The following is a 72,089-nucleotide window of genomic DNA, read 5'->3' as shown; positions in this document are numbered from 1 at the left end:
CCACAAGGTGGCGCTGCCACCAATCTTTTTGAGTACCTTCAGGACATGGAGTTGAAGATTTTTGTAATTATTTTCATAACGATACGATAATGCGTTCAAAAAATACAGCATTTTAAAACATAATTAAAAATGGCCGACGCCTAAAATGGCTGACACAGGAAAATAGGATATCTTTCGACTTGACATGACTCACAGAATCTAAAAAGACCAGTTGTGTGATTTTTGGCCAAACCGTTCAAAAGTTATAAGCCAAAATATGCATTTTTCATATCTCCTGACCACTAGGTGGCGCTGCGACGAAACACTGCAGGTAGTCTCAGGTCATGCTTGTTATAAAACACACCAAGTTTGGTCTCAATATGCCAAACAGTTGCCGAGATATGGCCTTGGACGAATCAACTTGAATTCCATAACTTTTTGCCATCATTGTCTGAAGATGATCTGAGCCAATTTTCGTGGCAATCGGACAAATGGTCTAGGACGAGTTCGAAAAAGTAGGTTTTACGAACAATAAAATATAGCAAAAAAAACTAAACCTTGCGATTTTTGAATTTTGGTGTTCATTCGATTTGGCATAAGCCAAGGATTCAGAGGAAAAATAATTGTACTTTTGTGGCTTATGGTTCAAAAGTTATTAGCATTGAAACTTTTAATCTTTGGACAAGTGTTGGCGCTAGAGAGTTGGAGTCAGAGTCCCTATATATGCTGTGGTTAATGTTGATATTGTCCTCTATCACAGTGCCATATTGCACAACTTTCCCGCGAGCGGTTCTATGGGCTGCCATAGACTTTCGGCGGAAGAGGAGGAATTAATAAAAATAATAAGAAACCTAATGGATACAATAGGTGCCCACGCACCTTCGGTGCTTGCCCCCTAATAAGAATCCTAACAGATACAATAGGTGCCTACGCACCTTCAGTGCTTGGCCCCTAAGTATTCAGCCAAGTATGGTGACCCATACTCAGAATTCGTGCTCTGCATTTAACCCATCCGAAGTGTACACACACAGAGCAGTAAACACACACACTGTGAACACACACCTGGGGCAGTGGGCAGCCATTTATGCTTCAGCACCCAGGGAGCAGTTAGGGGTTCAGTGCCTTGCTCAAGGGCACCTAAGTCGTGGTATTGAGGGTGGAGAGAGCACTGTACATGCACTCCCCCCACCTACAATTCCTGCCGGCCCGAGACTAAAACTCACAACCCTTCGATTGCGAGTCTGACTCTCTAACCATTAGGCCACAACTTCCAATTGTTACAGCTTTGTAAATTTATAAAAAATAAATTATCTAAAATAATGAAATAGTCAATATATGTCTCCTCGTGATGGCCACGATTGTTGTGTCACCTGTCTGGGCTTTCAGCATGTTGAGACTGCATTCGTTGATGACTCATGTTCTCATTGCGGGGACATGACCATCTCGGCATTAAGATTGAGACTTGATTACCTTAAAAGGTATAGAGTCCCCTCTGCCACACCCCGTTCTAGCTCCTTTTCTCATTAGAGGGCTACTTCGGCTGGTGGCCAGGGTGATCTGAGGGTTACCATGTGGGCTTCCCTGACAAGCCAGCCTCCTTTGACCACACCCCCCTCACAAACGGGAGATGTGGATTTGGCTGAGTTGCTTCCCTCGGGAGCGCCAGTGTTGTCCGAGTCGGAGCCTGAGCTGACGGCCGTGCTTTCCCGGGCAGCTGAGAGAATCGGGCTTGAGTGGAATCCTGCCCTTGATGGAGGCCAGCAGAAGGATGGCTGTCTCCAAGCAGAGGTTATCTCTAAGCAGAGGTTACCCTACTGGATAGTGGATGCTATTGTCCTGGCTTATCAGGCTCAAGACCTGCCATGCCCCTTAGGGGTGAGAGCTCACTCAACTAGGAGTGTAGCCTCCTCCTGGGTGCTGGCACATGGTGCCTCACAAACAGACATCTGTAGAGCTGAAGGCTGGGCAACACCTAACACATTTGCGAGATTTTTTAATATCTGTGTGGAGCCCATATCCTCCCGGGTACTCGCCCATTTAGGGCAGTAAGGACCTGCTCGATGTCAATCCGCTTGCTGCACCTTCCACTTCACGGACTGGATGTGTGCGCTATTCCCTTTAGGTGAGTTCCTCAGTTCAGAACCCTGGGTTCCTCCAGCACTGTTGATGTCCAGCACTTGTGTGCATGCCCTATCGGTCAGCCCCTGTGTTGGACTAGGTGCCTACATGTGTTGTGATTCCCCTTTTTTCCTGGGCAATCAAACATGTGTATTTCCACAGTAAGTCTTTTGGTAGCGTGTGTCTTTCCCTTGGCAAGCACCTTGCCAGCTCAGTCATTGAAACTTCCACCCTGTGGGCAGATTCATGTGTATCACCACCTCACGGTTGAAAGCTGCCTTGAAAGTCCTCCTAAGAGCAGGCCCCCTGCTAGCATACGTCCAGCTGGAATATGCTACCCAGTGCATTCTGTGTCAGGTATAGGCCCTCACTCGTGCTGGCCTCATGACAGGGTGCTCTCACTCACACGGGTCACTGGAATACAGCCATGTGGCGTTTTGTAAGGGACCCCATTCATCAGTCTCTTACTTTGCCATATCACTGTTCCGCTGAACGGCCGGGTCACTGGGCTCAGCTACTCAGCGAAAACTTGAATGCGAGTTGCTCGTGCTGCTCCTTATTTACCCACACTGCAGGGCGGAGCACTTGCGATACCCAGACTTGTGATGCAAATCCCGCAGACCAATGTACACTGTGTACCATTGGCTCATTTTGTTACCACTCTAAGGTGATTTGTCTCTCGGGGGAGACCCAATTCGCCAGTCTCTTTCTGACGTAACATCTCCATTCCCTCCTTCAGGGATTGAGGGGTACATATGAAACCTAGACGTTACATTACTAATTACAGTTTTCATAAAGTAATCTGTAATCAGTAACTGTCTACAGTTTGTAATCCACCCAGCCCTGCACATAACAAATAATAATGAATCCAAAATGTAAAACTTACAATCTACTCCACTTTTCTGCAGAACTGCAGTTTTAAACGTATGTTCTTTTAATTGATCTACGAAGTCATGTCTCGACATATCGATCTTCTGTTGGTCACACGGTTTCACGTGATACTAATTCACAGGTCAGAGTTCACCAAACATCAACTTAGGAACGCAGTGAAGTGGAAAACAACTTCACTGGAGCTTGTGTTTCTGCTCTACCACTCTACCAATGAAACCAAAAGTGTAGACTGACCTTTAACAAAAAAAAAGGGATGAGTTCTTCAACATGCCAACACAGAGAAAAGAAAACTGCCTTTCATGGGTGTTTAAAGTGTTTTGTTTGTATATCTTGCCTTCTTCTGCTGACTCTCCTCTTCTATAGGAACAGTGTTGTGAGTCCTGTGGTCTCCTTCAGTGCAGGACAGACACACACTCGTCTGATCATCTCTGCAGAACAGATCCAGAGGTCTCTGGTGTTTCTGGCATATATAGTCCTCCAGATTTTTCACAGCATTGATCAGTGTGTGTTTCTTTAGACCTGGGACTCTGTGATGGGGCTCCAGGTGAGTCTCACAGTAAGAGCTTTGACACATAAGGCAGGACTTCACAGCTTTCTGCAGTATTCCATCACAGAAGTCACAGAACACCTCAGATCCTAGATTGAGCTTTTCCTGAAAGTGCTGCACAACCTCTCTGAGTGTTGTATTAATCTTGAGATCAGGTCTTCTGCTGAATGTTTCTTTACAGAGTGGACAGAAGCAGGTCTGTGTGTTTGTCCAGTGTTCATTCAGGCAGACTCTGCAGAAGTTGTGTCCACATGGAGTGGTGACTGGATCAGTGAACACATCCAGACAGATGGAGCACTGGAGCTCCTCGTTTAGTGGAGCACTGGAGGATGCCATGCTGAAAAGATAATATCAGTATATCATCTACATTGCTGAATAGAGCAGTTTTGATAATTTTAGTTTTTGTATGGATGTTACATTTTAAAAACTAACTAACTAAACTAAAAACCAAATAAAATGTTTTTAAAAAAGTAAACTATAGCCCACTGTTCATATCAAAGTCAAAGCAGACATAGAGCAATATGTGACAGAAGTTTCTGACTGGAATTTAGGACAGAGTTGAGGAATGTCAATCTCACAGATCCTAAGCTCCGCCCCTAACTACATTTTACTGCTGGTCAGGTGTTTCAGGTCTGGTGACTCTGTTGCACTGCAATGTGATGTTATTGGGCAATAGAACAAGGAACTAAATAATGAAACTAAATAAATACAGTTTTACAACAATATTTTAGAATCACAAAAAGGTATTTTTATATGAAAGAGGTGGAAGTGTATAATTCAAGCATACAACTTACTAAAAAAACACATTTAAACACCATCTATCATTTTTGTTTAATGGAGTTATGATTTTCACTGGACTTTGTTCATTCTGTCTTCAGTTCAAGTACATCATGTTTCTGCCTTCTCTAAACTGACAGCACAGTTCAAACTTTGACTTACAGCCAATGAAATTACATTCTGTTACAAACATTGTTACTGCTTCATTATATTTAACTACTGAACGAGCTCTTTACATTTCCATCACTTACCTGTGAGTGAATAGCAGATCTGATCGTTAATTTTCAAGCTTTCGAATAGGAGAGTTGTTGTTTGACGAAGCTTTCAGTTCATCTGTTGAGTTTCACCTTCACTGAAGTCTTTTTACTCAGCTACAGTGATGTCATAATGTAGCTCCGTCCATGATCATAAATATAAAACAGTGTCTAATTCATTCCTGCTGTTTGTGTAACAGTGCAAAGTGCTATGGGAGTTTAGTGTACTAATCAGAAAGAAATGAACGGAATGAAGTGAACAAATTTGGACGGTGACTGTGCGTGAGAAACATCATCATATGTACTTTTATATTACATGTACCTTATTTTAGAAAATTATATTAATAGCAATAACCAGGGCCATTTTAAGATATCCAGAGGCCTCTGTGCTACAGTGTTACGGTAGGCCCTCCCTCCCTAGATTTTTTTTCTGCTTACAGACTTATCAGGTCCCTTGAGTTGATCCAGCGTGAGTTGTCCTTCTATTCTATTCTGGGAAAACTGTGTCCAGTGTTGTCCTCCTCAGGATGTTTGTCTGACCCGCTGAGAAGCCTTCTGTCACCTTCAGGTAGAAGGTGTGATTTGTAGAGTTTGTTAGATCTCCATAGGTAAAGGAATCATTTCACTGATGATGCTCCAGTGTGTGCAAGACATCTAAACAACTTCTGAATGACCATGCAATAACAGAACACTGATGACTGTGATGATGTTGTGGGATGAGAAAAAGGGGTTATAAAAAACAAACAAACAACACACACACACACACACACACAAAACCCAAAGTAACAATCATGTCGAAAGTGTGAGTGGTAAATAAGTTCTCCATTTTTCAGAGTCAACTATTCAGTAAACGGTTCTCATTTGATAGCCAAATTGTTAGACCAAAAAGTATTTGGTCTGGATGAATGAAACTGAAGTAGCAAAATCAATATAACTGTTATATTTTAGATTAGATTAGATTAGATTCAACTTTATTGTCACTGCACATGTAGGTACAAGGCAACGAAATGCAGTTAGCATCTAACCAGAAGTGCAATAAGCAGTAAGTACAGAATAAAGGTCTATAATATGTACAATAACTATACAGGTAAGCATTATGGACATAATTTACAGATATTAAATACTATAAGCACGATATACAGATAGGTGTACTATGAACATACTATACAGATGGGCTATGTAAAAGTGTATGTACACTATAGGCAGAACTATGAACATAATTTACAGTATTGCAATGGACAGTACAGTGAAAATATATGACAGTAAAAAATATGACAGTAAAATATACATAAAATATAAAATATACAGATAGGTGTACTATGAACATACTATACAGATGGGCTATGTAAAAGTGTATGTACACTATAGGCAGAACTATGAACATAATTTACAGTATTGCAATGGACAGTAAAGTGCATAGGAAAAAAAATATTTCAATGTGCAAATGGATTATACAGTGTTCCTGGATGAACAGGCAGTAGTGCAAGTAATAACAAGTTACTTTTTGCTTGTTGTGAGTAAATAAATAAATCAGAGTGTTGAAGAGGGGGAGGAGTCTATGTGTGGTGTGGGGGGTGTCAGAGGGCAGAGTTCAGCAAGGAGACAGCTTTAGGGAAAAAGCTGTTCCTGAATCTTGTGGTCCTTGTCCGGAGGCTCCTGAAATGCCTTCCGGAGGGGAGGAGGTTAAACAGTCCATGGTCAGGGTGAGAGGAGTCCTTGAGAATGCTGCGAGCTCGACGTAGACAGCGTTTCCTCTGGATGTCCTCAAGAGCAGGAAGTGGTGTCCCTGTGATGCGTTGGGCAGTTTTCACCACCCTCTGCAGTGCCTTGCGGTCAGCCACTGAGCAGTTCCCATACCAGACTGTGATGCAACTGGTCAGGATGCTCTCGATCGCACACCGGTAAAAGTTCACCAGGATGGATGAAGACAGCTGGTTCTTCTTCAGTGTCCTGAGGAAGAAAAGGCGCTGGTGAGCCTTCTTGACCAGGCTGGAGGTGTTTGTGGCCCAGGACAGGTCTTCCGAGATGGTGGTTCCCAGGAACTTGAAGCTGGAGACACGTTCAACAACCATCCCGTTAATGTGGATGGGGTCATGCGTGCTTCCTTTCTTCTTCCTGAAGTCCACAATGAGCTCCTTGGTCTTATTGGTGTTAAGGAGCAGGTTATTGTCAGCGCACCATGTGGCCAGGTGCTGTACCTCTTCCCTGTAGGCAGTCTCATCGTTGTCACTGATGAGGCCAATCACCGTGGTGTCGTCTGCAAACTTAATGATGGAGTTGGATCCATGCACAGGCTTGCAGTCGTGGGTGTAAAGGGAGTAGAGGAATGGGCTCAGCACACAGCCCTGTGGTACGCCAGTGTTAAGTGTGATGGTGGTGGAGTGGTTGTGGCCTGACCGAACATGCTGAGGCCTGTTGGTCAGAAAGTCCATAATCCAGTTGCAGAGGGAGGTGTTAATGTCCAGGTCTCCAAGTTTTGTGGTCAGCTTGGAGGGAATGACGGTGTTAAATGCTGAACTGAAGTCAACAAACAACATCCTAACATACGTGTTGTTATTGTCCAGGTGAGTGAGTGCAGAGTGCAGCACTGTGCATACTGCATCCTCTGTGCTCCTATTTCTGCGGTAGGCAAATTGGTGTGGGTCCAGTGTGGGTGGGAGGCAGTCTTTGAGATGTGCTAGGACCAGTCGCTCGAAGCACTTCATAATGATGGGTGCTACGGGGCGATAGTCATTGAGGCACGTTGGGGAGGAGTGTTTTGGTACTGGCACAATGGATGTGGACTTAAAACATGTTGGCACAGTTGCTTGGGTGAGGGACATTGAAAATGTCTGTGAAGACCCCTGCAAGCTGCTCTGCACATGCCCTAAGCACATGTCCAGGAATGCCATCAGGGCCAGCAGCCTTGCGTGCGTTGATCCGGCTCAGTGCAGTGTGGACATCTGTGGAGGTGAGTTTGAGAGGTTGGTGGTCTGAAGAGGCTGAGATTTTGGTGGCCGTCTCCTTGCTGTCGCTGTTGAAGCGAGCATAAAAGTCATTTAGCTCGTTAAGGAAGGAGACGTCCGTGACTGTTGGTGTGGAGTTGCTTGACTTGTAGTCACTGATGATCTGGATGCCCTGCCACATGCGTCGGGGGTCAGAGTTGGAAAAGTGTTCCTCTACCTTCAACTTGTAGCAGTACTTCGTCTTCTTGATGCCCCTTTTCAGATTAGCCCTGGATTTACTGTAGGCCTGAGCGTCGTCTGACCTGAAAGCGGTGTTGCGGGCTTTCAGCAGAAGTCGCACCTCATTGTTCATCCATGGCTTCTGATTAGGGTATGTTGTTATCTGTTTTTCTGTAGTTACACTGTCAATGGTGGAGTTGATGTGATCCAGTACAGAGGAGGTGTAGATATCAATGTCCGTGTGAGAGCCACAGGCAGCCTGTGAAGCAAACATACTCCAGTCAGTGTGTTGAAACCTGTCTTGAAGTAAAGAGTCAGCTCCAGTTGGCCACACTTTGATGGTCCTCACTGATGGCTTCACACGGTTGATGAGGGGTGAATACTTAGGGGTGAGAAACAAAGAAAGGTGATCAGACTGTCCGAGGTGGGGGAGGGGGCTTGCGATGTAAGCTCCATTAATGTTTGTATAAACATGATCCAAAGTTTTGTCTCCTCTGGTGTGGCAGGAAACTTGCTGGTGAAATTTGGGGAGTACTGTTTTTAATTTGCAGTGATTAAAATCACCCGCGACAATAAAAGCAGCCTCCGGGTGAGCAGTCTGTTGTTTACTAATGGCTGCATGAAGTTCGTTCAAAGCAAGCTTGGCATTAGCATCCGGTGGAATATAGACTGCGGTTATTATGGTGGAAGTGAACTCCCGTGGCAGATAAAAAGGTCTACATTTAACCATGAGAAACTCTAGGTTAGCTGAGCAGTGTCTCCCAACAATGACAGTGTTCGTACACCAAGCTTTGTTGACATAGATGCACAATCCACCACCTCTTGTCTTGCCGGAGTCATCTGCCGTTCTATCTGCCCGGAGCGTGTAGCGTCCTGCTAGCTCAATAGCATTGTTGGGTACGTCGCTGTGTAGCCATGTTTCTGTGAAAACCATGACATTGCAGTCCAGAAGTCTCTTACTGTGGGTGATGCGGAGTCGTAACTCATCCATTTTGTTCACCAGTGACCGCACATTAGCGAGAAAAATGCTGGGTAAAGAGAGCCGGAGCGGTGTTAGCTTTAGCTTCGCTCTTAGACCTCCGCGCTTCCCCCGCCTTTGTTTACGATCTCGACGCCGCCTGCGAGCACTTCCGCCCGGCCGGGTAGAGTGCGAAGCCTCGGGTGTTCTAGCGATCTCAGGGATGAGTCGAAGATTGGTGATAAAACTGCTGGTAAAGTCCTCACCGATATCCAAAAGCTCCTGTCGGGTGTATGATGTTAAAGCAAAGCTGTTCAGTACGAACAGACCCGAGATGAGCAGGAATAAAACTGCAAAATTGCAAAAACTGGAGAGACGCTGAGCCTCGCGATGTGTTCGCGCCGAACCACTAGTGTGCATAATTCAAATATGAAACATAATTAAAGATAAAAATACACAAATGAATAATTAACATCATAAAATTGCCAATATTGTTTTAATTATAAAAAAAGCATTAATGCAGATCTAAGTCAAACAGAGAATGAAATGAAAAGAAAGAGAGATTTATAATCTGTAGTGCAGCTATTTCAACCACCCTCTGTGCTTCTGATGTGCAGGCCAGTCACACTTGATAATGTAAGTTTGATTGGAAATGATCAGATATTCTTTATTTTGATTTGATTAAGTCTGAATGCTCATTAGACATATGATGTAAACTAGTGTTCCCCCACAATGTTGATGATTGGGCATGATAAATTTTTGGCTTAAGAGACCAGTTGCGTTGATGAATATAGGTCTCATTTTACAATTTGTAAAGATAATTTTGAATTAATTGATGTGTGACTGTAGCCATGCAAGTTCTATTCACATTACAATGTTTACATACAGTTAGTCCATAAAACTGTTTGCCGTAATTAAAATAAAATTATAAAAAATAATTTATTTTGACCTATATGTAAGTCAATAATGCGTTATAGATTTGAATGATGTAAGTACATTAGACCTGGGTGTCCTAATGTTCAATACCATGTAAGTATATTGTGCAGTTGTAATAATGAGTGTGTTCTGTATGTTTGTGTGAATATTTGTGTAAAGGAGATTAGTGATGTATAGCCTAATGTAATCTGTGTTGTATAATTTAGTTCCAGTGCTACACTGCGAGGTCATGTAATTACTTGTGCAGTGCTATGTGAATGACCCCTTGTATCTTCTCACCCATCTCCTTGTTGTGTGTGCAAGTGTAGTGTAGGTGGGACCAGACGTCCCTGTGGAGTTTGTCCCCCAGAGATGACAGCAATCAGTCTGAAACTGAAACAGACAGAGAGAAAACAGTTAATCTTGAGCCTTTTCATGAATTGCTTGATGAACGGTGGATCTTGAAAGCAAATTTGTTTAGTTTACATAGACATTTATCATTGTCATGATCATTTTTTGTAAACAAAAGGCCAAAATAATCTGAGTGTTGTTGACTGAGTGGATGAATGTATCCAGGGTTTCTACGTGTGTTTGAGCGCAGCATGTGAGCACATCTTAGGGAGTCAGTCTGAGCCTTTATGGAGAAACCTCTGCTTCTTGTGGCACCTTCTCTAGGACAATACTGTAGTCTGAATCAACTTAATGAATCCTCTCACCTTCAGCAGTGCGGTTATCTGGGCAGACTTCAGGTAAAGGTTTTATCCTTGCTTACACACATTTTTTTTTGTGTGGGACTAAGTTAACATAAGAACAAACGAGCAAAAGAGAAACCTGATGAATTCATGTCAGCAAGTGCTAGTGGTACATCTGGTGTTAACTGTCTTTTATGTTACATATGGTTGAGTGGTCCCATGTAAGCATTTATTTGAGACCAGATGCCTTCCTCCAAAGAACTACAGTGGTCAACCTGAGACAGAAACAAATACAGAGAGAAGCACAGTTAATTTTGAACTTTTGATCAGTTTCATGTTCAGGCATGTGGAATTATTTGAACTACATTCATCCTCATGTATTGTCGTTTTAACTCCAGATGTCACATGAAACTGAGTTCTGTTGGTCAGATCTGAATTACTTCTACTGTTTCAGTACAATTTTGAGTGTGTAACACCTGTAACAGTCTGCTGTGTCATGAACATTAGAGATCCCAGTTCTGCTGGGGACATTTTCTAGATGAATTGGTGTTTTTATCACCCATGTCATCATGAACTGCATTGGACCTGTGTCCATGGCTTTAGTTGCAGTTGCTCTCATTACAGTCAGATCTGTGGACAGAAATGTGTTCACCTGTTTCAGTTTTGTCTGTTTGACAATTGTTGTTTTATGCAGATCTCTGTGGAACATAAAGGCTTCTGGAATTGGTTCGCTATCTCTTGTGCCACACTATTGAAATGAAAACACACCTCCTCACTTTTGGGCACTGGGTAGCAGACCAATGAAATTTAACTGTAAGGTTTAGCAAATCACATTTCTCCATGTACTGTAATGCCATGCCTGGCGATTATAATATAATGTACATTATAATTTGATTTATAATAGTTATATTAAAATAGTATATATCAATTATATATCACTTGGAGTACATGGTCAAATCACAACTCGTCAGACTTTTTCCAACAATAATGTCTAAGTTTTCACAAATTGCGTTCTCATATCAGTTTATTTGAATATGAAAAGGTGTTGAGGAGCCGGGCAAGCTCAGGGCTGATGCAATGCACAATCACTGTTTTTAGGTCTCAAAGGTTTGTTTAATATCGTCTGTTTAAAGACTATATGAAGGTCCAGTAGCCATTTGCTTGATATAAGGTGTGACTCTGTTAAGCAGCAGCCAATAATTTGGATGCTGGTATTCCCATTTATGTTTTTTTTTTTTTTTTTTCTCTTGTTGCTTTGGCAAACAAAGAAATATTTATATTTCAGAACAGGGCATTTCATTCCTCGTCAAGGTTGCTGCTATCACGTCCCTGCTGAATGATTTCGTTCCCATCGGCTCCTGTCCAGCAGTATGAGTATCCAGACTTATTCTACAAATGTGTGTACATTGGATGCGTCAGTATTTCAATATTTCTAAAAGGCATATAAGAATTGACTTACCACAGCAGCTGGTGAAAGAGAAGGAGAAGATCAAACCTCTTGTTCAGTGAAAATCCATATTGAGCTAAAAACACAACACACACTTGTTTAGGAGATCACGACACCGGTCACCACTTTGTAAGCTCCACGCACTTGAACCAACGAAGGTATCCAGTGATGGCTGAAGGTTTCTTGTGTGTTCAGACTTTTCAGTGCACAAAGTAATTCAAATTCAATTCAATTGTAATCTTATAATTTTATTATGAGTCAGATAAGAGTTAGAATGCCAATTATTATTGATCATCTATAGAGTAATTTATCTAAACATCTGATTATTCTATTCATTAGGGGAAGTCATGGCTAGATAGTCGGGTTAGAGAGTCTCTAATGGTTAGAGAGTGGGAGTTGTAATCCAAAGGTTTCAGAGTTTGAGTCTCGGGCTGTGGAGTGAATGTACAGTCCTCTCCTATACCTTCAATACCACGACTGAGATGCCATTTAGCAAGAAACTGAACACCCAACTGCTCCTCGGCCGCCGTGGTATAAATGGCTGCCCACTGCTCCGTGTGTGTGTTCACTGCTGTGTGTGTGTTCACTGTGTGTGTGTTCACAGTGTGTGTGTGTGTGTTAAATGCAGAGCACGAATTCCGAGTATGGGTCACAATACTTGGCTGTATGCCACGTCACTTTCACCTTATTTATTCACTTTTTAATATTATTGTAACATACTCATTCATTTGGGGGCTCATGATATCACTTCAGCTGTTAGCGTATCAAATGGTCACATTCTCTTCAGTCTTGGTTATTAGGCAAAAGTAATTGGCTAATACTTTAGACGGACACATGCGTGCTCATTCTAAAAGTACTTTTAATTAGCTCCCATAGATTTGTACACACTTGAATAAAGCAACATTATTTCTAGTCAGAGCTCATGACCATTACTATTGATACTATTGAAGCCGACCAACATTACTTTCCCTGATAGTAGTTTTGGTTTGGTCATGCCATGGTTTCCCATGTACACTTAGCTAGAGTAATATTACAATAAACAGAGGTTAGGGTCACCCTATTTAGGTTGGTCGAACAACATCCAGTTGACCTAAACAGTAATTCCCTATAAACCCTTACAATCGAAGTACACTTGATCTAATACCAAGTGTTAGCCGGATCTCTAAAGATACAGTTGATGTTCCCTCTGCTCCATCTCAACTGAATTTTAGCCCGTCAATAATTACAGAGTAGAACAGAATAAAATCCAATGTTTAGATAAATTACTCTATGAGTGCTCAATAATAATTGGAATTCTAACTCAGATTACAAAAAATGGAGTCAGATACAATTGAACTTAAATTGAATAACTTTGCACGCTGAAAAGACTGAACACTCGAGAAACCTTCAGCCATCACTGGAGACCTTCCTTGTGCAAAGTGTGTGGACCTTACAACAATATATCGTCATGTTGGTTGTTGATTAATTAATCAGCTTGGGTAGACATTTACTGTTACAAGCCAACTTTTTTCTTATATAATCTGTATTAAAACATATTTAATACATTGGGCAACTTTTAAATGTATGTATTTTGTAACCCAGGTTACTAAGAGCCCTGTTAATGTAAAATATTAAAGGAAAAAAAATACCATAACTCTCGTAAATATGTAAATCAGCACTTTATTTTCATAACATTTTAAAATAGGAAATGCATAAAAAAAAAAAGAGAAAACCATTTTAGAAACATTTTTTATTATTATTCAAATAAAACGAAGTTAAAATTGGTCCAATGAGGAGAGCGAAGAGTGAGCCCCGCCCTATGATAGGAGCTGTGCGCGGGAGTGCGAGAGAGAACGCGCGATGCGAGAGTGAGAAACAGCAGCTGCGACACGGTCCTGAAAAAAAGAAAACAAAATTAGAATATATATTTCAGCATTTGTGTTTAGAAAAATAACAGATTTTGAGGGAAGCAATGTGAATTGAACATTATCAGTCGTTTTACACGATTGATGCTGGTGCAAACTGTTACCAGAAGAGAGAGAAACTCGCAGAGGTTGGAGTGTCGCCTATCTGAAACCTTCATATTTAGACAATTAGATTTTTCTTGGTGAGTAAAATTATTAAATCCTCAATTATAGAGGTTGCTTTGTATAAATGTTCTGTAAATCGTTTTTAACCATCAAATGCTGTTGTATTATGTGCAGTAGTTTAGATAAGATGTATATAAGCTAATCCTATACGGGCAGATGAGGCCTAAGCGCGCCATTTGAAACATGCTCTTAGCATGTCTATGCAAATTTAAATGTGTTAATGTTAAACGAGCATGGAGTTAAATGTGTTCAAATGTTGTTTATTCGCAGATTAACTGCTGTGGTGATGTATATCTTGAACCCAGTGTCTAATTGTATTTTTGGCCTTGTCTTTTGCAAGGTTGGGTTTTTTTTTTCCCTGTCCTTCTATCTGTCTTCCTGCTATCTTCTATCTTCAATCATCTTTTGAGTCGGGTGCAGCACATTTTCTGGAACCAGACGATCAACGAAGAAGACTTTGAACTTGAACTGTTCCTGCATTGCACTAAAAAGAGCCTGTGAGCAGGAACTGGCGAGCCATGCCCAAATAAGGATCGAACTACGTGAATTGAGAGATTGGTAGGATTGTGCACACGCTTTCCTTCGTTTTTTTTTTCTGACTGAACTGTGTTGCTCAGAACTCAATTGCGGAAGACGGATCTCGTGTAAGCAGCACTGAACTAGAGCTAAAGTTTGGTGAAAACCCTAATCCACATTGGGACTGTTATTGTAAGCAAGGTTGATCCATTGTTTTTTTTTTTCCTTCTCTCTATTTTTACTCATTCCACTGTGAAATGATTTGTTTTTTTTGTTTTGTTTTTTAATTTTGTTGTTTTGTTTTTCTGAAGAACGAGAGTGAAAAGGGTAATTTGGAAGAATTGTATTTACAGTCAAATTCAAAGTTATTATCTATATTAAATAAGCCAATTAGAACACAAATAAATAGGTGAAATATACATTTTTATACTATTTTATGTATCTATATTCCATATTAGCAAAATAAGGGTCATTTAACTTTATTAGGTTGAGTTTAAATAGTCAAAAAATAAATAGACAAACAATAAAATAGAAGAATAAATAAATAGAAAAATAGACATTTAAATATATAAGGGTTATAAGAAGGATACATTTACTAATTTCATTCTTTTAATTTATTTTATTCTCTATTACCCCTTTTTTTTGGGTTACTATATTCTGTTATTTTTATTTATTTTGTTTGTTGATTTTGATGATGTATTGAAACTCTGACTTTTATTATTATTATTATATATATGTTTTTCCCTTTTATTATTGCATTCCCTTTAATACACTTTACCTGTTTCTAATGCAGCCAGTGTTGTTGTCATTTCCTTCTACCCTTGTTGCTGACACAGTCTCTTGAGCGAATCTGATCTTCTGGTCGCTGGTCCAAATTTAGAAACGGTGTACTCCTTCTCCGCTCATTTCCGTTATTTACTAATTGAGAGGGAGGGTTGCACTTGCGCCGCGGCAGGCGCTACAGAAAGTTGGCGAGCCAGCCAGGAGACTGTTGCTTAGCAACAAGGACAATAGTAGGAAAGGCAGAAAACGAGAACATTTATTACGAAAAAAAGTGCTGACTTTATAATGGAAATCATAGAGAGAGAAAACGTGAACGTGGAAAGTGCAGTCATAGTCAAAGGCCTCACGTTAACTGAGACAGATAGCGAGCTAGAGACGTTCTTGCAAAAGTATGGCTCAATTAGACGTAATTTGATAATCGATGACCAAACTTCTGAGTTCCATCACCATGGTATTGTGGAATATGCTCACAGCACTTCCATGTTGAACTTAACACCATTGTTACCCTTAACCCTGGGAAGTCTCTCAAACCCGAGTGTTACATTCCAAGTACGAGCTCTGGCTAGCGTCTGTAAGCAGACAGCTAGTGGTATGGTCACTGAAGAGTATCTTGAAACGTTGAAGGCCCTTGCTAGGGGAAGTGGGAAACCTTTCTTAGATGTGCTTCAGGGGGAGTTGGAAAAGCTTCAGGAAGCCCACTCCGCTAACCGTACTCCAGTAAGAGCACAGAATGCAAGCTTTGATTCTCAGAGTGTGGAAGCAATCGTTCCAGAACCTGTGTGTTGTTCTCCGATGCCCTTGTCTACCTCTGCTGAAACATTAGAAATGCGAACCCCAGAATCAAAAGACCCAACCAAGAGACGGGAGGCCCCTATGGCCTTCCCAAATCCAGAAAATGTTGATTGTGTTACCGTGACTACTAACCATACTTTTCCTGCGAGCATTGCTGACCCACCGGCTATTCAAAGAATGGTAGTAGAGCACATAGTGAAGACTGCTGATGCCGCAATGGCACAACAGGCCTCAGTTCGACTTAGGGTTTTCTCAGGGAGGAGCCCGCGCCCTCCGAACGAGCCCGATTTTGATACTTGGCGAGCAAGTGTAGATCTCCTGTTAAGTGACCCGTCGGTTTCAGACTTACATAGAGCGCGGAGGATCTTAGATAGCTTGTTGCCTCCAGCCGCAGACGTGGTGAAGCACGTGCGACCTCCAGCTTTGCCAGCAGTATATCTTGAGCTGCTGGAGTCAGTCTATGGTTCTGTGGAGGATGGTGATGAACTGTTAGCCAAGTTCATGGGCACCTTACAGAATCAGGGAGAAAAGTCATCAGATTTTTTGCATCGGTTACAAGTTATTTTGAGTACAACGATTAGGAGGGGAGGCATTGCGGAGAGAGATCACGATCGTTGCCTCTTGAAACAGTTCATGAGAGGGTGCTGGGACAATGGTCTCATAGCCAGCCTTCAGTTAGGAAGGAGGGAAGTTCACCCACCCACCTTTGCTGAGTTGGTTGTATTAATCCGAACAGAGGAGGGTAAGCATGCCTCTAAAGAAGAGCGGATGAGAAATTATCTTGGGCTGTCAAAAGCTCCTAATACCTACCCGAGACCACGAGCTGCCACTCAGCAAGTATCAGCTTATTCCCATGAAACACCAAATTCTGGTGCTTCTGAAACGGACCTCATAAAGAAACAACTTGCAGAGGTCCAGGCTCAAGTTGCTAATTTAGGTCAAACAACCGGCCATAAGCAGCCGAGTGGGTCTTCTGAGAAGATGGAGCTGAGCACTTTGAGGAGGGTAGTGGAAGATTTGCGCACTCAGGTAACCACTCTTAAAGCATCCATGGCCCAAGAAGTAAGGCGCGAAAATTCAGATGACTCTGAAATCGTTAAGCTGCGACAACAAGTTGCTGAACTGCAGGCTCAGAATATTACTCAAAAGAGTTATAGAGACTACTCCCGTGAGAATGCTAGTCCTCGAGCTTTCCCGACTCATAATTCGTTTGAGACAGACATTGGTAGAAGTGCCAGAAGGTTCCAACCAATGACCAATCGGCCTCGCCCTGGATATTGTTTCAGATGCGGCGAAGATGGGCATTTAGCCGTTGCTTGTGATAAACCTGCGAACCCTGCAAGGGTTGAGGAAAAGAGGCGTAAGTTGAGGGAGCAGCAGGCTCATTGGGACTCGCTGCATGATCATTCCCCTTCGCCTTTAAACTAAGAGAAGTCTCTGTAGCAGGGCATACAGAGGCGAGTTGTAAAAGTATCCGCCCTAAATGTTACAGGCAAGAGCCTGTTATGAACAGTCATCATAAGCCACCGCCAAAAAGCCTGCCGAAGGGGTTAGTAGGGGTTAAGTGCACTGCGCAGATCATTATTGATGGAAAGGAAGTAGATTGTCTCCTAGACACAGGGTCTCAGGTCACTACAGTTCCCCAGTCATTCTATGAGGCACATTTGTCTGATTACCCGCTGAAGTCATTAGAAAATTTGTTGGAAGTGGAGGGAGCCAATGGGCAAGTTGTCCCATACTTGGGGTACACTGAACTGACTTTAAAGTTTCCTAGAGAGTTCATTGGTGTTGAAGTCGAGGTCCCCACGTTAGCTTTAATAGTTCCAGATCTAAAGAGTCTGTCGCAAGTTCTTGTTGGGACCAACTCCCTGGATGTGCTTTACAGCCATTGCATTAAGGAAAGTGAGAGTAACCCTTGTTCGAGTCTCCACGGATATCAGGCCGTGCTTAAAGTCCTTGAGGCAAGGTGGAAGCAAACTAGCAGTGGAGCATTAGGACAAGTGAAGCTGGTAGGCAATCTCCATGAAGTTGTGCCTGCCGGGAGCACAATAGTTCTGAATGGATATGTCCAGCTTCGGGAACCCTGTATGGAGAAGTGGGTAATTCTTGAGCCACCATCAGCTCCATTTCCAAGCGGCCTCATGGTCGCGAGCTGTGTGCACACATTGCCTTCTAAACGCCCCTCTCAGCTGTCAGTTCTGCTTAAGAATAGTACTCAGACAGACTTAACTATCCCCCCTAAAGCCGTCTTGGCTGAGATCCATGCTATACAGAGGGTCGTAGAGAAACCAGCTCAGAATTCAAGCAAGATTGAGTCACCAGCACCTACCCATGCCAACCTTACCTTTGATTTTGGAGACTCTCCCTTGTCTTCAAACTGGAGGGAACGGATAACAAACCTGTTAAATTCCATGCCTGCAGTCTTTTCTTTACATGATCTTGATTATGGCCGTACAAGTCAAGTGAAACATCAAATCAGACTAACTGATGAGACACCCTTCAAGCATAGGGCACGTCCGATTCACCCACAGGACATTGATGCTGTTCGAAAGCATCTTCAGGAACTAATGACTGCTGGAGTTATTTGTGAGTCTGAGTCCCCCTTTTCTTCGCCCATAGTGGTAGTCCGAAAGAAAGATGGCTCGGTACGGCTCTGTATCGACTTTCGGAAGTTGAATTCCCAGACGATCAAAGACGCATACGCTCTGCCCAATCTGGAAGAAGTCTTTTCTGTACTTACAGGCTCAAAGTGGTTCTCTGTGCTTGATTTAAAGTCTGGATTTTACCAGATTGAGATGGATGAGGCTGATAAGTGCAAGACTGCTTTCGTATGCCCTCTTGGATTCTGGGAATTCAATAGAATGCCCCAAGGAATCACGAATGCGCCAAGTACGTTCCAAAGATTAATGGAGCGGTGCATGGGTGATCTTCACCGGAAACAGGTACTGGTCTTTATTGACGACCTGATAGTGTTTTCAGAGACCTTGGAAGAACACGAGTCGCGGTTAGTACAAGTCCTAAATCGGCTTAAAGAATTCGGGTTGAAGTTGTCGCCTGAAAAATGTCGTTTCTTTCAGACATCAGTCAAGTATTTAGGGCATGTTGTCTCGAGAGATGGGGTAAAGACTGACCCGGCTAAGATTGAAGCTCTTAAGACTTGGCCGAGGCCCACAAATTTGAAAGAACTGAGAGCGTTCTTAGGATTTGCAGGGTACTACAGAAGGTTTGTGTGTGACTACTCGAAGATAGTCAAACCTCTCACGGGACTCACTGAGGGGTACCCTCCACTTCGTAGGGGCCGCAGTGGGAAACGAGAAGGGGGTGAGTACTTCAATACCAAAGAGCAGTTCGGTGACAGGTGGACCATTGCATGTCAGAATGCTTTTGATGACATCATTTCTAAGTTGACATCCGCTCCTGTCCTTGGTTTTGCTGACCCCAAGCTTCCGTATATGCTTCACACCGATGCCAGTACTACGGGGCTCGGTGCAGCATTGTACCAGGAGCAGGACGGGCAGATGCGGGTAATAGCATTCGCCAGTAGGGGACTGACAAAGAGTGAAGCGAGATACCCCGCACATAAGCTTGAATTTTTGGCATTAAAGTGGGCAGTCACAGCCAAATTCAGCGACTATTTGTATGGTGTAGATTTCACTGTTGTAACCGACAGTAACCCTCTGACGTATGTTTTGACTTCTGCAAAGCTTGATGCTACCAGTTACCGCTGGTTGTCTAGTTTGTCAACGTACACTTTTAAGCTCCAATACAGGGCAGGGAGTCAAAACCAAGACGCGGACGGGCTTTCCCGGCGTCCACATGGTGAGCCTTTGGATGATCTCGTCTCTCAGAAGGAAAGAGAGAGGATCAAGCAGTTTACACTCCACCACCTGGCGGAGCCTGAAACTGGGTCTGAGGTTCTCATGGCGGATGTGGTGAATGCGATTTGTGAGAGGCATCAGGTGATTGGTTTGCCCGAAAGCCCTGACTTGGCACACTCTCCAGTTACGGTGGTCGAGTCCCTCACTCATAGCGTTGATGCTTTGCCGAATGAATTTCAACACGAGGTTGAGCATGGTCTTCCTGATCTCTCTAACATCTCAGAGGCCACGTTAGCAGAATGGCAAGGGAAAGATCCAGAGCTTGAGGTTGTAATGGAATGGATGAAGAATGGGTCTAGGCCAGGTACCCTGAGGGGTCAACCACCTGATATGGTATTATGGTTGAGGGAGTGGAGTCGTCTTGAACTTAGGAATGGGGTGCTGTATAGGAGGAAGCAAGAACAAGGGGCTCTTCGTTATCAGTTAGTGCTACCAGCCAGGCTAAGGGAGATAGTGTTGCGCAGCCTCCACGATGACATGGGGCACTTGGGTATTGAGAGGACCCTGGACTTAGTGAGGTCCAGGTTCTTCTGGCCCAAAATGTCCCAAGCGGTTGAAAAAAAGATCAAAACCTGTGAACGCTGCGTGCGCAGAAAAACGCCTCCAGACAGAGCTGCTCCACTGGTCAATATTCAAACCAGTAGGCCTTTGGAGTTGGTCTGTATGGACTTTTTGTCGTTAGAGCCAGACCACAGCAATACCAAAAACATATTGGTTATCACTGACCATTTCACGAAGTACGCCGTGGCGATACCGACTCAGAACCAAACAGCTCGCACGGTCGCAAAGTGTCTGTGGGAAAATTTCTTGGTACACTATGGGTTTCCTGAGAAGCTACATAGTGACCAAGGTCCCGATTTCGAATCCCACACAATTAAAGAATTGTGTCATGTTGCGGGTATACATAAGATTCGGACCACGCCCTATCATCCTAGAGGTAACCCGGTAGAACGTTTTAACCGGACGCTTCTCCAAATGCTGGGAACTTTGGAGAACGAGAAAAAGTATAAGTGGAAGGAGTTTGTAAAGCCCTTAGTGCATGCATACAATTGTACACGCAATGATACAACTGGGTATGCTCCTTATGAGCTCATGTTTGGGCGGCTGCCTCGCTTGCCAGTGGATTTGGCTTTCGGCTTGCCAATAGAATCTCCTGCGAAGTCCCACTCTCAGTACGTGAAAGACCTGAAAGACCGGTTACGAGAGAGCTACGAGATAGCTAGAAAAAATGCTGCTAAATTAGCAGAGCGTAACAAAAGAAGGTTTGATGAACGCGTAGTTGCTTCTACTTTAGAGGAGGGTGACCGAGTTCTTGTGCGCAAAGTTAGGTTGCGAGGGAAGCATAAGCTCGCTGACAAGTGGGAGCAAGGTGTCCAGGTAGTAGTCAAAAGAGCAGGAGAATTACCGGTGTACACTGTCCGGCCGGTGGGGCAGAGTGGTCCTCTCAGGACGTTACATCGTGATTTGTTATTGCCCTGTGGATTTTTGCAGCCTGATCAACATGAGCGGCAGCCTAAGCAAAGAGTTTGCAGGCCTAGGACTAGAGCTTGTGCAAATAATGAGTTACCAGAGTCAGAGTCTGTGTGTGAGAACTCTGGGTCGGAGGATGATCAGTTTCTTAGTCCTCTGTTTAGTGATAGGCTGAATTTTGAAACTCGAGTTTTAGTGAATCCTGAGTCATTACCTTGCCCAAGACCCCAGAACGTCCAAATTGACTTACCTGTTGGTGAACCTGTTGGAGAGAATGTACCTACCTGTAGGTTATCAGGGGAGATCTTAGAGGAACCTGTAGAGGAAAGTTTACCTGAATCAGGAAAAGTAGGAATGTCTTCTGATGAGCTAGAGTTAGGTCCCATCGATACAGGGTTGGATCTCTGTTCCAAGTCGGTGGATGAGTTGCCTGCCCAGGAGACAGTAATGGAAGCAGATTGTGAAGGTGAGAACAGGAGTAGAGAGAGTCCAGTTCCGAGTGAAATTATGGATGCTGAAGGTGACCAGAGTGAACAAGTGAATGACACTGAGTTTGAGCACGGAGTGATTCCCAGGCGTTCACAAAGAGAAAGACAGCCTGCAAAAAGACTTGAGTATCCCCAATTGGGAAATCCACTTACCGTGGTGATTCAATCTCTGTTGCAAGGTCTAAGTGCCGCATTCAGCACTTCTTTAGAGGCGAATGTGGCTTCTGCTGATACTGCGCCTGTAGTTTTAACTCAACCCCAAAAATTTGCGGATGCAGCGGGACGTGCATGAATTCAGGAGGGGAGGATGTAACCCAGGTTACTAAGAGCCCTGTTAATGTAAAATATTAAAGGAAAAAAAATACCATAACTCTCGTAAATATGTAAATCAGCACTTTATTTTCATAACATTTTAAAATAGGAAATGCATTAAAAAAAAAAGAGAAAACCATTTTAGAAACATTTTTTATTATTATTCAAATAAAACGAAGTTAAAATTGGTCCAATGAGGAGAGCGAAGAGTGAGCCCCGCCCTATGATAGGAGCTGTGCGCGGGAGTGCGAGAGAGAACGCGCGATGCGAGAGTGAGAAACAGCAGCTGCGACACGGTCCTGAAAAAAAGAAAACAAAATTAGAATATATTTCAGCATTTGTGTTTAGAAAAATAACAGATTTTGAGGGAAGCAATGTGAATTGAACATTATCAGTCGTTTTACACGATTGATGCTGGTGCAAACTGTTACCAGAAGAGAGAGAAACTCGCAGAGGTTGGAGTGTCGCCTATCTGAAACCTTCATATTTAGACAATTAGATTTTTCTTGGTGAGTAAAATTATTAAATCCTCAATTATAGAGGTTGCTTTGTATAAATGTTCTGTAAATCGTTTTTAACCATCAAATGCTGTTGTATTATGTGCAGTAGTTTAGATAAGATGTATATAAGCTAATCCTATACGGGCAGATGAGGCCTAAGCGCGCCATTTGAAACATGCTCTTAGCATGTCTATGCAAATTTAAATGTGTTAATGTTAAACGAGCATGGAGTTAAATGTGTTCAAATGTTGTTTATTCGCAGATTAACTGCTGTGGTGATGTATATCTTGAACCCAGTGTCTAATTGTATTTTTGGCCTTGTCTTTTGCAAGGTTGGGTTTTTTTTTTCCCTGTCCTTCTATCTGTCTTCCTGCTATCTTCTATCTTCAATCATCTTTTGAGTCGGGTGCAGCACATTTTCTGGAACCAGACGATCAACGAAGAAGACTTTGAACTTGAACTGTTCCTGCATTGCACTAAAAAGAGCCTGTGAGCAGGAACTGGCGAGCCATGCCCAAATAAGGATCGAACTACGTGAATTGAGAGATTGGTAGGATTGTGCACACGCTTTCCTTCGTTTTTTTTTCTGACTGAACTGTGTTGCTCAGAACTCAATTGCGGAAGACGGATCTCGTGTAAGCAGCACTGAACTAGAGCTAAAGTTTGGTGAAAACCCTAATCCACATTGGGACTGTTATTGTAAGCAAGGTTGATCCATTGTTTTTTTTTTTCCTTCTCTCTATTTTTACTCATTCCACTGTGAAATGATTTGTTTTTTTTGTTTTGTTTTTTAATTTTGTTGTTTTGTTTTTCTGAAGAACGAGAGTGAAAAGGGTAATTTGGAAGAATTGTATTTACAGTCAAATTCAAAGTTATTATCTATATTAAATAAGCCAATTAGAACACAAATAAATAGGTGAAATATACATTTTTATACTATTTTATGTATCTATATTCCATATTAGCAAAATAAGGGTCATTTAACTTTATTAGGTTGAGTTTAAATAGTCAAAAAATAAATAGACAAACAATAAAATAGAAGAATAAATAAATAGAAAAATAGACATTTAAATATATAAGGGTTATAAGAAGGATACATTTACTAATTTCATTCTTTTAATTTATTTTATTCTCTATTACCCCTTTTTTTTGGGTTACTATATTCTGTTATTTTTATTTATTTTGTTTGTTGATTTTGATGATGTATTGAAACTCTGACTTTTATTATTATTATTATATATATGTTTTTCCCTTTTATTATTGCATTCCCTTTAATACACTTTACCTGTTTCTAATGCAGCCAGTGTTGTTGTCATTTCCTTCTACCCTTGTTGCTGACACAGTCTCTTGAGCGAATCTGATCTTCTGGTCGCTGGTCCAAATTTAGAAACGGTGTACTCCTTCTCCGCTCATTTCCGTTATTTACTAATTGAGAGGGAGGGTTGCACTTGCGCCGCGGCAGGCGCTACAATTTATTTATTTAGATATTGGCAGATATATAAAGCTTCACTCTAAAAACGGCTGGGTTATTTTTTAACCCAAAATGCTGGGTTGAGTCTGATGGGTCATTTTGTTGGGTTATTTTATTTCTTTTTAAACACTTTTGGGTAGTTTCAGTTTACCAGGTGTTGGGTTAAACCTGCTGGGTTGTTTCAGTTTCAGGCCAGCGCTGGGTTATTTAACGCGCCTTGAAGATGTTTAAATCGCTCCCCAACTGTCATTTTGGAAGAACAACGGGGCAAAGCCACAGCTTTCAACTGTTTTGAGGTAAGTTTATTTAATTTTTTATTTAATAATTATTATAAATTGGCAAAATTATAACTTTTTTTGCAACAACGATATTGTTAAACGTCTACAGGCCAACATTATTTACGTTAAATGATGAACTGTTTACCTCAAACGGGCAACGTTACGTGACTCGCATAATCGTGTTAAGGTATCTGAGACGACAGATTAATAGTTTTATTAAGTTTCAGACAGTGACGGATGGCTGATATATGCGAATACCTGTGAAAATAGAGGAAAAAGTAGTTTCTGACACTGAAAAGCGAATTTGACATTTAAGTGAGTCAAATGAGTTCAAAAAGTGAATACGACTTTCTGCTTTAACGTAAACGCCTGCAGTTGTCCATATCGACATGTAAATCATACAAATTACGTACAATATAGTCGGACCGCTGGTCTAAGAGAACCGACGACCCAGTTCAAATAAACCGGTTCAGTAATTCTCGAACAAAGTGATTCCCGGAAAAGAATCGACGTCTCAGGGCATTTCAATGTGCGCGCACGCACAGCGAGTGACGTAGGCCGCGTTAGTGAGGTGATTAGATGCTTGTGTGGTTTATAAAGTCTTTTTACATGCATATTATAATTCAAAATGTTGTTTTTTTTCCTGTCAGAAAAGCACATGGATACATTTGTAAGAGAAAAATTCTTCGAGTGCAGTTTTATTGAGGCGTCTAACAGTAAGTTCTTGTTTATTATTCATTTTACATAATTGTTTGTCTGTGATAATCAACTAACTTAACGTTAACCCTCACGTAACTTAAACGCACATAGATTTTTATTTCGTGTTATAGTTAAAGCTGCACTTAGTAACTTTGTGTTCAGAATGTACATAATTTATGAGCGTAAACATCATAAACATCATAAACATCCAGATCGGGTTTTTGACTTGTCCTTATCACTTTGGTACATCTATAAGTGTTTATATATGGACTGTCTTAAAGCTGCGGAGTAACCCCGTATCTGCTTGACTTGTCATAGAAATGTCTGTGTGCACACATGCAGTGTGATCGCCCTTATCTGTGCCAGTGATTGTGTGTGTTTGATATAGCCAGCATATTAACATAAAACTGTGATTTATAATGACTGGAACATCCCATTGATTAGACAGTTTGAAAGCACACCTTTCAGCCAATCACTAGAGCAAATTCTGCTTCTGTAGACCAACTCATAGGTGAATTTAACAAATAATCATGATGGGTAAATTTCATGGTTAACTTCACACAGTTAATTGAACTGAAAAACTGTTATTAAAACCATTTTTTATTTATTTTTTTACTTTATTTTAAAGGTTGGAACAAACATGGAATTCCTTAACCGAGCAGAGTCCACAAAACCCCATCCAATTGTCGTGGCGATTTAAAAATGCCAGCAGATCTCTCAGGCATTGATCATAATCAATGGACAGGTAAGGATATTCTGGACTATTTTCAAAAGGAATTGCAAATTGTATATTTAATTGCATTTTCCCACATGTGGACGCATAAATTGTGACATAGTCCAAACGCAATTGAAAAGCATTTGCATTTCAGATGCCTTACACAGAAAGCTGTCAATTTGTGTCAAGCGTGGGACTATACTATGGCGTGTTTTTTATTGGGAAATATTCTGAAGTTTTTTACCCCAAATCTCTCACTGTTTGCACTCTGATGCACGTCAGCAGATCTACATTGCAGTTCTACTCTTATTTACCTATTTGCATCTTACCCTACATTTTATTCATCAGGTGAAAAGCATTTGGTTAATGGTGAATATTGACCAATAGTACCATGTGGCTCTAACTGTTAGCAGGGGATAGTAGCTGCATTTGGAGTAAAAATTACAGAATGATTTATTGTGTATGGTGCTAAGAATATAGGGAGATCCGGGTTGCACTGTCTGTTCTTTAACACGCATCTCTTGGAGCGGCAGCTGCCTTTAGTAGTGCCTTAACCTCCATTGTTCAAAGCATTTTGGCACAATTGTCTTTGAGTGACATCACCTCCCAATACAAACACTCTCCATAGTATGGTCCCACCTCTGACAAAATTGACAGTTTTCCATGTGAGGCATTGGAAATTCAGATGCTAAAGTAATTGCGATTCCATTTGAGTTTTGGCAGGTAACGTGCAACACAGTGAAAAAATAGACATGGTAATTAATAACACCTCATGTACTTGTTCTTATGCTGCATCTACACTAATATTAGTCTGTTTCTCTCTTATTCCGAGGTCACCGTGGCCACGAGATCCAGTCTGTATCCAGATCAGAGGGTCACTGCAGTCACCCGGATCCAGTACGTATCCAGACCAGATGGTGGATCAGCACCTAGAAAGGACCTCTACTGCCCTGAAAGACAGCGGAGACCAGGACAACTAGAGCCCCAGATACAGATCCCCTGTAAAGACCTCGTCTCAGAGGACCACCAGGACAAGACCACAGGAAACAGATGATTCTTCTGCACAATCTGACTTTGCTGCAGTCTGGAATTGAACTACTGGTTTCGTCTGGTCAGAGGAGAACTGACCCGCAACTGAGCCTGGTTTCTCCAAGGTTTATTTCTCCATTCTGTCACTGATTTGGTACCTTGTTTTTCCTTAGTTGGGGACAATTAATATCACGCGATATCATCGACTTGATTGCAGAGAGGGACGATACATCACTGAATCAATGACGAACTGACTTCAACTGAAAACTGAGTGTTTACTGTTATCCCTTTGCATTATTACACACTATTTTCCTATTTAATATTGTAAAGCTGCTATGATGCATTATTTGATAAATATGACAGGCTTGTTAGTCATAATACATGGAAAATACAGCTACAAACTGACTTTGTTTTTCCATTTGAAATTTGGCAGTCACTGTGCATTCATGGAAACGGAAACAGTAATTTTTGTTCAGTGTTTTTGAAAGTGTTTTTGTTCAAGATTTGCAATTGTGTTTGGATTTTGTCACAATGCATCACATGTGGAAAACGCAATTGAAAATATAATTTGCAATTCCTTTTGAGAATTGTCCTTCCGTTGACGGGCTCTATAGCAGAGTACACTGCTCTCAGGTGTAGATCTTTGCTTCAGAGCTTAAGTGTTTGACAATAGTTCACCCAAAAATGAAAATTGTCACTAATTATTCACCCTGGTCTGAAAGCTCTCGAATATCATCGAAAATATCTTAACTTGTGTTCTGAAGATGAATGAAGGTCTTATGGGTTTGTAACGACATGAAGTTGAGTAATAAATGACAGAATTTTTATTTTTGGGTGAACTATATGTTGAACTACCTTAAGCAGTGCATATCTACCTACATAGGAGTCTTTATATACTTGATATACATTTAAGGATATCTTTAAATGATTTTACATTTAAATTTAAAGAATGTTAATTGTCAATGTCATTTCACTGTGTATTTAAAAAGTTAAACATGTCAAAATGTAATAGTTAAACAGCTAGACACAGGTCATTCAGAAATAATTTTCTTATTTATTGCAACTGTAATTCTGTGATTTTTATTTTAATTATTTATTTTGCATTTGCTGGAAACAAAAAAAATGGAAAATTCCATATTGTTTGTCATTGGTACAAATTTTTGAATGTCAGATGGCATTAAAATTATTTTTTAACCGTCTAAATAACCTGTATTCTTCATTATTTATTAATCCATGATTGCTTTGTCAAGCAAAAGTGAAATTATGAGAATAACCTAGCAAGAATAACCCAGAATCATAAAAATGCAAACCCACAAATGGTAAAAATGACTCTAACTTGGGTTTTCTAAATAACCCAGCATGCTGGGTTAAAATGTGTAAACCAGCATGATGGGTTACTTTAACCCAGCACGTGTTCTGTCCAATATTTACCCAGTGCTGGGTTGCCAATTGGGTTATTTTTAACCCAGCCATTTTTAGAGTGTTCAGTAAATATTTTAATCTGTTTTTTTCAGATATTTGACATTTTGGAAAATATTTACTTTTGAATTGATATTGTCAGATATTTCATATTTGGCCAATATTTAAGACTTCAGTCATATATCTCTTTCATTGTTTCATGTCATCAGTCTTTATGACTGAAAATACTAATGACATCAGCCTGCCCTACACAGATTTTCATCCAATCAGAATCTCTCTAAGAATGCACTTCCTCTTGTGACAGACACGCAAGAGTCATGTGACTATAAAGTCTCTAAAATGAAATAAAAACTGAAGGTGCCAATATAGTCGAATTAAAATGGTGAAATCAAGACATTGGTCTTTCTGCGTAGCGCTGTGTTTTCTAGATGTCTGTTTTTTGGACTCAAACTCCTGGAGTTTCTGCTCTTCATGTGAATGTCCATCTGTTGATGTGGACACACACTCTTCTCTCTCGTTCACATGCAGTGAGTGGATCTGTGGATCAGTGTTTGTGTTTGATGCGTGTGGAAAATCTGGACTGATTTTATTCAACCGCATCCTGAAATACAAACCTGAATCCTCCAAACTGGACTCAGTTAAAGGATTCCTCTCAGAAATCTGCTTTACATCCATTATGTTTAAAACATTAACACTTTAACTTATTTGTCTACTATTTCTTAACCACAGTTTAACAGTATAGTGCTGAACATTGTTTCTGATAAGGAGACAAACAGGGTTAATTTTTATTGCTGACAAAATTAACACTAGATTCAGGACAAGCCAAAAACACGGTTTGGAAAATGGATTCACGGTTTACTCGCTTTACATTTTGTTAATTTTAAACACAAAAAAGTTACAGTTGCAGCTTTAAATTTTAAAGTTAATTGTGGCTAATGTATATCTAATTTTAGTTCAAATGCTGGACGTCTGATAAAGAGACAAACAGAGTTTACGGCTGATCAGACTGAATAATGAAGGGAAATTTGAGAGCATTGTATTGTGAGACGCAGTATTTCATTAATACTTCCATGTTATTATTTCTGCACACAGTATGTATATTTTCAGTATGCACAGAAAAATGTGCATTTGATTAATTCATTGCTTTTCCAGTCTCTCTTTTTCTGTTGGCAGATGTTTGATATTTCAGGGCAATATTTTACTTTATCAACAATGGCAAATATTAATACATTTGTCTGTATTGTCATATAATCATCAGTCATAAACTAATAGACACAAGCTGTGTCTGAATGTATGATGAACTGTATTAATCTGTTACATTAATATTTTTTGCTTCTTTGTCATCTGAGCACAGGCGGTTCATTTCTCAGCGTCCAGAGGCTTGATGCAGTGAATGTCTTGTAAACGCTGTCCTCTGCTGGACACAAGCTCATCTTCTGTGAATATCAAATATATAATATCTGCCTCTGAATCATGATGATGAGTGCCATTCTGTGACAGAAGAGATCGATCCTGCCTCACTTACAGACTGTCCTCTGAAACCTTCAGCGCTGCTTCATTAGTCCTCTCTAACGAGGAGAAGCTTCTTCATGTCACAAACAAAACATAAATATTTAAACTGATGAAATATACCTTTTTAAAACTGTATGAAGTTGTATATTATGACAAAATTAAAATGAATACGCAAATTGTAATCTGCACACCAGGTTGAAAACATGTCAGTATTTATTGACATGGGCTTTCATTTGTGAAAATCTAAATCCTGTTTCAGGTTTTCATGGTCCAGTCTGGAGCTGAGACAACTTATATTTTTTGTGAAACATATTTAGAAACATTTCATTTGAAAGAAAAATAATAATACATTTATTTGTTAACAGGTGTGATGATCAGTGGTTTTGAGTTTTTACCTCCTTTATTAAGGCATGGGCTAAAATATGGATAGAGTTTGTCAGTGAAAGTCTGAGCAGTGAAAGAGTAGATATGAGATCTGGAGCCCACATCATAAAAAGAGACCAGACCCTCCTCATAATCCACAAACACTCCCACAGTCTCAGGTTTCTCTCTCAGAGATAAAGAGACCTCTGGATTATCACAAGCTTTATATTGATTCTCATTCCTCAGAATCACAGTCCAGAATCCATTCACTGGAGATAGTGTGTTTGTCACCTTCCTGTTAACAGATTCTCTGGCCACTCCTAAATCCCACTCAGTCTTCCCCTTCACCTGCACCTCATAATAAAATATCCCTGAACTGAATCCCTGCTTTGCCAGAACACAAACAGCATTATCAAATCTCTTTGGGTTTTCTGGGACGTCCTGCTTAATGCCTCCATGACTGACTTGTTTCCCATCATCAGACAGGATGAGATATGGATTTGCTGTATCAGGATCCAGAGTCACATCCACTAGATGAGAGATCAGACATTATCAATCAACTTCAGAACAAATGTTTTCATATATTAAAGATTATAAAATGAATTGAAGGAAATGATGTCAGTCAGACTGTACCTGCAAACTTCTGCAAACACTTCAACCCTGTAGACACAGATGACAATATAATGATTAATTATTTATTGTAATATTTCATGTTAACATTAAAGTAAATGTTGCTCATCCATCAGTTTATAAAACAATGTAAGAAATTGTGTTATTTAATCTGCAATATTCTGAATCATTATTGTGAGGTGGGAAATGTTTTTAGACTGATTAATTTTAGTCAGATTTCTGCTTATGGTTTGTGTCACTGATGTAATTCCTCTGAGATTAGTTTGTACAGGTATGTTAATACTTATGTCATATTGCTTTAGTTTAAGTTTGAATAGATCTTCACATAAGAAATATATTCACTGTATTTGATATTCACATACCAGTTTGACCAGTGTTTTTATTTATTCTCCCATCTAGAGTTTTCTCCAGCTGAATCAGAGCTCTATTCACTGAATACACATTCACATCAGAGTCAATCCTGATCTCAGTCCAGTTCTTGGTGTGTGGACGACTGCACAGAGATGAGAACATCTACAGCAGGAGACAGAAGACTATTAAAATGATCAAATGCAGGAGCTTTCTTAACTCATCTTCTAATTTTACTTTATTACAGTTTCATTCTCTTTTGCACAGTTTCTGAAGACAGCAGCTCATCAGGTTTGTCAGCAGAGCATCAGACCAATAATATTCTGCATTCTCAGTGATGAGACAGATGATGACAGACCTGAATGAGGTGCAGGTGATCATCAGTGTGTGAGATCTGCTCCAGCTCAGTGTTTCTCTTCTTCAGATCAGTGATTTCCTGCTGCAGCTCTTTAATGAGATCTTCAGCCTGTTTCTCTGCTGCTTTCTGCTGTTCCTCCATCATCTTCAGCAGCTCAGACTGACATCTCTCAATGGAGCGGATCAGATCAGTGAAGAGCTTAACACTGGACGATTTCTCTTTCTCTGTGTTTCTCTGATCGATGAGATCAATTAGAAGTTAGTTTCACTCAGATGTACATCACAATAGAGAAGAAAAGACAATCACAACTTCTGTTTCATGCCACCAGCTGAGAAAACAGTGCTGTAAAATACAACTTTTATTTAATAGACTTCTATAATGTTCTTAAAGTTGTCTATTTTCACAGACTAATTTTGTACTGAATATACAAAAAAATATTGTTTATTACTTCTTAAAATAATCTAGTGTACTCAACTGTGCTGTTTTGGGACACCATAGTTATAAACTAAAATGTGCTTTTTGACATATTTTCTTTGAAAAAAAAAAATATATAAAGAAAAAATATATATACATAGTTATCAGTACAACTGAAACCAACTTTCATACACTTTTAAATATTCTCATCATGCATAATAAATAACATGTATTAATTGTTTAAAATATAAGAATAATCTATAATGCATATAGACAAAATGTATTCATAATTTACTGCCATTTTTATAGATTAAATAATTCATTTCAAATTTATTGTAATTATGTTAACATTCCCTTTATATGATACTTAAATACAACCAAGTACATTATTACTATGTCATTATTAGCACTTTATGTACTTTTTGCTAAAAGTATAATATCTTGTTAAACTATGAATTTTGGTCCACATTTAAACACATTCTAATATTACATCTATTGTGTGTTCACTTCATGAAGCTGTTGTTTTCCATCATTAATAAAATATTACTTGAAAGTTAGAAATAATACATTACTGCAAATGTAATTCATGTAAATGTAATCCCCCATAGATTAAAAGGATAATTAATACACAAGTACAACCTAACTTTAAGTAAAACACTTCTACTGTATTTTTCATGAAAATCCAAACAGAACTTAGTGATAGCTAATATATAAAAATCCATTAAAATTTGATGTAAAGTGATTGTAGCACACTTTTAAGCAATGCAATTATAAAAAACTTCTTGTACTACACTTAAAATCAATTTAAGTGTTTGTGCTAATTAGTTTATCAATTTACTTTAAGTGTACTTAAGTAACTAAGTTGAGAAAATGTACTTATAACTATTACATTACCAGTATATTTAGAATAAAATCAATTTAAACTTAGGAACTATTTAAATCATTTTTAAATCACTCATAACATACTAATTAAAGCCCTCTGTATATTTTTGAGGTAAAAATAAGTTTAAATATCAGTGGTATTTAGTATACTTTTGCAATTGTATTATTTATTTAGCACAAAAAATAAGAATGTACTACAAATGCACTTATTGGTATTTAAGTATTTTTTTAGTGCATTCAGGTATGCTTTGTTTTTGCCTGGGCCAACTTTAAGGAGAGAGGTCACTCAAAAATCAAATTTCTCATCTGCTGGTCTCATGTTTACGGTGGCCAAGAGAGCTAAACTTCAGAAAACACGTGCAAATAGAAAAAGCACCATCAAAACAAGAAAACATCTTCATCAGTTTGACAGCAAGGTGCTGCAAATGCTCACAACACAACTAAATTTTTATTTTTTTATTTGCAGCATGTTTCTGTGTGTTGTCAAATTGATGAAGTTGTTTTCTTAGTTTGCAGGTGTTTTTTTCTATTTGCAGTGCGTTGAGCTCTCTCGGCCATCAAACATTTTTCTTTGAAAAAAAAAATTAATTCCGCACCATCATCTTGAATTAAATATTATGGAGCTTAACATTAATTTTCATAATTTGATCACAAACCTTTCTCTCCTCTGCTGAGAGCTGGATCTCCTGAATCTTCTTCATTCTGGTCTGGATCATCTGCTGCACGTCTGTCTGTGTCTGAAGCAGCTGATTCTACACACAGCGAAAAACACACTGTTATCTCTGAATTTACTTTTCCTTCTTCTGACAGTTTTCAGGGTAAAGCCACGGTCACACTAGACTTTGAGCATGTGACATTTCTTTAGAAGTTTCAATGGTTGTTATGTCATCACACTCTGCAGCATCTTCTTAAAAACTTTCACTACACTACAAATTCCCAAAAATTATTAAAAAAATAACACACAACTGATAACATAATCAGCTTCCAAAAATCAAGTATTCGTAATTAGAGTATATTATATTTTATAATGTTCATACAGTGCCTTACGAAAGCATTCAAACCCCTTCATTTTTTTTCACATTTTATTTTATGTTGCAGCCTTGTTAACTGCTTTAAATTACTTTTTTTTTCCACATCAATCTACACATCATACACCATAATGACGAAGCAAAAACATAATTGTTACAGCTTTGTAAATTTATTAAAAATAAAATATCTAAAATAATTAAATAGTCAATATATGCCTCCTTGTGATGGCCACGATCGTTGTGTCTCCTGTCTGGGCTTTCAGCATTCTGAGACTGCATTCGTTGATGACTCATGTTCTCATTGCGGAGACATGACCATCTCGCCATTAAGATTGAGACTTGATTACCTTAAAAGGTATAGCGTCTCCTCTGCCACACCCCGTTCTAGCTCCTCTTCTTGTAAGAGGTCTACTTCGGCTGGTGGCCAGGGTGATCTGAGGGTTACCGTATGGGCTTCCCTGACAAGCCAGCCTCCTTGGACCACACCCCCCTCACATACGCTGCAGCTGTTTGAGTTTCAGGATGAGTTTTCTGGACCCTCTTAGGTTCATGACATCTCATTCGGGGCTCAGGAGGAAGACCAGATGTCAATCGCCGCATCACAATGGCCTTGTGACAAGGCAGGCCTGAGTCCTTGAGAGATGGGGATTCGGCTGAGTTGCCTCCCTCGGGAGTGCCAGTGTTGTCCGAGTCGGATCCTCGAGGCTGGACGATTGGTTCCTGGGGCCTGCTCGTGTTGAGTGCTAGCACCCCCCACTGGTTCCTTTGTTCCTGGAGGTGCATCAGGAAGTGACCAGTTCATGGAAGGTGCCTTTAACTGCCCGAAATCGTTCTGGTGCTTCCTTCACTGCCCTCGATGGCAGAGCGGCCAAGGGGTATGCCGGGATTCCCCCAGTGGAACGTTCTGTTGCAATGCAATTGTGTCCTCAGAGCACCTCTGTTACCTCAAAGAGCTGCACTGGGGCAGTGCTGACCCAGGGGTTTTGCAGAAGGCGCACACTGCTACTGACCTCACTTTCTGGGTGACCAAGGTTACTGCGTGCTCCTTGGGTCAGGTGATGTCCTCTCAGGAGTGCCACATATGGCTAAACCTGGCAGACCTGACTGGACTCATTTCCTCTACTCCCCAATCTCCCAGGCTGGACTCTTCGGCGATGCAGTGGAGAATTTTGCCCAGCAGTTCTCTGCTGCCCAGAAGCAGTCTCAGGAAACGAGGTGTCCTTATCCTCAACTACCTTGACGACTGGCTGATTCTAGCTCACTTTCAAGTGTGGTTGTGTGAGCACAGCGATCTGGTGCTCAAACACCTCGCCCGTCTGGGTCTTCGGGTCAACTGGGAAAAGAGCAAAATCTCCCCTGTGCAGAGGATCTATTTTCTTTGTATGGAAATAGACTTGCACAGCTTATGAACAAGTGTGCATAGTCACCGCTGAATTGCCTGAGTCAATTTGAGGGCAAGAGAGCAGTTACACTGAAACTGTTTCAGAGGCTCCTGGAACATATGGCATTCACAGCGGCAGTCATACCACTTGGGTTGCTTCATATAAGACCGCTTCAGCACTGACTACATGAACGAGGACTGAGATGGGCAACAGGGCACTCTCAGAGTGACCGTCTCTCCGGACTGTCTCCGAACCTTCACCCCATGGTTGGACCTCTTGTTTCTATGGGCTGGCGTTCTCCTAGAACCAGTGTCCAGACATGATGTTTTGTCAATAGATGCCTCTGCCATGGGTTGAGGTTTCTTGTGCAAGGGGCATGCTGCATCATGTTCCTGGACAGGACCTCGACTTCAGTGGGATGTCAATTGCGTCGAGTTGCTAGCAGTACGGCTTGCTCTGCACTGCTTCAGAGCCCTGCTGGAGTACAATCACGTTCTGGTTTGTACGGACAACACTGCGACCATAGCATACATCAACTATCAGGTCAGTCTACGCTCCCATCGCATGTTGCAACTTGCTCGCCATCTCCTCTTGTGGAGGCAGAAGCATCTGAGATCACTTTGTGCCATTCACATCCTGGGCAGGCTCAATCGTGCAGCAAACAAGCTTTCACATCAGCAGTCTAGCCCTGGGGAATGGAGACTCCACCCCCAGTTGGTTCAGCTGATTTGGGAACATCTCAGAGATGCTCAGGTAGACCCGTTTGCCTCTCCAGACAATTTCCACTGCCAGTTGTTTTACTACCTGACCGGGGATAACCTTGGCACGGACACTCTGGCATACAACTGGCCACTGGGCCTCTGCAATTATGCATTTCCCACAGTGAGCCTTCTTGCATAGATGCCATGCAAGATCAGGGAGGACGAGGAGCAGGTCCTCATGGTTGCGCCTTTTTGGCCCAGCCGACCTGGTTCCCGGAGCTTGTACTCCTCGTGGCAGCCCCTCCCTGGCCAATTCCTCTGAGGAATTCCTCCTTCTTTCTCAGTGATGGTGCACTCCCTGGCACCCACATCCCGATCTTTGGAACCTACATATGTGGGTTCTGGATGGGTCATGGAAGGTTTAGGTGTCTTGCCACCTCAGGTGGTAGCTACCATCACTTCGGCTAGAGCCTTGTCTACCAGACACACCTATGCTTTGAAGTGGAACCTCTTCATCACTTGGTGTTCTTCACATCATGAAGACCCCTGGAGATGCCCGATCGGTTCAGTGGTTTCCTTCCTTCAGGAAGGGTTGGAACGAAGGTCCACCATGAAGGTCTATGTGGCCCTGTTTATGGTAAGTCTCTTGGAAACCATGATCTTGTCATCAGGTTCCCGAGAGGGGCCAGGATGCTCAATCCACCTTGCCCTCATCAAGTTCCCTCTTGGGACCTTGCAGTGGTTCTATCTGCTCTGCAGAGGGCTCCCTTCGAAGCCTTACTCAGTAAAGCTAAAGTTTTTATCATTGAAAACTGCACTCCTGATGGCTTTGACTTCAGTTAAGAGGGTCAGGGACCTGCAGGCATTCTCAGTTGACGAATCATGCCTGTAGAGCTGCAGGCTGGGAAACACCTAACACATTTGTGAGATTTTATAATATCCATGTAGAGCCCATGTCCTCCCGGGTACTCGCCCCTTTAGGCCAGTAAGGACCTGCTCGGTGTCAATCTGCTTGCTGCACCATTCCACTCCACGGACTGGATGTGTGCGCTATTCCCCTCAGGTGAGTTCCTCAGTTCAGAACCCTGGTTCCTCCAGCACTGTTGATGTCCAGCACTTGTGTGCATGCCCTATCGGTCAGCCCCAGTGTTGGACTAGGTGCCTCCATGTGCTGTGATTCCCCTTTTTTCCTGGGCAATCAAACGTGTGTATTTCCACAGTAAGTCTTTTGGTGGCGTGTGTCTTTCCCTTGGCAAGCACCTTGCCAGCTCTGTCATTGAAACTTCCACCCTGAGGGAAGATTCATGTGTACCTCACGGTTGATACCTGCCTTGAAAGTCCTCCAATGAGCAGGCAGCCTGATAGCATATGTCCAGCTGGAATATGCTACCCAGTGCATTCTGTGTCAGGTATAGGCCCTCACTCGTGCTGGCCTCATGACAGGGTGCTCTCACTCACACGGGTCACTGGAATACAGCCATGTGGCGTTTTGTAAGGGACCCCATTCATCAGTCTCTTTCTTTGCCATAATACTGTTCCGCTGAACTGCCGGGTCACTGGGCTTGGCTCCTCAGCGAAGACTTGAATGCGAGTTGCTTGTGCTGCTCCTTATTTACCCACACTGCGGGCGGAGCACTTGCGATACCCACACTTGCGTTGCAAATTCCGCAGACCAAGGTACACTGTGTACCATTGGCTCATTTTGTTACCACTCTAAGGTGATTGGGCTCTCGGGGGAGACCCCATTCGTCAGTTTCTTTCTGACGTAACATCTCCGTTTCCTCATTCAGGTAATGAGGGGTAAAAATGTAACCTAGACGTTACATTACTAATCAGTAATCTGTAATCAGTAACTGTCTACAGTTTGTAATCCACCCAGCCCTGCACATAACAAATAATAATGAATCCAAAATTTAAAACTTACAATTTACTCCACTTTTCTGCAGAACTGCAGTTTTAAACGTATGTTCTTTTAATTGATCTACAAAGTTATGTCTTGACATATCGATCTTCTGTTGGCCACACGGTTTCACGTTATGCTAATTCACAGGTCAGAGTTCACCAAACTTCAATTTAGGAATGCAGTGAAGTGGAAAACAACTTCACTGGAGCTTGTGTTTCTGCTCTACCACTCTACCAATGAAACAAAAGTGTAGACGGACCTTTAACAAAAAAAGGGAGTTCTTCAACATGTCCACACAGAGAAAAGCAAACTGTATTTCATGGGTGTTTAAAGTGTTTTGTTAGTGACTCTTGCCTTCTTCTGCTGACTCTCCTCCTCTATAGGAACAGTGTTGTGAGTCCTGTGGTCTCCTTCAGTGCAGGACAGACACACACTCGTCTGATCATCTCTGCAGAACAGATCCAGAGGTCTCTCATGTTTCTGGCATATATAATCCTCCAGATTTTCCACAGCGTTGATCAGTTTGTGTTTCTTTAGACGTGGGACTCTGTGATGGGGCTCCAGATGAGTCTCACAGTAAGAGCTTTGACATGTCAGGCAGGACTTCACGGCTTTCTGCTTTCTTCCATCACAGATGTCACAAAACACCTCGGATGCTAGATTGAGCTTCTCCTGAAAGTGCTGCACAACCTCTCTGAGTGTTGTATTAATCTTGAGATCAGGTCTTCTGCTGAATGTTTCTTTACAGAGTGGACAGAAGCAGATCTGTGTGTTTGTCCAGCTCTTGTTCAGGCAGGTTCTGCAGAAGTTGTGTCCACATGGAGTGGTGACTGGATCAGTGAACACATCCAGACAGATGGAGCACTGGAGCTCCTCATTTAGTGGACCACTGGAGGATGCCATGCTGAAAAGATAATATCAGTATATCATCTACATTGCTGAAAAGAGCAGTTTTGATCATTTTAGTTTGTGTATGGATGTTATATTTTAAAAACAAATCCAACTAAAAACATAAGAAAATGTAAAATTGTAATTTGTGTTTATATTAAGTCAAAGCAGCCATAGAGCAATATGTGACAGAAGTTTCTGACTGGAATTTAGGACAGAGTTGAGGAATGTAAATCTCACAGATCCTAAGCTCCGCCCCTGATTTCCTTTTACTGCTGTTCAGGCATTTCAGGTCTGGTGACTCTGTTGCACTGCAGTGTGATGTTATTGGGCAATAGAACAAGGAACTAAATAACGAAACTAAATAAATACAGTTTTACAACAATATTTTAGAATCACGAAAAGGTATTTTTATATGAAAGAGGTGGAAGTGTATATTGCAAGCATACAACTTACTAAAAAACTGTTTAATGGAGTTATGATTTTCACTGGACTTTGTTCATTCTGTCTTCAGTTCAAGTACTTCCTTATTCTGCCTTCTCTAAACTGACAGCACACTTCAAACTTTGACTTACAGCCAATGAAATTATATTCTGTTACAAACATTATGATACTGCTTCATTATATTTAACTACCGAATGAGCTCTTTACATTTCCATCACTTACCTGTGAGTGAATAGCAGATCTGATCGTTAATTTTCAAGCTTTCGAATAGGAGAGTTGTTGTTTGACGAAGCTTTCAGTTCATCTGTTAAGTTTCACTTTCACTGAAGTCTTTTTACTCAGTTACAGTGATGTCATAATGTAGCTCCGTCCATGATCATAAATATAAAACAGTGTCTAATTCATTCCTGCTGCTTGTGTAACAGTGCAAAGTGCTATGGGAGTTTAGTGTACTAATCAGAAAGAAGTGAACGGAATGAAGTGAACAAATTTGGACGGTGACTGTGCGTGAGAAACATCATCATATGTACTTTTATATTACATGTACCTTATTTTAGAAAAAAAATATTAATAGCAATAACCAGGGCCACTTTAAGATATCCAGATGCCTCAGTGTTACGGTAGGCCCCCCTCCCTAGATTTTTTTTTCTTCTGCTTACAGACTTATCAGGTCCCTTGAGTTGATCAAGCATGAGTTGAAAGTGTCCTTCTATTCTATTCTGGGAAAACTGTGTCCAGTGTCGTCCTCCTCAGGATGTTTGTCTGTCACCTTCAGGTGGAAGGTGTGACTTGTAGGGTTTGTCAGATCTCCATAGGTGAAGGAATAATTTCACTGATGATGCTCCTGTGTGTGCACGACATCTAAACAACTTCTGAATGACCATGCAATAACACTGATGACTGTAGAGATGTTGTGGGATGAGAAAAGGGTTATAAAAAAACAAACAAACGAACAACACACACACACACACACAAAAAACACAAAGGAACAATCATGTTTAAAGTCTGAGTGGTAAATAAGTTCTCCATTATTCAGAGTCAACTATTCAGTAAACTGTTCTCATTTGATAGCCAAATTGTTAGACCAAAAAGTATTTGGTCTTGATGAATGAAACGGAAGTATCAAAATCAATATTACTGTTATATTTAGCACTAGTGTGCATAATTCAAATATGTAACATTAAACTAGGGCTGGGACTCGATTAAAAAAATTAATCTAATTAATTAGAGGCTTTGTAAATAATTAATCGAAATGAATCGCATTTTAATCGCAGATAAATATTTGACCTGAGAACAGTGAGAAGTATTTTTTTTTTCACATGGATTTATAGTATACCATTGAATAATGACTGAATACATAAGCTTAAGCAACAAAATATTGTTTATTTTTGTTCAACCAAGTCTAGCAGACCAGTGCAATTTTTGCCATGAAGTGTAGCAATAGCATATTTAGAAACAATTTAGAAATAGTACATTTCAGAAATTCAGGAAGCTTATAGGTGCTGGAACCTTCTGTAAAGTGTTTTTTTAAGTAAAACACAATACTGTCAATTACATTCAGAACATTGGAAACCATTACTATTAGAAAACATCTCTCTGTTGCTTCAGAGGCCACACCATACTAATTCCAGCTCTCAATAACCTTGGCCAAAACAATAAAGAGTTCAACATAAACTGTTGCACCAACAAAATAATACATAGTTCAACATAAAGTGTAAAGTCCACGCTAGCTGCTATATGTTTTGCGTTGAGGTGATACTTGAGGTTCGATCATGTGCTGCGGTGATATGCGAACGCTAGTTGGTGCTTCAGTATAATCGGTCTGCCGAAACAAATCCAGTGAGAAACGTTCCGCGGTGCAAAAATAAATTATTAAAAATGCGGGAATTTTTTTTTCTGTAATTAATTAATCTTAGTTAACGCGTTATTTTTTGTGTAATTAATTAACCTCAATTCGCGTTAAAGTCCCGGCCCTAAATTAAACATAAAAATACACAAATGAATAATAAACATTATTGTTATAAAACAATATTGTTTTAATTATATAAAAAAAGCATTAATGCAGATCTAAGGTTTCAGCTAGGTCAAACAGAGAATGAAATGAAAAGAAAGAGAGATTTAAAATCTGTAGTTCAGCTATTTCAGTCATCCTCTGTGCTTCTGATGTGCAGACCAGTCACACTTGATAATGTAAGTTTGATTGGAAATGATCAGATATTCTTTATTTTGATTTGATTAAGTCTGAATGCTCATTAGACATATGTTGTAAACTAGTGTTCCCCCACAATGTTGATGATTGGGCATGATAAATTTTTGGCTTAAGAGACCAGTTGCGTTGATGAATATAGGTCTCATTTTACAATTTGTAAAGATAATTTTGAATTAATTGATGTGAGACTGTAGCCATGCAAGTTCTATTCACATTACAATGTTTACATACAGTTAGTCCATAAAACTGTTTGCCGTAATTAAAATAAAATTATAAAAAATAATTTATTTTGACCTATATGTAAGTCAATAATGCGTTATAGATTTGAATGATGTAAGTACATTAGACCTGGGTGTCCTAATGTTCAATACCATGTAAGTATATTGTGCAGTTGTAATAATGAGTGTGTTCTGTATGTTTGTGTGAATATTTGTGTAAAGGAGATGAGTGATGTCTAGCCTAATGTAATCTGTGTTGTATAATTTAGTTCCAGTGCTACACTGCGAGGTCATGTAATTACTTGTGCAGTGCTATGTGAATGACCCCTTGTATCTTCACACCCATCTCCTTGTTGTGTGTGCAAGTGTAGTGTAGGTGGGACCAGACGTCCCTGTGGAGTTTGTCCCCCAGAGATGACAGCAATCAGTCTGAAACTGAAACAGACAGAGAGAAAACAGTTAATCTTGAGCCTTTTCATGAATTGCTTGATGAACGGTGGATCTTGAAAGCAAATTTGTTTAGTTTACATAGACATTTATCATTGTCATGATCATTTTTTGTAAACAAAAGGCCAAAATAATCTGAGTGTTGTTGACTGAGTGGATGAATGTATCCAGGGTTTCTACGTGTGTTTGAGCTCAGCATGTGAGCACATCTTAGAGAGTCAGTCTGAGCCTTTATGGAGAAACCTCTGCTTCTTGTGGCACCTTCTCTAGGACAATACTGTAGTCTGACTCAACTTAATGAATCCTCGCACCTTCAGCAGTGCGGTTATCTGGACAGACTTCAGGTAAAGGTTTTATCCTTGCTTACACACTGATTTGTGTGGGACATCTGAAAAGCATCTTAGTGTCCATTCAATGACTGAATTCTGTTCAACTTAATGTTATCACCCATGGAGTGAGATAGAAAATCCTAAGTTAACATAAGAACAATGAAACAAAAGAGAAACCTGATGAATTCATGTCAGCAACTGCTAGTGGTACATGTGGTGTTAACTGTCTTTTAAGTTACATATGGTTGAGTGATCCCATGTAAGCATTTATTTGAGACCAGACGCCTTCCTCCAAAGAACTACAGTGGTCAACCTGAGACAGAAACAAATACAGAGAGAAGCACAGTTAATTTTGAACTTTTCATCAGTTTCATGTTCAGGCATGTGTAATTATTTGAACTACATTCATCCTCATGTATTGTCGTTTTAACTCCAGATGTCAGATGAAACTGAGTTCTGTTGGTCAGATCTGAATTACTTCTACTGTTTCAGTACAATCTTGAGTGTGTAACACCTGTAACAGTCTGCTGTGTCATGAACATTAACAGTTCTGCTGGGGACATTTTCTAGATGAATTGGTGTTTTTATCACCCATGTCATCATGAACTGCATTGGACCTGTGTCCATGGCTTTAGTTGCAGCTGCTCTCATTACAGTCAGATCTGTGGGCAGAAATGTGTTCACCTGTTTCAGCTTTGTCTGTTTGACAATTTTTGTTTTATGGTGTTGTTCACACATGCAGATCTCTGTGGAACATAAAGACTTCTGGTATTTTTGGTCTGATCTTTAGTTTTTTACACCTCCCTTTCTTTGTTTTTTCAAGTGATTTTAAAAGATCAAATTGTGTTGTGTGGCTTCATTAAACCGTGTTTTTGTGTAAATACAGTCATGTTTCAAACAAAGGAAAGTAGGTTTTACAGATGTGATGTTACAGATGAAGTTGTTAGTTGGTGCTTCTCAGTGAAGGATGAATTGGTTCACTATTTCTTGTGCCACACTGTTGAAATGAAAACACACCTCCTCACTTTTGGGCACTGGGTAGCAGACCAATGGAATTTAACTGTAAGGTTTAGCAAATCACATTTCTCCATGTAATGCCATGCTTGGCGATTATAATATAATGTACATTATAATTTGATTTATAATATAGTTATATTAAAATAGCATATATTATAATTGTATGTATAAAGACTATTCCTTCTTAAAGCCAATGAGAGAATCTGAAGTTGTCAACATCCAGTGACTGCAAGCACTTTTTGAGTACATGGTCAAATCACAACTCAGGAATTTTACATCTACAATAATGTCTAAGTTGTCACAAATTGCGTTCTCATATCAGTTTATTTGAATATGAAAAGATGTTGAGGAGCCGGGCAAGCTCAGGGCTGATTCAATGCACAATCACTGTTTTTAGGTCTCAAAGGTTTGTTTAATATCGTCTGTTTAAAGACTATATGAAGGTCCAGTAGCCATTTGCTTGATATAAGGTGTGACTCTGTTAAGCACCAGACAATAATTTGGATGCTGGTTTTCCAATTTATGTTTATTTATTTATTTTTTCTCTTGTTGCTTTGGCAAACAAAGAAATATTTATGTTTCAGAACAGGGCATTTCATTCCTCGTCAAGGTTGCTGCTATCACGTCCCTGCTGAATGATTTCATTCCCATCGGCTCCGGTCTAGCAGTATGAGTATCTAGACTTCTTCTACAAATGTGTGTTCATTGGATGCGTCTGTCCTTTAATATTTCTAAAAGGCATATAAGAATTGACTTACCACAGCAGCTGGTGAAAGAGAAGGAGAAGATCAAAACTCTTGTTCAGTGAAAATCCATATTGAGCTAAAAACACAACACACACTTGTTTAGGAGATCACGACACCGGTCACCACTTGAACCAACGAAGGTATCCAGTGATGGCTGAAGGTTTCTTGTGTGTTCGGTCTTTTCAGTGCACAAAGTAATTCAATTTCAATTCAATTGTAATCTTATAATTTTATTATGAGTTAGATTAGAGTTAGAATGCAAATTATTATTGATCATCTATAGAGTAATTTATCTAAACATCTGATTATTCTATTCATTAGGGGAAGTCATGGCTAGATAGTCGGGTTAGAGAGTCTCGTATGGTTAGAGAGTGGGAGTTGTAATCCAAAGGTTTCAGAGTTTGAGTCTCGGGCTGTGGAGTGAATGTACAGTGCTCTCCTATACCTTCAATACCACGACTGAGATGCCATTTAGCAAGAAACTGAACACCCAACTGCTCCTCGGCCGCCGTGGTATAAATGGCTGCCCACTGCTCCGTGTGTGTGTTCACTGCTGTGTGTGTGTTCACTGTGTGTGTGTTCACAGTGTGTGTGTGTGTGTGTTAAATGCAGAGCACGAATTCCGAGTATGGGTCACAATACTTGGCTGTATGCCACGTCACTTTCACCTCATTTATTCACTTTTTAATATTATTGTAACACACTCATTCATTTGGGCGCTCATGATATCGCTTCAGCTGTTAGCGTATCAAATGGTCACATTCTCTTCAGTCTTGGTTATTAGGAAAAGGTAATTGACTAATACTTTAGACGGACACATGCGTGCTCATTCTAAAAGTACTTTTAATTACCCCCCATAGATTTGTACACACTTGAATAAAGTAACATTATTTCTAGTCAGAGCTTATGACCACTACTATTGATATAAGCCGACCAACATTACTTTCCCTGATAGTAGTTTTGGTTTGGTCATGCCATGGTTTCCCATGTACACTTAGCTAGAGTAATATTACAATAAACAGAGGTTAGGCTCACCCTATTTAGGTTGGTCGAACAACATCCAGTTGACCTAAACAGTAATTCCCTATAAGCCCTTACAATCGAAGTACACTTGATCTAATACCAAGTGTTAGCCGGATCTCTAAAGATACAGTTGTTGTTCCCTCTGCTCCATCTCAACTGAACTTTAGTCTGTTACTAGAGTCAATAATTACAGAGTAGAACAGAATAAAATCCAATGTTTAGATAAATTACTCTATGAGTGATCAATAATAATTGGAATTCTAACTCAGATTACAAAATAATGGAGTCAGATTACAACTGAACTTAAATTGAATAACTTTGCACGCTGAAAAGACCAAACACGCAAGAAACCTTCAGCCATCACTGGAGACCTTCCTTGGGTAAAGTGTGTGGAGCTTACAACAATATATCGTCATGTTGGTTGTTGATTAATGGGTAGACATTTACTATTACAGGCCTTTATATATCTTATATCTTTATATAATCTGTATTAGCACATATTTAATACATTGGGCAACTTTTTAAATGTATGTATGTATTTATTTATTTAGATATTGGCAGATATTTAATGCATCAGTAAATATTTAAATCTGTATTTGCAGATATTTGACATTTTGGAAAATATTTACTTTTGAATTGATATTGTCAGATATTTCATATTTGGCCAATATTTAAGACTTCAGTCATATGTCTCATTTCATTTCATTGTTTCATTTTCATCAGTCTTTATGACTGAAAACACTTATGACATCATCCTGCGCTTCACAGATTTTCATCCAATCAGAATCTCTCTAAGAATGTACTTCCTCTTGTGACAGACACGCAGAGCAATTAGCATATTCTGAGTCATGTGACTATAAAGTCTCATTAAATAAAAACTGAAGGTGTCAATATAGACGAATTAAAATGGTGAAATCAAGACATTGGTCTTTCTGCGGAGTGCTGTGTTTTCTAGATGTCTGTTTTTTAGACTCAAACTCCTGGAGTTTCTGCTCTTCATGTGAAAGTCCATCTGTTGATGTGGACACACACTCTTCTCTCTCGTTCACATGCAGTGAGTGGATCCATGGATCAGTGTTTGTGTTCGATGTGTGTGGAAAATCTGGACTGATTTTATACAACCGCATCCTGAAATACAAACCTGAATCCTCCAAACTGGACTCAGTTAAAGGTTTCCTCTCAGAAATCTGCTTTACATACATTATGTTTAAAACATTAACACTTTAATTTATTTGTCTACTATTTCTTAACCACAGTTTAACAGTATAGTGCTGAACATTGTTTCTGATAAGGAGACAAACAGGGTTAATTTTTATTGCTGACAAAATTAACACTAGATTCAGGACAAGCCAAAAACACGGTTTGGAAAATCGATTCACGGTTTACTCGCTTTACATTTTGTTAATTTTAAACACAAAAAAGTTACGGACTGCAGCTTTAAATTTTAAAGTTAAATGTGGCTAATGTACATCTAATTTTAATTCAAACCCTGGATGTCTGATAATGAGACAAACAGAGTTTACGGCTGATCAGACTGAAAAAAGAAGGTAAATTTGAGAGCATTGTATTGTGAGACGCAGTATTTCATTAATACTTCCATGTTATTATTTCTGCACACAGTATGTATATTTTCAGTATGCACAGAAAAATGTGCATTTAATTAATTCATTGCTTTTCCAGTCTCTCTTTTTCTGTTGGCAGATGTTTGATATTTCAGGGCAATATTTTACTTTATCAACAATGGCAAGTATTAATTCATTAATAAGTTTGTATTCTCATATAATCATCAGTCATAAACTAATAGACACAAGCTGTTTCTGAATGTATGATGAACTGTGTTAATCTGTTGCATTAATATTTTTAGTTTCTTTGTCATCTGAGCACAGGCGGCTCTCATTTCTCAGCGTCCAGAGGCTTGATGCAGTGAATGTCTTGTAAACGCTGTCCTCTGCTGGACACAAGCTCATCTTCTGTGAATATCAAATATATAATATCTGGCTCTGAATCATGATGATGAGTGCCATTCTGTGTCAGAAGAGATCGATCCTGTCTCACTTACAGACTGTCCTCTGAAACCTTCAGCGCTGCTTCATTAGTCCTCTCTAACGAGGAGAGAAGCTTCTTCATGTCAGACTCTGGGATTATTTGCAATTATTTATATATATTTTGCAGTAACTCATACAAAACATGACAAATTAAAACTGATGAAATGTACCCTTGTATGAAGTTGTATATTATGACAAAATTAAAATAAATACAAAAATTGTAATCTGCACACCAGGTTGAACATTTTTATTTATTTATTGACATGGGCTTTCATTTGTGAAAATCAAAGTCCCATTTCGGGTTTTCATGGTCCAGTCTGTAGCTGAGACAACTTACATTTTTTGTGAATAGTATTTAGAAACATTTAATTTAAAAGAAAAAGAGTGATAATTTATTTGTTAACAGGTGTGATGATCAGTGGTTTTGAGTTTTTACCTCCTTTATTAACGCTTGGGCTAAAGAATGGATAGAGTTTGTCAGTGAAAGTCTGAGCAGTGAAAGAGTAGATATGAGATCTGGAGCCCACATCATAAAAAGAGACCAGACCCTCCTCATAATCCACAAACACTCCGACAATCTCAGGTTTCTTTCTCAGAGATAAAGAGACAGGTGGATTATCAACAGCTGTATACTTATTCTTATTCCTCAGAATCAGAGTCCAGAATCCATTCTCTGGAGACAGTGTGATCTTCCCCTTTCTGTTAATGGATTCTCTGGCCACTCCTAAAGTCCACGCAGTCTTCCCCTTCACCTGCACCTCATAGTAAAATCTGCCTGAACTGAATGCCTGCTTTGCCAGAACAGAAACAGCATTATCAAATCTCTTTGGGTTTTCTGGGACGTCCTGCTCAATGTCTCCACGACTGACTTGTTTTCCATCATCAGACAGGATGAGATATGGATGCGCTGTATCAGGATCCAGAGTCACATCCACTAGATGAGAGATCAGACATTATCAATCAACTTCAGATCAAATATTTTCATATTAAGATTATAAAATGTACTGAAGAAAATAGTTTCAGTCACACTGTACCTGCAAACTTCTGAACACACTTCAACCCTGTGGATACAGTTGACAATATAACGATTAATTATGATAATATTTCATGTTAACATTTAGCATCAGTAATTTTAGTCAGATTTCTGCTTATGGTTTGTGTCACTGATATAATTCCTGTGAGTGCAGTTTGTACAGGTTTGTTAATACATCATATTGCTTTAGTTTAAGTTTGGATAGATCTTCACATAATAAATCTGTTCACTGTATTTGATATTCACATACCAGTTTGACCAATCTTTTTTATTCTCCCATCTAGAGTTTTCTTCAGCTGAATCAGAGCTCTATTCACTGAATACACATTCACATCAGAGTCAATCCTGATCTCAGTCCAGTTCTTGGTGTGTGGACGACTGAACAGAGATGAGAACATCTGCAGCAGGAGAGAGAAGAGTATTAAATATGATCATATGCAGGAGCTTTCTTAACTCATTTTTCTTCTTTCACTTTATTACAGTTTCATTCTCTCTCATACAGTTTCTGAAGACAGCAGCTCATCAGGTTTGTCAGCAGAGCATCAGACCAATAATATTCTGCATTCTCAGTGATGATACAGATGATGACAGACCTGAATGAGGTGCAGATGATCATCAGTGTGTGAGATCTGCTCCAGCTCAGTGTTTCTCTTCTTCAGATCAGTGATTTCCTGCTGCAGCTCTTTAATGAGATCTTCAGCCTGTTTCTCTGCTGCTTTCTGCTGTTCCTCCATCATCTTCAGCAGCTCAGACTGACACCTCTCAATGGAGCGGATCAGATCAGTGAAGAGCTTAACACTGGACGATTTCTCTTTCTCTGTGTTTCTCTGATCGATGAGATCAATTAGAAGTTAGTTTCATTCAGATGTACATCACAATAGAGAAGAAAAGACAATCACAACTTCTGCTTCATAACCCCAGGCGAAAACAGTGCAGTAAAATATTTTTTGTACTTTGTACTTACTACACTTCTATAATGTAGTTAAAGTTATCTATTTTAACACACTAATTTTGTACTTTTTATGCTAAAATATTATTTAGTGCTTCTTCAGATAATCTAGTGTACTCAACTGTGCTATTTTGGGTCACCAATTATAAACTAAAATGTGCTTTTAACATATTTTCTTAGTTTAAAAAGAAAGAAAAGAAAAGAATATCTATTTAGTTACCAGTAGAACTGAAACCATCTTTCATACACTTTTAAATATACTTATACATATGAAATAACACTTATTAATTATTTAAAATATAAGAATAATTTATAATGCATATACACAACATTTATTTATAATGTATTTCTCACATTTTTATAGATTAAATAATTTATTTCAAATGTTATTGTAACTATGCTAACATTCCCTTTATATGATATGCTTTAATACATGTTTATGGTGTCTTTAAATAGTCAAAACAATCAAGTACACTATTACCAAGTCATTAGTAGCACTTTCTTCCACATTAAAAATATATTTGGTGGATTCAGGTATGCTTTGTTTTTGCCTGAGCCAACTTTAAGGAGAGAGGCCACTCAAAAATGTAATTTCTCATCTGCTGATCTCATGTTTACGGTGGCAGAGATAGCTCAACTTCAGAAAACACATGCAAATAGAAAAAGCACCAGCAAATCAAGAAAACATCTTCATCAGTTTGACAGCAAGGTGCTGCAAATGCTCACAAAACAACCAAATAAAGAATTTTATTTGGAGCGCGTTTCTTTATTTGGTTGTGCTGTGAGTATTTTCAGTGCGTGTTTTTTTTTTTTTTTTTTTTTTTTTTCAGGTGTTTTTTTTTTCTATTTGCAGTGTATTGAGCTCTCTCGGCCATCATACGTGTTTCCTGAAAAAAAAAATTTAATTCAGCACCTTCATCAATTATGCATTAAATATTATGAAGCTTAACAATGATTTTCATAATTTGATCCCAAACCTTCCTCTCCTCTACTGAGAGCTGGATCTCCTGAATCTTCTTCATTCTGGTCTGGATCATCTGCTGCACGTCTGTCTGTGTCTGAAGCAGCTGATTCTACAGACAGAGAAAAACACACTGTTATCTCTGAATTTACTTTTCCTTCTTCTGACAGTTTCCAGGGTAAATCCACACTAGATTTAAACAGATTTTAAAAGATTAAAAAAAAAAATAGCACACAACTATTTATGTAATCAACTTCCAAAAACTAAGTATTTGTAATTCGAGTATATTTTATTATGCTCATACAGTGCCTTACGAAAGTATTTCATTTTTTTTGTTTCACTTTTTTTTCCATATTTTATTATGTTGCAGCCTTATGTTAATTGCATTAAATTACTTTTTTCCCACATCAATCTACACTCCATACACCATAATGACAAAGCAAAAACAGAATTGTTACAGCTTTGTTAATTTATTAAAAATAAAAAATCTTAAATAAGTACACTGCACAAGTATTCACACCCTTAACTTAGCCGTACTTGGCTGAAGCACCTGTACAGCCTCAAGTCTTTTTGAGTACTGTGTGAAAAGCTTTGCACATCATCATTTGGCAACTATCTGCTCTTCTTCTCCTCATCTCTTCACTTCTCAAGCTCTGTCAGGTTAGAAGAGGGCAGATGCACAGGTTTCTCCAGAAATATTTGATTGGGTTCAAGCTCAAGTTGTGTCTGGGCAACACAAGGACATTCAAAGAGTTGTCTATAAGCTACTCTTGCTATGTTTAGGGTCATTGTCCTGTTGGAAGGTGAACCTTCTGCTCAGTCTGAGGTTCTGAATGCTCTGGACTGGGTTTTATTAAAAGCTGTTTTGGAGCTTTTCTTCTACTCTGATGAGTTCCTCAGTCCCTGCCGCTGCAAAACAGTCCCACAGCATGAGGCTCTAGCACACTTTACTTTTGGATGCTACTTTACAGGTGATGAGCAAATTTTAATAAATTTACAAAGATGTTAAAAACCTGTTTTCTGCCATTATGTTGAATGCAGTGTAGAATGATGTGGGGAAAAATAATTAATATAATTTTATAATTAAATAATTTAAAGCAGTTGAACCTATACTGTAGCAGCAAAATAACAAAAAGTGAAACAAATGAAGGGGTATGAATGCTTTCGTAATGAAATATAATCAGATTAGTTACTTTTTAATGGAATACATATTTTTCATTTACAGATTTTTTTAAATTCTCCTCTTTAGAAATCCTGTTGTGTTTCATACCATTTAGCTTTGATTATATTTACAATATTGAATGGAGATATAAATGTAGAATTTGCATAATTATTTGTTTCAAAATTCTACAAGTTTCCAACTATAGCTGTGAAATACTATGTCTTCATCATATGTAGTGATTTTCAGTAACTGTTGATTCTGGAGATCTTTACAAAAAATATTTCAAACCTGGAAGACTTTTGGCATCATGCTGTTTTCATATTTATACATTTTTATTCATATAATGCAGGGTTTCCAAACATTTTTGTCAGCCAAACCTCTTTGACATGAAATATTTACTTAAAACGTATCTGAGGAAGTGAATATTGTAATAATTTAACACATTTTCATGTTTACAATTTAATGCCATTTAATGGTCACACTGACAGGGAGGTAAACAAATTAAATATTTCTATTTTTAGTTTTTAAATAATTTATTTTACATTTTGATGATTTTATTAATTATCAGCCTTTTATAGCTTTTATAAACTCACAAACCTTCTACAGTTCTTACATTATGCCCCGTTTGGGAAACCCTGCTGTAATGTAATGTTTAATGCATTTTATGATGTTGAAATCAAAAAGTGGAATATATTTTCTTTCTCTTTGTTTTTTATATACATTTCACAAGCTAGGACCACGCCACAAACAAGCTAAGAAACTGGGGAAGATTAGAAAGAGGATGAAGGGGTCAAGGGAATGGGATGATGGTCAGGTTGAACAGGGCATCTTGAATTGATGGCTCAGAGAATCTCAGCATGGGGGTAACGTCTCTAGCATATATTTAGGCCAGACAATGAGGACCCCCCGATACAACCTGATAGAAATATAATGTGGGAAAAGGTTGGCTGAATGGATGAGAAAGAGATGGAAGGGTGGGTTCGAGAGAACTAGACTAGCAGTGCGGTGTGATGTCGCCCGGTATATATGTAGGTTTTTAGAAGTAAGGTTATTGTTTGGGGCGTGCCCCTGCTCCGAACTTTGTTAATATCAATTAACTCCATTTCACATGCTAGGACCAAGCCACAAACAAGCTAAGAAACTTGGGAAGAGTAGAAAGAGGATGAAGAGGTCGAGGGAATGGGAAGATGGTCAGGTTGATCAGGGCATCTTGAATTGATAGCTCAGAGAGACTTAGCGTGGGGGTACTGTCTCTAGTATATATTTAGGCCAGACAATCAGGACCCCCAAAGTTGGGAAGAGCTGAGTTAAGAGTGAGCTCAGAATGCCTGGTCATACGGAGAGGATGCAGAGGCTGATTAGTTCAGGCGTTCGATGGTTAACACAGGTTCTTGTTTTGTAAGCCTTTAGAAGTATGAATTTGTTAGAAAGCTGGGCAATCGTAGCCAGTGGTTATTCGTAGGAATAGTTGATCCCTCACAAGTAGGTTTAAGTTGGACTTGCCCGAAGGAGGAATTGTTGTTGAGTAGATTATGTGGGTCTATGCATGAATTGCATAACTGCTAAACATAATCGTCCCTTGTTTATGGTTTCAACTTCTGCTGCATAGTCTGAGTGGATGAGTAGATTCGGTTTATTCAATCCCCCAAGGATGGCTGTTATGACTATGGGATACGTTTCATTATGCTGTGTAGACAGCTCTTGACTGTGGATTGTAGAAACTGAATTCTGGAGGCTGATCAGAATCAACCCACCAGCCACCATATTAACTGCTGAAGTCTATTTAGGGTGTTGCATCACTATACAGTTGAATGAAGCCGGGATGAGAGATGTAGATTAGTGTGGATATCCTCATTATGGAAGTGCGATGAAGATGCAACTATCTGAGTGAGTAATGAGTATTCTGAGTATTCTGTGGTTGTGATGATATGGTTAATAGTTGGAATGAGAGTGTCATGGAGAGAAGATAAGTTGATTTAATTCAGCCTCTTCTGCTAGTGGCCTGTCAACTATGTCAGGTTCTTGATAGGAGTCCAGAGGTGCTTTGCAAGTCAGTCTGCTGGTGACGTAGGGTTATGAGAGCAGGAGTGTGGCGAGTGGGGCGGTGCCGAGAGGCGTGGGAACGAGGAGTGAGGCCAGGTGTAGTGATTGGAGATGAGCTGCACCTGCGCCCCACCGCCAGTATCGAGTCCCACGTAGGAGATGGAAGGATATAAAACCGACTATAGTGAAGGACGAGAGAGGACCAGGCCTGGGACATTATTTTATGTTTTGGCTTTTATTTGTGCGCGTCAGTCGCCGTGAGGGGCTGACGCGCTGTTTTGTTTATTTTTGAATATTAAAGTGATTTTTGATTGTGCGCCGGTTCCCGCCTCCTTCTTCCCGATGAGTATGGAGTTTGTATTATTACAGTGGTTCCGAAGCCCGGGAGAAGGAGGGACGCGCTGCTGAAGATCCCTCGCTGCTGTGGTGAATCCGCGGTGCCCTCGAGCAGGCGAAGTATGTGCCGCCAGGGACGCTCGAGGCGGTGGGCTGGAGCGAGTTGCCGGGGACGGGCGAGCTCGCTGCCGGCCGCCCACGATATGGAGGGGCGGCTGCCGTCCGTGAGGGAGCGGAGGAGTCGGCGCCGTTCGCCAGGGGGCCGGAGCCTGCCGCCTCCGTGATGGAATCCGGAGGGGCAGGGAACGGGGGACTCCTGCCGCTGCCCAAAATCGGAGGAGCCGTCGCCGTCCACCGGGCGGCGGAGGAGTGTCGTGCCGTCCGCCGAGGGCCGTCCAGTGCCACCGCCGGGTATCGAGTCCCACGTAGGAGATGGAAGGATATAAAACCGACTATAGTGAAGGACGAGAGAGGACCAGGCCTGGGACATTATTTTATGTTTTGGCTTTTATTTGTGCGCGTCAGTCGCCGTGAGGGGCTGACGCGCTGTTTTGTTTATTTTTGAATATTAAAGTGATTTTTGATTGTGCGCCGGTTCCCGCCTCCTTCTTCCCGATGAGTATGGAGTTTGTATTATTACAGTGGTTCCGAAGCCCGGGAGAAGGAGAGACGCGCTGCTGAAGATCCCTCGCTGCTGTGGTGAATCCGCGGTGCCCTCGAGCAGGCGAAGTATGTGCCGCCAGGGACGCTCGAGGCGGTGGGCTGGAGCGAGTTGCCGGGGACGGGCGAGCTCGCTGCCACCGCCGGGTACCGCGGAGGAGATCACCCAGCCGGTGGAGGGCCGAGCAGCAGTTTTTTTTTTTTTCTCTCTCCCCTCTCTCTTCCCTGTCGTTCCTCCTTCCATCTCCTTTTCTCTCGCCTCGTCTGTCCTACTCCCCTCGTGGGAACGAGGAGTGAGGCCAGGTGTAGTGATTGGAGATGAGCTGCACCTGCACCCCACCGCCTTTATCGAGTCCCACGTAGGAGATGGAAGGATATAAAACTGGAACGACTATAGTGAAGGACGAGAGAGGACCAGGCCTGGGATATTATTTTATGTTTGCTTTTTATTTGTGTTTTGTTTATTTTGAATATTAAAATTATGTTTTGATTGTGCGCCGGTTCCCGCCTCCTTCTTCCCGATAAGTATGGAGTTTGTATCGTTACAAGGAGTTTCTCGCATGGCTCCGTCACAGAATGCGCAGGCGTGAAGACGAGAGACAGCCCTGACAATGGCTGAAGAATGGTGGAAGAAAGGATGTTGGGATGAAAGGATGTCTTTGAGTAGGGGGGGGGGGGTTGAGGATGAGAGTATATAGGAGGGGGAAGGAGGTAGGGGAAGGTAGGGAGAGAGTGCAATTGAGAGGTAAAGAGAGGGTAGAATAGGCTGAAGGAAGGGTGGAAGAAGGGATGTTGGGATGAAAGGATGTTTGTGAGTGGGGTGTTGCAAGATGTAGGAAGGGAGGGAGCTGTATGATCCTCCAACTGAGGCACTGCTGTGGTGGTGGTGCTGTTGTAGCTGTATGATCGTCCACTTCAGGTGCTGCCGTGGTGGTGCTGTTGTAGCTGTATGATCATCCACCTGAGATGATGATTGGAATTGAACTAATGGTTTCGTCTGGTCAGAGGAGAACTGTCCCCCCAACTGAGCCTGGTTTCTACCAAGGTTTTTTTCTCCATTCTGTCACCGATGGAGTTTCGGCTCCTTGCCGCTGACGCCTCTGGCTTGCTTAGTTGGGGTCACTTCATCTACAGCGATATCATTGACTTGATTGCAAATAAAAACAGACACTATTTAAACTGAACAGAGATGACATCACTGAATTCAATGATGAACTGCATAATTTTGCATTATTGAGACACTGTTTTCCAAATGAATGTTGTTCAGTGCTTTGACGCAATGTATTTTGTTTAAAGCACTATATAAACAAAGGTGATTGATTGATTGATGATGCCGTGATGGTGCTGTTGTAGCTCTATGATCGTCCACTTCAGGTGCTGCCGTGGTGGTGCTGTTGTTACCTGAATGATGGTCCCCCTGAAGCACTGCTGTGGTGGTGCTGTTGTAGCTGTATGATGGTCCACTTGAGGCACTGCCGTGGTGGTGCTGTTGTAGCTGTATGATGGTCCACTTGAGGCACTGCCGTGGTGGTGCTGTTGTAGCTGTATGATGGTCCACCTGAGGCGCTGCCATGGTATTGCTTGTTGTAGCTTTATGATCGTCCACTTCAGGTGCTTCCATGGTGGTGCTGTTGTAGCTGAATGATGATCCACCTGAGGTGATGCCGTGGTGGTGCTGTTGTACCTGAATGATCATCCACCTGAGGTGATGCTGTGGTGGTGCTGTTGTAGCTGTATGATGGTCTGCCTGAGGTGACTCCGTAGTGGTGCTGTTGTAGCTGTATGATCGTCCACTTCAGGTGATGCCATGGTTATGCTGTTGTAGCTATATAATGGTCTACCTGAGGCGCTGCCGTGGTGGGCTGTTGTTAGCTGCGAGCTCGTCCGCATGAGGCACTGCCTTGGAGGTTGAAGGGAGACCGGCTGGTCTGCATGAGCAAAGACTAGAGAATACCCAAGGCGTGTCACTCCTTTAGTTTAAATGGATTGAGGAACAGTGAATGGGCATCTGGAATTTAGAAGTAGCTATAGAGAATTATTAGAAAACACAGAGCCGTATTGCTGATTGTTTGTTTATTTACTTATTAAGCCATACCAGCATATGTGGCTATATTTCATGGCAAACAAAAGTTAATATGTAAATCAATCCGTACACAAGTCAAGGGGGAACAATTTACAATATTCAATTTAACCACCCTGCGTGTCTTAGTGCTGTGAGCGCGTATTTGCTGTAATCAGCTGAAATTAAGGGTATAGGAATTATGTTGGGATGAAAGGATGTTTGTGAGTGGAGTTTATTGAGCAAACTGTGAGCATAGAGAAGAGAGATCAAGTTGAGCCAATGCAGGTGGAATTACGTCTTGCCTGCCGCTAAGGAGTGCTGCGGTTTGATGCTGTGGAGGAGAATTCTTGTGATGTCACGTGTGACCGAGAGTGACTCCCTAGGAGTTGCCGGAAGTGCTGAGGGCTCAAAGTTTGTCATGACAGAAGTTTTATTGATACTGAATATAGTTGAAAGAACTGTTTATTATCTGCATGATTGAATTGGATACCTTGGATTTAAGAGCGTGTTGAAGGCGACCCATGGTTCAGTTGTCCGATTCTAAAAGATGTGCAATGAGAGCGCTGAGGAAGCTTGAGAGAAGCGGCTCACGAGGGGAGCAAGAATTCAGTTTCTGAGTCCACCACGTAAACAATGATGGTGATCTCGGCCAGCGGAACCCACTGACGGAGAGGGTGGAGACCGGGAACAGCTCAGAATCCTCCCGAGATGGGCCTGGGAGTAGACGCTCGTGGCCCAGAATGTGCGCGACCTAACGCGACTGCTCGGAAAGACACTGCGATCGGGATGATGAGAGGTGATACTTGAGTTTCGCCAGTGATATTGAATCAAACAGAGCGCCGTCCAGACCAGGCGAGTCCATCTGTCCATCGAGAGAACGAGATTACCAGTGCGGTGTGATGTCGCCCGGTATATATGGAGGTTTTTAGAAGTCAGATGATTGTTTGGGGCATACCCCTGCTCCAAACTTTTGTTAATACCAATTAACTCCATATAAATATTGTATGTTTAATGGTAAGTTTAAAACTAACCCTAATTTGAAAAGTATACATTACCTAAAATGAGTAACCATCACATTATTGAATTGAATTACTAATCACAGTTGTCATAAAGTAATCTGTAATCAGTAACTGTCTAGTTTGTAAAGCCGCGTTTCCAGCGCAGGAACTTTACCCAGGAACTAGGGACTTTGGGCTGGTATTCGGTGTGTTTCCACCGCAGGAACCAGGGACTAAATAAAGTTCTGGGTAAAAAGATGCCCCTCAGAAAGTCCCTGATGGCGAGGTAGTACTTTTTCTAAGTTCCAGAACTTTCAGGGCCGGGACTTGGTTGAGTTCATGCAGCATTGTGATTTCAACCACCATTTATTCTGATCATTTTCTAAATATTACTGTTATTATGTCATGAAATGTAATTTTAAAAGTATTTCAGGTGAGAATGTAGTTGTTTAAAACTCATATCTTTGGTTTATTCATAAAGACAGCGCCTATTTTAAAATGTGTTTGGCTGATTTCCGAGACGTGAGCTCCACCCGATCAGCGAGAGCTCAGTGATCATGTACCCTCCGAGAGCAGCCTCACCATGGCTTGTCCTTCTGATATGTGCCGCTGGCTCTAATGTCTCTTTAGTGGTTAAACATAAAATAACATTGTTTTGGGTAAATCTAACAGATAATCTTTGGTCTGTTTTCAATTTATCTATAGGTTAAAATTAAAATAAAAAAGGCAAACTGATATAATATTTAGTTTCATTGTAATGGCTGTATATATACACATTTCCCTGAACTAAGTAAATTTCTGCGGCTATTATTATGTTCAAATGAAAACGAAAGGAGGCAGTGGTATTTGATAACCTATTTCATTTTATAGTAAATGTACAGTGAGGAAGATTGCAGTAGCCAAGGCGAGCTGACTGATGTTATCAAGTATGCTGCTGTTTGCAGATTTACCGGATTTGCGTCGTCACATACATCACACTCCCGATGTCAAATGCACAACGTCTGAACTACCGAGGATGCATGTCCAAAATCAGCATACTTTGTATTGAGAAACGCGCACAGACCTACGTCACCAGTCTATTTGGCTTATCTTTCCGGTACGTTAGACCACGGTGGAAACGCAAAAAGCCACAGGTCTGGGGGGTGGGGATGTGGGGAGTCCCTTGGAAAAAAGTTCCTGGTACAAATGTTCCGGGTAACTTCGGTGGAAACGGGGCATTAGTTATCCTTCCAGCCCTGCATATAACAAATAATAAATCCAAATTCTAAATATATACAATCTACTCCACTTTCCTGCTGAACTGCAGTTTTAAACAGATATTCTTTTAATTGATCAACGAGGTCTTCCCTTGACATATCGATCTTCTGTTGATCACACAGTTTCACGTGATACTAATTCAGAGTTCACCAGACTTCAACTTTGGAACGCAGTGAAGTCCAAAACAACTTCACTGGAGCTTGTGTTTCTGCTTTATCACTCTACCAATGAAACGAAAAGTGTAGACTGACCCTTAACCTAAAAAAAGACAGTTTCTTCAACATGCCAACACAGAGAAAAGAAAACTGTATTTCATGGGTGTTTAAAGTGTTTTGTTTGTATATCTTGCCTTCTTCTGCTGACTCTCCTCTTCTATAGGAACAATGTTGTGAGTCCTGTGGTCTCCTTCAGTGCAGGACAGACACACACTCGTCTGATCATCTCTGCAGAACAGATCCAGAGGTCTCTCGTGTTTCTGGCATATATAATCCTCCAGATTTTCCACAGCGTTGATCAGTTTGTGTTTCTTTAGACCTGGGACTCTGTGATGAGGCTCCAGATGAGTCTCACAGTAAGAGCTTTGACACATAAGGCAGGACTTCACGGCTTTTTGCTTTCTTCCATCACAGATGTCACAAAACACCTCGGATGCTAGATTGAGCTTCTCCTGAAAGTGTTGCACAACCTCTCTGAGTGTTGTATTAATCTTGAGATCAGGTCTTTTTCTGAATGTTTCTTTACAGAGTGGACAGAAGCAGGTCTGTGTGTTTGTCCAGCACTTGGTCAGGCAGGTTCTGCAGAAGTTGTGTCCACATGGAGTGGTGACTGGATCAGTGAACACATCCAGACAGATGGAGCACTGGAGCTCCTCATTTAGTGGACCACTGGAGGATGCCATGCTGAAAAGATAAGTAATGAAAATATATCATCTACATTGCTGAATAGAGCAGTTTTGATAATGTTAGTTTGTGTACGGATGTTGCATTTTAAAAACAAATCCAACTAAAAACATTAAAAAAAACTAAACTACAGACCACTGTTTATAACAAAGCAGCCATTGAGCCATTTGTGACGAGTTTCTGACTGGAATTTAGGACAGAACTGAGGAATGTCAATCACACAAAGCCTAAGCTTCCTGTCTGACAACATATTGAAATGGAAACAGTGGTGTGGTGAACACTGTTCAGATGACTCAAGAGTTGCAACTATGGCAGCTGAGAAGGCCATTCTCTGTGTGTATTTTTTTTAAAGATTTTTCAGAGCCTGATATGTTCGGTATAAATGCGTGCTTAATGCTGCAAAATACACTTAATGTTACAGTCACTGCACTTGTGTCCAGAATAAAAGAGAACATCTCAATCAAGTGAAGAGATTTGTGGAAACTGTGGTTCCTAATTATTGTGATCCAACATTTGCTTCGCAAACATTTCAGGTGAAGAATAATCCACTTCTTACCTCAGAGACTGTGTTATGATCTATATGACCTTATTATTTTTATTGTGAGTTTCAGGCATATCTTTATTGCTGATCACTCTTGTTGTGCTATGTTTTTGTAATATTTACCATTATATTTACCAAAGTGTCACTCCACCTAAAAATATACATATAAATATGTATAGTATATGTATATTACATTAATCAGAGTCTAGCACATCTTCCTAAGGAAAGGATATGGACCAGAAGACATTGCAGTTACTGAAAGATATTTAGACAGACTTAAAGATCTATATGTGTGCTCTTATTGCTTTAGTTATTTTGCCTTTAATGTAAATGAATGTGCAAACAATATAATTGCTCTTGTGAATTTATTTAGATGTTAATTTCATTATGTGAGCTGTCTCTTTAATGCAGTGTGGTTTATATTCATGTTGCTGCTGATTGGACTGATATTTTTGACACACCCACCAAACAAGAGAAAACACATCTCAGACCTGTAGCACACTGTTTCCAGGAAACCTGTTCAAACTGAAAACCAGAGCAAACGGTGCACACCAGTTTGAGCTTAAACTTGCTCCTGGTCTGATGCGTTAGATGACTCTTGATAATATTGGGTGATAGAAGAAGAAACTTAATAAAGAAACTAAATAAATAAAGATTTACAACAATATTTTAGTATCACAAAAGGGTATTTTTAAATGAAAGACAGCACAGAGAAAAGGTGGAAGTGTATATTTCAAACATACAACCCACTAATAAACACCATATATCATTTTTGTGATTTTCACTGGACTTTGTTCATTCTGTCTTCAGTTCAAGTACTTCATGTTTCTGCCTTCTCTAAACTGACAGCACACTTCAAACTTTGACTTACAGCCAATGAAATTATATTCTGTTACAAACATTGTTACTGCTTAATTATATTTAACTACTGAACGAGGCCTTTACATTTCCATCACTTACCTGTGAGTGAATAGCAGATTTTATCGGAAATTTTCAAGTATTTGAATAGGAGAGTTGTTGTTTGACGTGGCTTTCAGTTCATCTGTCGAGTTTCACTTTCACTGAAGTCTTTTTACCTGTCTACAGTGATGTCATAATGTAGGTGCGCCCATGATCATGAATATGAAACCGTTTCTAATTCATTCCTGCTGGGTGTGTAGCAGTTTAAAGCTGTGTCTGAAACCACTCACTCATTCACTCATTCACTAATCCCTATATAGTCTATGGCAGTTGAGTGGACTATATCAGAAAGAAGTGAATGGATTTGGACCTTGACTGCGAGGGAGAAACATCATCATATGTACTTTTATATTACATGTATCTTATTTTAGAAAATAATATTAATAGCAATAAGACTTAAAATGACTTTATATTGTAATTGTACATACCTCCGCGTCAACTTTGTGGATTCATTGATGGTATAATATTAATTTCAGCTTGAAACCTTTAGAGCATTTGTTTTGTTTTGGTAAGTTCATTTTTTATGACAGTCAAATATCACGTTACCGCTATACACAATTTGCAGCATGTTATAAATCGAGCACAGTAAACCTATACTTCACAGTGAAATCTTTACAATTTTCTGTGATTTCCTGGGAAGATAAAACATATAAATGTATTTGAATTGAAATCAAAGTTTGCTAGTTGGTAATAAACCACAGATATATAAAATGATGTCAGTTACCTGGACAAACACTGTACCAGTGAAGATTATTGAGTGGATTTGTGGATCAGTGTTTGTGTTTGATGTGTGTGGAAAATCTGGGCTCACTTTATACAACAACATCCTGAAATACAAGCCTTCATCATCCAAACTGGACTCAGTTAAAGAATTCGTCTCAGAAATCTGATTTACATGCATTGTTTAGAATATCAACACTTCAGTTTATTTGCCTACTATTTTTTTTAACCAGAGACGGACTGGACAGACTGGATTTTCTCCCAAACAGGCCCACCACAACTACACACAGTCAATACTATCTCTATTACTATCAATAACTTATATAAAATAATCATATTGCAGTTACTGTATGGCAAATAACATCACGAAACCAGCATGGTGACCCTTCTGACAAAAAAACAAAAAGCCATCACAGAAATTTGAATGATTTCCACTACAAATACCACAGAATGCAAAATGTATATGGCAATGATAAACATAAACATAGAATCTAGAAACCTGAAACAACATAATTCTATGACAAGCCATTCAGGAAATAATAAATGTGTATTGTGTGAATATGGATTGGTTCACTGGTTAAATGTATGGTTTAATGACAAACGCATTTGTTTATAATACATTGCTATATCGAGACATATATTGATTTAGATAAATCTGTCTGATCACATACACATGGGTTTGCTAGTAAACATTGGGCTCCTCAATATGCAATGGTTTCCTCAACTATATATTAGTTGAGATAAATCGGTTTTTCTAAGTATTCATCAGTTTGAATATATATTTTCTTCAAGTATATTATAGTTTAGATACATTGGTTGACCGAAATCATTCAAACTGCTCCTTGCCAGTGGCTGGAGTAAGAATATGAATGCTCATGATCCAAAAGAAAAAAAGAGAACACTGTCCAAATGCTGGAGTGCCCATAACAGCCACGAGAGGGCACTCCTTCTGAATTTTTGTTTGTTTTGTTCTGGACTTCAGTTCCAGTCACCTCTTGCACTGATTATTGTTTCATTATCTCCAGCTGTTGATCACTTACCTATTAGCTCACTCTTATTTATACCATGCTCACCTTTTATGGCTACACTATTCTGTTACAGAAAACTCAGGAAATCACAGAAGATCCACAAACACAGAAACTGTAAACACAAAGAAACAGGCAATACTGCAGCAACAAAGGACAAGGTGAGAATGCTGGAGATAATGAAATAACACCTGTAATAATCACAGATGGAGTTTCGGTTCCTTGCCGCTGTCGCCTCTGGCTTGCTTAGTTGGGGTCACTTCATTTACAGCGATATTGTTGACTTGATTGCACAGATACTATTTAAACTGAACTGAGGTATTTTTAGTGTTCAATTGTTTAAATTGATTATATTTTTATTATTTAATTATTTATCAGCTTTTATAAACTCACAAACCCACTACAATTATTAAATTGTAAAAAGCCAGCAGGTGCAACGAATACCAGCTTTTTGCTTCAGAGCTGAGTGATAACATCGTTCTGCTCTAATTACCACCATATTAGTTCTGATACCACATAAACTCAAATTCATAAATAGGCCTTTATCCATTTAATTATGAGTCTTAAAATGTCCATAACATAAAATTACTGTTGAGCCACAACACCGTCAACATACAATAGTTTTTGACTTGTACTGCGCTGCGCTGATTTCTAAAGACTGCTGCACAGTGGTGGTGACTAGCGTCTTAAGCTCAAACACTAAGAGAGTGCTTACGAATGGTCCACACCAAACTTACAAAAGTGTGACTTACAGAAAATATACTTGGCGTACGAATGTGTTGGGAATCGTGCCATAAGGTTAAGAGAGAGGTTAAGGAATAGGTTAAGAACTACTTAGCGATAAGAACGTTTTGGGTAACCGGGCCCAGGCCACTAGACACACTGAGGTATCTGGATACCTGGCTAACCTACACAGACCGTCTTGCTAGCTTCTGCAGACCATTAGCCTAGGCTAAGTGATTCAGTTCACCAGGCACAGACCATTTCTGTGGTTCACGTTCGAAGGACCATGCATTCCAGTACAGTTTCCTGCCCTTTAGGCTGTACCTGTCTACCTGTGTCTTCACGAAAGTTGTGGAGAGGGCGCTTGTTCCTACATGGAGAGCAGGGTGTTTGCATCCGCAACTACCACCACCATTTGCTTATACTAGCACAGTCTCGGGATCAGTTGTGCAAGCACAGGGACCTGATGCTCTATCAACTGCGCAAGTATGCATTTTCCACATTGAGCCTTCTCTCATATTGGCCCACTCTGACCTGGTTACCGAAGCTAATGCTCCTTGCAACAGCCCCTCACTGGCAGAATCTTCTGATGAAGGATCAGAATTCCTTGGTGATTCTTGGTGATTTACCCCAAGAGGTAGTTGACACAATCACTTCGATAGCACCATCTACGGGACACTCTTATGCCTTGAAGTGGAACCGGTACATTGAGTGGTGTTCTTCTCATTTAGAAGGGCCACCCAGAGATGCCTGATCAGGGTTGTGCTTTCCTTTGCACAGCAAAGGCTGTTATCTCCACCCTTGAAGCCTTTGTTGCTGTGATTGCTGCTAACCATCACTCTGTGGAATGGAAGCAAGACCTGGTCATCAAGTTCCTTAGGGGATGAAAAGGTAAAATCCTCCCCTGACCCTCTCCGTACCCTCTTGGGACCTGTCTCTGGTGCTTAAAACACTACAGCAGGGCCAGTTTAAGCCTTTGCAGTCAGTTTTTTTTTTCAATAAAAACTCTGTTTCTGCTTGCACTAGCCTCCATCAAGTGGTTTGGGGACCTGCATGCATTTTTGTTTGACAGTTTGTGCCTAGAGTATGAGCTGGCCGACTCCCAGGTAATCCTGAAGCCCCAGCCTGGCTCAGGACCTCAGACCAGCTCTTTGTCTGTTACAGTGGCCAGCAGAAGGGGAAGGCCATATGTAAGCAGAGGATGGCCCACTGGATTGTGGGTGCCATCATCCAGACTTACAGGCACAGGGTGTGCCTTGCCCACTCGGGTTGCGAGCTCACTCTACAAGGAGTGTTGCATCCTCCTGGGAACTGGCTTGTGGCACCTCGCTGATAGATATTTGTAGTGCTGCAGGCTGGGCAACCCCCAACATGTTCACTAGATTATACAGATTCACTGCTGTGTGTGTGTGGACTTGGATGGGTTAAATGCATAGCACCAATTCCGAGTATGGGTTACCATAATTGGCAAATGTCACGAGTTTCACTTATTTTCACTTTCAACCTTCCTGTGGAGGCAGTATCAAATTTGAAGCTCAAAATAGCATTTGAGGAGTAAGACTTGCAGTCATAAAACAAGTGTAATGTGTTCATTTAGGTGTCAAGTCAAGTCACCTTTATTTATATAGTACTTTAAACAAAATACATTGCGTCAAAGCAACTGAACAACATTCGTTAGGAGAACAGTGTGTCAATAATGCAAAATGATAGTTAAAGGCAGTTCATCATTGAATTCAGTGATGTCATCTCTGTTCAGTTTAAATAGTGTCTGTTTTTATTTGCAATCAAGTCAATGATATCGCTGTAGATGAAGTGACCCCAACTAAGCAAGCCAGAGGCGACAGCGGCAAGGAACCGAAACTCCATCGGTGACAGAATGGAGAAAAAACCTTGGGAGAAACCAGGCTCAGTTGAGGGGCCAGTTCTCCTCTGACCAGACGAAACCAGTAGTTCAATTCCAGGCTGCAGCAAAGTCAGATTGTGCAGAAGAATCATCTGTTTCCTGTGGTCTTGTCCTGGTGGTCCTCTGAGACAAGGTCTTTACAGGGGATCTGTATCTGGGGATCTAGTTGTCCTGGTCTCCGCTGTCTTTCAGGGCAGTAGAGGTCCTTTCTAGGTGCTGATCCACCATCTGGTCTGGATACGTACTGGATCCGGGTGACTGCAGTGACCCTCTGATCTGGACACAGACTGGATCTGGTGGCCACGGTGACCTCGGAACAAGAGAGAAACAGACAAATATTAGCGTAGATGCCATTCTTCTAATGATGTAGAAAGTACGGTGTTATGTGAAGTGTTCCGGTTCCGGTTTACCTAATTAATGCAGCCTAAAAATCTTTTAACGGATTTGGATATTAAAAGCATATTAGTATGTTATGTGTAAGCCAGGTTAAAGAGATGGGTCTTTAATCTAGATTTAAACTGCAAGAGTGTGTCTGCCTCCCGAACAATGTTAGGTAGGTTATTCCAGAGTTTAGGCTCCAAATAGGAAAAGGATCTGCCGCCCGCAGTTGATTTTGATATTCTAGGTATTATCAAATTTTTTGAGAACGTAGCGGACGTAGAGGAGTATAATGTAAAAGGAGCTCATTCAAATATATATATATATATATATATATATATATATATATATAACAATAAGACAATAATGATTGGTTAAAGGGGGGGGGGGGGGTGAAATGCTCGTTTTCACTCAATATCCTGTTAATCTTGAGTACCTATAGAGTAGTACTGCATCCTTCATAACTCCAAAAAGTCTTTGGTTTTATTATATTCATAAGAGAAAGCTAGTCTGTACCGATTTTTCCCGAAAAAACATGACAGACTGGAGGCGTGATGTGTGGGCGGAGCTAAAGAATCACGAGCGCGAATAGGATTTTGCGTTGAGAGCATGTGGAAGCTGTGACATTACCGTGAGGAAAAAACCATCATCCAAAACAAACCATGGCTAACAGTCAGATTCAGCCGTTTATTTATGATCCAGAATCAGATCCCGAGGCTGAAACTGAACGAGAGCAGCATCAGCAACAACTCGCTCCGAGCGGTGCTCGAACCCGGGTCTCCGATGGGAGGCGGACGCACTATCAAGAAGGCAGAGATATTTGAAGCAGTTTTACTCACCGCCTGCAGTTCCAACACACGACCGTGACCCTTTTTCGTTGGGATTGCATCATCCTTAAGAAATAAACGATGTGCAAATCCAGCGTCAAACTGGGCCTTGTTTGTAAAACAAGCATCTTCGAAATGCAGGGAACAAACACAAACACTTGCACAACTCCGTTGATGCTCTGTAAAAATAAACTCCATCCACTGGTCCCTTAATGCTGTTTTTTCTTTGGTAATCTGTGCAGGGTTGTCTTGCCCTGGCAACCAAAAACACACTTCTTTTGTGACATTTTGCGACGCTCTCGCTCTGATCAGTGAAGTCTGTTGTGCTCTCAGTGCTCTGCTATACGGGAGCGCGCTCTTCCGGCAGAAGTGCCTTAGGACCCATATAAGGAAATTCTGCTCCATCTAACGTCACACAGAGCCATACTCGAAAAAAACTTTCCGAAACTTAACAACAACTTAACTTACAACTTAATTTTTGAAACTTTGTCCATGTTTAGCATGGGAATCCAACTCTTAAACAGTGTAAAAAACTCAGTATGCATGAAATAGCATTTCACCCCCCCCCCCCCCTTTTAATAATAACACTCTTAAAATACAAAATGTAGGCAAATACCAAATAAACCATTTATGTACATGTTATTACAAATGCATGCAAAGGGAGCCAAATGCCATGTTGCACTTACAGGACAATCAAATCCCTGTGTTTTTATTTTTCCATCATCATATTTGAGGAAGGGGGGCACAACAATACAATCCTGCCTAGGGCGCCCATTTGGCCAGCAGCGGCCCTGATTGCGGTCGCAGGGACATTGGAGAAAAGCTGTCATCATGGAGACATATATCAATTCAAGTTGACCTGGAGTGTATTTGAAAATGGGTAGATTGTGGTTGGTAATATGCATCAGTTTGATATGTGAAATTGACTTTTTTTTTCTCATCTAGCCTAGCCTATAGATCTCTCGCTACAAGTTTTTAAAACTCCGCCTCCTTTGCTCTGGTCAGCGTAGCAAACATTGCTTTGTATCTGAAAGATTACGCTGGGCCCAGTGTCCTGTGTGAAAGGGTCATAAAACTGCTGGTGTAGTGCTTCTGATGACTCTGTGGTAATGGATAAGCCTGTTATTGTGTGATAGAAGAAGAAACTAAATAAAGATTTACAACATTATTATGAAAAGGCATTTTTATATATGAAAGACAACAGGAGGTGGAAGTGCAATATTTCAAACATAAGCCTATATATTTTTTTTCATTCTGTCTGTAGTTCAAGTACTCCCTGTTTCTGCCATCTCAAAACTGGCAGCCCACATCAGCCCTTAATTTACAACCAATTAAATTACATACTTTTACTAACATTATGATACTGCTTCATGCTATTAAACAACTGAACGAGCTCTTTAAACTTCCATCACTAACCTGTAAGTGAATATCAGATGTGATCGTAAATGTTTGCCTTCCGAAAAGAAATGTTGTTTGTAGAAGCTTCCAGTTCATCCAGGTCTTTCACTTAATCTTGCAGTTTTTTCATACTGTAGCTCCCCCCTTAACCGTGATTATAAAAAAAGTTTATATAGAAAATTTTAGATTATTTAAGTTAGTTCATTTTTTGAGGACAGTTGTGTCATTAAGTTATGGCAGTTTGCACAGTGAAATCTTTTACATTTTCAGTTTTTAAACATGTCAAATATGACACATATACTGTCATATTAAGTATACAAATGAAAGTGCATATTTTAAAATATAATTGATTACTTCCCCAAAAGCAGTGCCCTAGTGATTTGTTGAAGGGTGTTGTGTTTCCACTCTATACTGGCAGGTGGCAGAAATGCACAATTTTTCAGATTAAGATCCAAAGTATACAAAACAAAGCAGCAGCTCACTCATTTAAAAAGAGTTAAGACAGTCTTTACATTAAGAAGAAACCAGTAATACGGTTTATACAATGTAAACTTGTCACCTGATGTGCATTATCTTTAAGGTTTATTCATTTATTTATTGCTTTTTATAAATTTATTAGATTCTCACAATTCAAACTTCTACCAATTCAAACTGGTTTTGCTTCAGGATTTCATTTATTATCTGGTGAACCAACATAGACTCTGCTACCCTTTATGCTAATACTACTAATGCTAATTTGATTAAGTGCCATTTATTTCTGGATTGTATATTACTGAGAAAAACGTGTTTTTTCACATCCTGCCCAGTGTTTTCCTTGAAGCATGTGCAAAATGTGAAAATTAAATGCTCTGAGAACAGTTGACTTTGTATTTGTTCACCATCATGGATGGGGCAGGACCTCATATCGGTGGAGATGCCAAACTGAAGAACAAAAGCTCAATAGACACCGTGAAGAAAGATTGGTTCCCTAGACGCTATGAGAAAAAGTAATTTTTCTCCTGAACTGAAGCCATTTTCAATCACACAGTGATACTGCACTGACATTTGTTCATGCAGAATGTTATAAAAATGAACCAATGGCTTGGCAGTGCTGCTGCACAAACCTCTGGCCGTGAAACTCAAAAAAGCCCAGCAGAATGGGTGGAATCATCTGGCTATATAAGTGCCCAATTTGCCATAGGATTAACATTTTTTTTTTTTTAAGTTTTAGATATAAATTGAAGATTTGAAATAGGCCTATAATTTGCCAGGTCACTAGGATCTAGTTTAAGTTTCTTAATAAGAGACTTAATAACCGCAGGTTTAAATGGTTTTACACCCAAGTAACAGTGAGTAAAGCAATGGTAATGTGTGTGAATAGAGTATTAGCAATGTAAGCGCGGCTAGCGGCAACCACGCTGCTGATGCTAACGGGCTATAAGCTAATAGCGGACCCGGGAGATCAAAATAAAACTAGTGATAACGAGGCGCTCTGATTGCTGCTTGTCAGAAACTGCTTAACACTACGCATGTTTTAAGGCTAAATCTGTCTTGAAAATCATGAAAATATGTAAAGTAATAACAAAATTAGCAATAGAAAGCATGCAATCCTATTTTATTGATCTTATTCTATGGTAGCCTTATCTTATAGGGCAACATAATTTAGTTTTTCTGTCTGAATCACCTGTTGTGTTGTGAGCTTGCAATGATGTAATCCAGCTCTTTTGTAACAGCATTATTCCAGAATTTCATTAGCTGTCACACATTATGACACACTTTGCAGCAGGAATAAGATAAAGGAGGAAATGGTAATACCACACCTTATCTGTGAAATTGTGGTGAAAGCAAGAGGTTTTACTCAACTAGAAGAATTTACTGACGTCTGACGTCTACAATATTGTGCAACAAACCCTGTCCTTTCTCAATCAGAGTGGTTTTCTGGTTAGTTTTGTTTTCCACATAAGCAGCAGCACAAAAAAAAAAAAATTAAAGGTGAATGTGTCTTTTTATCTGACTTTTATTTGTTTTTTGAGATTCTGATTTTATATCACGCAATTTTGTATTGAGATGTTAAAAGTCAGACTTCTGAGTACAAAATTTTGCAAAACAACAACAAATGCAAATGTATAACTTTATTTCTTGTGATATGTTTATGTTCCATTTCTGAGTTCAGTTTACATTTCCTAATTACATCTTAACTTTTTTTTCTCTGAATTTTTAGGTTAATAATTCACAGTTCTGACTTTTTCCCCTTAATGTATTTTAAGTGCCGCTTACTTGAATGAAAATGTCTGCTTGAATAACAAAATGAGTTTTTTCACAGTACTATGCACAGTATTAATTTCAATAAACTCAGAATTTAGTGATTTAAAAAAATCCCAATTTTTATACTTTGGCAGAAACAGGATTCCCAGCATTAACAAGGACCTTTCTAGCATGATTCTCTCCAAGTTATGATTAAACGTTCTTCCAGTAATATAAACAGAACATTTGTTCAGTTCTCTGGTGTTAAAAAATAAAATAAAATGTTGTCATTTTTTAATGTTTTATTTGAACATTCTTCTAACTTAAAAAAAAAAAACAATACTTCTTTTAGAACGTTGAAAAATAACATTCTGATAATTTATGCAAAATGGAATGTTGCCTTAATGTTTGAAATTTGTACATTTTAAGTTTTGAACATTCAAAGAACATTTAGAAATAACTGTCATAACGTCATGCGAACGTAAGCACAACTTTCTTAGATCAGATTTTTGTTCTCTGGTTCCATACAAAGCATAGCATTAGAAGTGCTTTTGATGATTATTCTTAATAATTGATAGTGTTTAGAGCACGGTCACACTCATTATTGGATAAAACGTCATCATGTGACCTCACGTTTGACATGTTTGTTCAGTGCATTTTATTAAAGTAGACATGTTTCTGACGTCCAGATGAAGTGTAATTGCAAATTCAAGGAAGTTTAATTTAATTGCTTTTCATTTCCAAACTTCCTTTAATGACTCTTGAGCCATGAATCATTGTCATATAATGATCATTACACAGTTGAATGAAAGTATGGCTCTTCATGTTTTTAGGATATTATAAATATATTTGTTTAATCAGCAGACTTGAACAGGATTAGTGGTTTTTGTGCTTAATGTTTATGTATTTGCACGATAGGTTTTATTTATTTTTTAATAATTATTATGTCTATAATAATAATAAAGTTCCCAACATTCATTTACATTTAAGTAGACACTTTTCTTCACAATTTGATTGCCTTTAGCCATTTATTCGTTTATAAAGCACTTTTCTTTATGTATCAGACTGATGATTTTCTACATTTAATAATTGTTTGTGTAAAGTTCTGATCTTTTCTACACAACGGCGATCAATTTAAGTGTGTATATCTGATCTGCTGCCCTTGAGAAGATGACAAATGATATGCTAATATTTGGATAAACAGACCTGATTTGTAGACTTTGTTCCAGCTGATATAATGTGTTTATTGCATTGTTTGATAAATGTCTTCATAACTATTATGAAGCTGCCAGGGTAAGCTGGACTGACCCACCCATCCACAAACACTGGGCTCTCATCATACCAGACCGATGACAATCATCATACGCTTCAGAAAACCAGAGGACACACACACACACACACACACACCCCTGTTCATCTTATTCCTCCTCCCACTCTTTCACTCTTTTTGAGAAATGTCAAACAGGTTTCTCTTCCTCTGTGTCATCTTATGTAAAACATCCGATGGCTTTATGGAAGTATATTTAATAAATATTAATATGTCCATATGTGTGCATGAGTGCATGCGATTGTTATCTGGGTGTGAAGATTCGAAAGGTTACATATGCAAAATATAGGTACTTCCATCCATGTTAATATGCACACTATTTTATACAAAATAAAAAAGAGAATGAAAGAAAAATGCATAAACGTGAAATGGGACACACCTTTTTTAGTTTTGTTTGTTGAAAACAGTGGAGCAGAAATAATGTACTTCACCTTGAAATGGATTGTGAACAGAAAACTAAATACTTGCGTAACAACATCAGTAACAACAATTGTTATTAATAACAAAGTTCTATAAAACAAACAACATATATTTCATTTACAATAATAATAATAAATGCCATTTTAAAGCTTATTATTTGTTAAACAGGCTGCAGAAATGTATAGATTAATGCTTTTGGCTTGTGATTCATAGATTTTGAAATGCATGGTTCTGAT

The 72,089-nt window shown here is 40.0% G+C and overlaps 3 protein-coding genes across 3 annotated transcripts in view; all 3 read right to left on the bottom strand.

Moving 5' to 3' along the window:
• The window catches only part of LOC113081885 (E3 ubiquitin-protein ligase TRIM39-like), a 13,097-nt gene extending 8,086 nt beyond the window's left edge, over nucleotides 1-5,011 (bottom strand). Inside the window, exons 1-2 of the mRNA XM_026253784.1 lie at nucleotides 4,564-5,011; nucleotides 3,323-3,872 (exon numbers count right to left, since the gene is read on the bottom strand). Coding sequence (XP_026109569.1) covers nucleotides 3,323-3,871 — 549 coding nt within the window. The 5' untranslated portion in view covers nucleotide 3,872; nucleotides 4,564-5,011. The remainder of the gene's footprint in view (nucleotides 1-3,322; nucleotides 3,873-4,563) is intronic.
• Nucleotides 5,012-29,885: 24,874 nt separating this feature from the next.
• On the bottom strand, nucleotides 29,886-39,312 carry LOC113081878 (E3 ubiquitin-protein ligase TRIM39-like). Its single transcript, XM_026253778.1, has 7 exons — nucleotides 39,237-39,312; nucleotides 38,037-38,586; nucleotides 33,325-33,420; nucleotides 31,373-31,606; nucleotides 31,029-31,179; nucleotides 30,670-30,696; nucleotides 29,886-30,566 (listed from the first exon to the last, which is right to left on the bottom strand). Exons 2-7 carry the CDS (start codon nucleotides 38,583-38,585, stop codon nucleotides 30,025-30,027), a joined length of 1,599 nt encoding a protein of 532 aa, XP_026109563.1. The 5' UTR covers nucleotide 38,586; nucleotides 39,237-39,312; the 3' UTR covers nucleotides 29,886-30,024.
• An 8,025-nt stretch (nucleotides 39,313-47,337) lies between these two features.
• On the bottom strand, nucleotides 47,338-60,990 carry LOC113081887 (E3 ubiquitin-protein ligase TRIM39-like). The gene is made up of 7 exons (XM_026253785.1): nucleotides 60,910-60,990; nucleotides 58,859-59,408; nucleotides 50,008-50,103; nucleotides 48,675-48,908; nucleotides 48,332-48,479; nucleotides 48,083-48,109; nucleotides 47,338-47,982 (listed from the first exon to the last, which is right to left on the bottom strand). The coding sequence occupies exons 2-7, from the start codon at nucleotides 59,405-59,407 to the stop codon at nucleotides 47,441-47,443; spliced, it is 1,596 nt and encodes a 531-aa protein (XP_026109570.1). The 5' UTR covers nucleotide 59,408; nucleotides 60,910-60,990; the 3' UTR covers nucleotides 47,338-47,440.
• Nucleotides 60,991-72,089: the final 11,099 nt, after the last annotated feature.

Source organism: Carassius auratus, unplaced genomic scaffold (genome assembly GCF_003368295.1).
Source record: "Carassius auratus strain Wakin unplaced genomic scaffold, ASM336829v1 scaf_tig00035191, whole genome shotgun sequence".
Lineage (NCBI taxonomy): Eukaryota > Metazoa > Chordata > Actinopteri > Cypriniformes > Cyprinidae > Carassius > Carassius auratus.
This window is presented reverse-complemented; position numbering and strand designations above follow the sequence as displayed.

Bases quoted from the DNA above. Each gene is read 5' to 3' on its own strand.
- LOC113081887 (XM_026253785.1), bottom strand. From the start codon at position 59,407: ATGGCATCCTCCAGTGGTCCACTAAATGAGGAGCTCCAGTGCTCCATC. The intron at 48,909-50,007 runs GTTTGGGATCAA...CTCATCGATCAG, and splicing joins TCTCAGTAGAGGAGAGGAAG to AGAAACACAGAGAAAGAGAA. The intron at 47,983-48,082 runs GTACAGTGTGAC...TCTCTCATCTAG, and splicing joins GTGTGTTCAGAAGTTTGCAG to TGGATGTGACTCTGGATCCT.
- LOC113081878 (XM_026253778.1), bottom strand. From the start codon at position 38,585: ATGGCATCCTCCAGTGGTCCACTAAATGAGGAGCTCCAGTGCTCCATC. The intron at 33,421-38,036 runs GCAAGAGTCACT...CGCTGTGTGTAG, and splicing joins AGGAGAGTCAGCAGAAGAAG to AATCAGCTGCTTCAGACACA. The intron at 30,697-31,028 runs GTATGTGAATAT...CTGTGTCTACAG, and splicing joins TAAAAACACTGGTCAAACTG to GGTTGAAGTGTTTGCAGAAG.